General features: G+C 42.3%; 2 protein-coding genes across 2 annotated transcripts; both read right to left on the bottom strand.

The window, feature by feature from the left end:
- Positions 1-9264: 9264 nt before the first annotated feature.
- On the bottom strand, positions 9265-11448 carry LOC101113168 (secretoglobin family 2B member 2-like). Its single transcript, XM_012190151.4, has 3 exons — positions 11359-11448; positions 10682-10863; positions 9265-9497 (listed from the first exon to the last, which is right to left on the bottom strand). Exons 1-3 carry the CDS (start codon positions 11426-11428, stop codon positions 9396-9398), a joined length of 354 nt encoding a protein of 117 aa, XP_012045541.2. The 5' UTR covers positions 11429-11448; the 3' UTR covers positions 9265-9395.
- Positions 11449-48902: 37454 nt separating this feature from the next.
- On the bottom strand, positions 48903-51131 carry LOC101120353 (major allergen I polypeptide chain 2-like). The gene is made up of 3 exons (XM_012190152.4): positions 51042-51131; positions 50357-50538; positions 48903-49138 (listed from the first exon to the last, which is right to left on the bottom strand). Exons 1-3 carry the CDS (start codon positions 51109-51111, stop codon positions 49070-49072), a joined length of 321 nt encoding a protein of 106 aa, XP_012045542.1. The 5' UTR covers positions 51112-51131; the 3' UTR covers positions 48903-49069.
- Positions 51132-72089: the final 20958 nt, after the last annotated feature.

The following is a 72089-nucleotide window of genomic DNA, read 5'->3' as shown; positions in this document are numbered from 1 at the left end:
TTTGCATGCCCCAGCAAAAATCTTGCATGCTGCAACTAAGAACTGGCACAGCCAAATGAATAAATATTGCTTTCAAGACAAGAAAGATATGCTACATATACACTGAAACATAAAAGGAAAGATATATCCATATGAATATGGAGTTCCACAGAACAGCAAGGAGAGATAAGAAAGGCTTCCTAAGTGAACAAGGCAAAGAGACAGAGGAAAGCAATTGAATGGGAAAGATTAGAGATCTCTTCAAGAAAATTAGAGATACCAAGGGAATATTTCCTGCAAACATGGGTACAATAAAAGACAGAAACAGTATAGACCAAATAGAAGCAGAAGATATTAAGAAGAGGTGGCAAGAATACACAAAATAGCTATGCAAAAAAGATCTTAATGATCCAGATAACCACGATGGTATGGTCACTCACCTAAAGCCAGACATTCTGGAGTGTGAAGTCGAGTGGGCCTTAGGAAGCATCACTACAAACAAAGCTAGTAGAGGTGATGGAATTCCAGCTGAGCAATTTAAAAATCCTAAAACATGATGCTGTTAAAGTGCTGCAATCCATATGCCAGCAAATTTAGAAAACAGCAGTGGACACAGGACTGTGAAAGGTCAATTTTCATTCTAGTACCAAAGAAGGGCAATGTCAAAGAACTGCAAACTGCCACACAACTGCACTCATTTCATATGCTAGCAAGGTCATACTCAAAATCCTCCAAGCTAGGCTTCAATAATATATGATCTGAAAACTTCCACATGCACAGGATGGATTTAGAAAAGGCAGAGGACCCAGAGATCAAATTGCTAACATCCGGTGGATCACAGAAAAAGGAAGAGAATTCCAGAAAAACATCATATGCAAAACATCATATGTAAAATTAGACAGCCCATGGAAATTTGCTATACAACACAGGGAGCTCACATCTTGTGCTGTGTGACAACGTACAAGAGTGGGATGGGGTGGGAGGTGGGAGGTGGTAGGGAGGATAAAGGGGAAGGGGACATACGTATACCTATAGCTGATTCATGTTGCTATATTGCAGAAACTAATACACTATTGTTAAGCAATTATCCTCCAAATAAAAAATAAAGTTTTTAAAAAAGCAGAAAGAGAAAAACAAATACCGTATAATAATATATATATGTGGAATCTAGAAAAATAGTATAGATGTACTTATTTGCAAACCAAAATAGAGACAAGGACATAGAGAACACATATGGACACCAATGGGAGAAGGGCGACTGGGATCAATTGGGAGACTTGGATTGACATATATACACTATTGACAGTACGTAGAAAGTGGATAACTAAGAGAACCTACTGTATAGAACAAGGAACTCTACTCAATGCCCTATGGTGACCTAAATGGGAAGGAAATCCAAGAAAGAAGGGTATATATAAATGGATACCTCATTCACTTTGCTGTACAGCAGAAGCTAACACAACATTGTAAAGCAAATATACCTCAATAAAGAGGGAGGGGAAAAGCATGACACCCTCTCCTGGCACTGCTAAGGAGTTCTCTTGGTGCCCAAGAGGCTGTCTAATATCTCATCCGGGAAACTCCATTTGGCTTCAGTGATACACCCAATCTAGGAATTGCCAGAGGATCACTCTTTTACCTTCCATGGAGCTCGCTGAGTGTCCTCTGCTTTGTTTGACCCATGTCTCTTAAGTTCCTCCAGCCAGAGCCATCCTTGAGACAATTAGGGCAGAAAGCAACACAAGCAGCAGCGCTGGCCGCCCAGTGTACTGAGGCCAGCATCCACGCTGACCTACTCCACGCCCACAGCTGGGGGCTCACACACTGCAGCTTCTGCTCCCTGGGAGTCCTCCTGCCAGTCAGCTCTAGGCAGGAGACAGGACTCCTACCAGTAATTTCAGTATCTACTTCAGTTCAGCTCAGTTCAGTTCAGTCACTCAGTCATGTCTGACTCTTTGCGACCGGTCTTTTCACTGCGTCCCATGGTATCTCTTATACACTTTCATATTTTATTATATTCCTTGTTTTATTCTGGATATTGTTCTTTGAGCTAAATTACAATTTACTGATTTTCTCAACAGCTGTTAACTTCTGCTTTTTAATGTATTATTTGAATATTTTAGTCCAAGAAAATCCACTGTGAATGTATAAAAAATCTCTATATTAGGGATAAACATGGCGATATAGATAGATCCCATAGTAACAGTTTTCCCTGCTCTCCATTCCCCCAGTATAGTTTTAGATTTCTATGCTGTACCACGTCTGTCCTTCCTGCAACCCAGCCTCTATTACTCCTTATAGAGCATGTATAATGATGATGAATACTTAAAGCTTTTGCATGTGTGAAAAAAATGTTTATTTTTCCTTTATTTTTTAAAACTAGTTTCACCAGGCCGTTAATTAGAGATTCTCAATATTTTTCTTTTAATATTTTCAATACTTCACTAAATCACATTGTTTCCTAAGAGAAGTGTGCTGTCCTCTTATCTTTGTCTGTTTCTCTGGCTGCTTTGAAGATTTCTATTTTATCACTACATTCAAGAAATCTGATTACAGTGTGCTAAGTGCAGTTTTATTCATTTTTCTTATGCTTAAAGTTAACCAAGCGTTGTATATCTATAGGTTTATACTTTTCATCAAACAAGGGCAGACTTTGAGAATTACTCCCTAAGAGATTTTGAATTAATCATGTATTTCCCCTTGCCCAGGTTTGTCTCACAGTTCATTGATCTGCTTTTTATCATTTTTCTGTTTTTAATTGGATAGTTTCTGCCACTGTCTATTTCAAAGTCATTAATGTTTTCTCCTTTTACAATTACTAATCCATTGTTAATTGCATTCAGTGGAATGTACTTATTATCTATTCAAGTTTACTTTGTTTTTAAAAAGTATATCTATGCTTCTAGCTTACATGTCCATACTCTCCCTTCTTAAACATTTGGAATACAATTTTTAATAACCTTTAATATTTTATCTAATATTCTGGGTTTGTATATATTGATTTCTTCTTCAATGGTTTATATTGATGCTATTCGTCAACTGTTTATATTAATGATTTCTTTATATTGATTCATTTATATTGACTACTTCTGATAAAAGTTCATACTTTTCTGCTGCTTTACATGCCTACAACCAACTTTTTGGATTTAAAATATTCTAAAATTTAAACTTTTACTTGCTAGGTACCTCTATAGTTCTATAGATATTTTTCAGCCATGTTTCTTTTATTTTAAATATCTTGATCCATTTGCAGCTTCTTTTAAGTACTGCTGTTGCTGTTTTCAGTCACGAAGTCATGTCTGACTCTTGTGACTCCATGAACTATAGCTGGCCAGGCTCCTCTGTCCATGGGATTTCCAAATTTCCAAGGCAAGAATACTGAAGTCATTGTTATTTCCCTCTCCAGGGTATCTTCCTAACTTGGGATTGAACCCATGTCTCCTGCATTAGCAGGTGGGTTCTTTCCCACTGAGACACAAGGGAAACCATTTAAGCATGGTTAAGATGACACAAAAGCATCCATATGTAAAGGTAAATTTTATGCCACTGCCAAGATACCTTCCTGAATAAACGACTTGACACTCCATGAATAACCATAGTACTCCTATAAAAAGGCTGTTAGAAATACAAATTATTTTCAGATTTGTATAAATTCTTGGTATTATTTCTTCTGCTCGTTTCAGGTTGTCATTTCCTCACTTTGGGCAGTTTTCTCACATGCACACATTGGGGGGTGTTCTCACATGCACACATTGGGCAGTATTCAGTGAATAGGATGGGGACTTGTTGTAGAACCCAGGAGTCCTATTTCTGTGCAACTCTCTCCTCTTCAGTATTCTCTCCTGAAAATGTCACCACACTGACCATCTTGGACTCCCAACTCATTCTCATGAACTCAGAGAGACTGCTCTTTTCTTTCCTTGAACTCCTCCCTTCTGGAGGGCAATCTGGGTACTCTGTCCAGGCAGTAAAGGTGGGCAATCATAGAGTGCAACCTTTTCCCCCTCTCTCAGAGACCACTCTCCTGTGCTACCTGAAGTTCAATTTATGGACATCATTCTTCCCTATATTTTCTCCACGTTTAGTTGTTTCAGGTGGAAGGGTAAGTCCACTTCCTGCTGAGTCAGTCATATATATATATATATATATATATATATATATACACACACACACATATTTGGTATTACTGTCTTAGGATATTCCATTGACTATCAGCATGGGAAAGGCATTGTTTTAATTAGATATTTCACACTGGAGTAAGCAAAGAACATTCTGGAATTTGGCTTAGAAAAGAAGGGATAATACATAGTAGAAGACAGATGACAGATAATTTCCAAATGGAGAATATTTTCTTAATGACTAAATTTTCTTTACCTATGCAGCTTATGCCTGATGCTGGTTGAAAAATAACAAACAAGAAAGCCTGGTGTCTTGCTGATCTGTACCTCACCGTGCACACTGTTCGGTGAAAGGGTAGGCAAGGCATGAGGGGAAGCTGGAAGAAAACGTGAAGAGCTCTATGATTGCAGACACATTTATTCTCTCTGGGCTGGCACTGGCAGCCGTAGAAGCAGCAGACATGCTATATTCTCTCCTCTCGTGCACCCCGTGTACACAGCCATAATGCAGCCTCACCACCACCTAACGTAGCCACAAAGTGGACATAACACAACACAACCTCCAGAGCTTTTTCAGGTGAAGTTTATATATGCTTAAAGAACAAAAGTAGCCCTGGCCAACTGAGTACCTCATGATGTTCATGCACAGTAGTATAAGCAATCTTAGCTGTTTCATAATCATTGTTTATAAAACGTGGGGCAAGAGCAAGAGGGTGTGGGGTGAGAGAGCCTGACCATGCCATCTTGGCTAATTTTCTCTTTCCCTATACCTGGTAAATACATAGCACATTAGAAAAGAAATCAGGGAAAGAAGATGGGTGATAGAAGACAAAGGAAGGGGTAGACTTGTTATAATTTAAACAGAATTGACAAACTCATCAATGAGGGGCTTCCCTGGTGGCTCATTGGTAAAGAGTCCACCTGCCAATGCAGGAGACACGGTTCAATCTATCCCTGGTCCGAGACGATCCTATTTGCTGTGGAACAACAAAACCTGTGCACCACAACTACTGAGCCTATGCTCTAGATTTAGGCAGCCCTAACTATTGAGCCCATGTGCTGCAAAGACTGAAGCCCACAGGCCTGGAGTCTGTGCTCTGGCACAAGAGAAGCCACGGCAATGAGAAGCCCACTCACCACAACTAGAGAAATGCCCACACAGTAATGAAGACCCAGAAGAGCCAAACGTAAAAATAAGAAGAAGACATCAATGAAATAACATTTGACTGATGTCCTGAAAAGGTGTATGTGGTACATTTTGCCATGCAATAACATTTATTTATTTTTTAATATGACTGTGCTTTTTATTTTTAATATTTTTTGTTTCTTTTTTTGTAACTTATTTTAATTGGAGGCTAATTACTTTACAATATTGTAGTGGTTTTTGCCATACACTGACATGAATCAGCCATGGGTGTACATGTGTCGCCCATCCTGAACACCTCCTCCCACCTCCCTCCCCACCCCATCCCTCAGGGTCATCCCAGAGCCCCAGCCCTGAACACCCTCTCTCACGCATCAAACCTGGACTGGCAATTATTTCACATATGGTAATATACATAACATTTTATTTCTAATGCAGTCAAAATTATCACTCTGGTTTCATTTCATCTTTAGAAAGGTCTTTCTTACCCTGAAATTTAAAAATATATTATTTTTTTAACTATAAAATATTTCCATAATATTTTCTAAGGATTTTATGTCATTTTCTATCCCAGTCTTTGAATGTGTAAATATTTAACTTTTCTGAAATTAATTTTGGAGATGGCTGTGAGACATAGATGCAATACTTTTATTTCCCCACATGTTCCATTAGTTTGTCTGCTACCATTTCATCTATGAAGTAACACAAATTTCCTCACTGATTGGCAAATTACCTTTTTCATAAAATCCGTGATGACTTAGATCTATTTCTGGTCTTCCTTTAATAGCCCATTTATCTGCCCATGATATAGGGGTGCATATTTCAGCATCTCCTGGGTTTATTACCCCTAATTACTTGACATTTTTATAGCTATTCTTATTTTCCCAAATAGAATAAATAGCATATAAATAAACCTTATGACTACAGTCTTCTTCATTAATGTTCACTTATTTATTATTTGGCTGTGCCACGTCTTAACTGGAGTATGTGGGATCTTCACTGCATGTGTGGGATCTAGTTCCCTGATCAGAGATCCAGCCTGGGTCCCTGCATAGGGAGCATGGAGTCCCAGTCACTGGGCCACCAGGAAAGCTCTTGATTGTAGCCACTTAGTTCCAAATCTCTTACTGATCATAATACATTTGAGATTCATTCACGTTGTTGCATGTGTCAACAAGTTTTTCCTATTTTTTAAATATACATAGATATTCATAGCAGCTTTATTTATAACACTCAAAATTGAAAAGCAACTCCAATAGTCCTCACTATGTGGGTGGATAAGCAAATTAAGCTATACCAATATAATGCAACATTATTCATAAATAAGAATAAATTTCTGATATATGCAATAATAAGGCATTTATTTACATTGGTTTTTTGTTTCTTCCTTTAAAGTGTTGCATAGATTCAATTGTAGGAATGTGGCATACTTTGTTTATCTATGCACCAGCTGAAGGACACTTAGGGAGTTTTCTAGTTTTGATAACTGATCTGAAAAAAAGGGGCCATGAGATCCGTGGGCAGGTTTTATGAGAAAACAAATTTTAATTTCTTTTTATTGTAAACCTAGGAAGGAGATTTCTGGATCATAAGATAACAGTTAAGATCAATTTGATAAGAATAAAATGCCTTTCAAAAAATGCTCTTGTTATATTCATTGAGATTACATTAAACTTGTGGCTATTTGTAAGGGGAAATGACATTCCCATTCTACAGAAAATTCCCCTTGAATTGTCCACTGATTTATTTAAATTTTGTGGATATTTATCACCCAAAAAAATTGTAGAGTTTTCTTTAAAAAGTATCCATTAATTTAATGAATGCTTACTGAGGATCAATTCTGTGTTTTGCAATGTTTTAGTAAAGGGCTTGGAGATTTTAATATGAAACTTATAAGGTGAAGATGAAGTGGGATAGTATCACTGAGAAAGTGAGCATACATGAGAAAGAAAAGAGATGCAAAGAGAATGACCCTTGATATAGGATACAGCCTTGAGAACCTGAGAAGGATCTTCCAGTAAAACAGGAGAAAAACAAGAAACTGTGATGTCATGAAAGTCAAACTGAAAGAGAAACTGGAGGGTGGAGGAGAAGTGACCTGTGACAAATGAATAAACATTAGAATTATGACAATTAAATCATTACTCCATGTAAATCCACCGGAAACAGCTCTGCAGATCCATCTAGATTGTTTTAATGTCTGCTCATTTTCCTCAACACTCTTATTTTAAAATCCATTCCTTCTTCAAGATTCAATAAACTGTTCTTATTATATCTTAAACTATCTGTGACTCTATAAATGGGTTTTCTCTTCTCTCACAGTGATCATCTATTTAATCCTTGACTACAACTGGATTATTTATGGAGACTCACACTTCTGTTGTATTACGTGGTGAGAACAATCCTTCTTACAGTTCCTATTGATCTCAAATTTTTTGGTTGACTCCAAGAATTCAGTTTGCTGGGTCAACATTGTTACCTTCATTAGAACAAGGATTGTTTTAGGTATATTTGGGACTATCTGAAAATCTAGATATCAATTCATCTCATACAAGAATACAATTTAGCCCTTCAGTTCAGTTCAGTTTAGTCGCTCAGTCATGTCCAACTCTTTGTGACCCCATGAATTGCAGCATGCCAGGCCTCTTGTCCATCACCAACTCCCGGAGTTCACTCAGACTCATGTCCATCGAGTCAGTGATGCCATCCGCCATTTCATCCTCTGTTGTCCCCTTCTCCTCCTGCCCCCAATCCCTCCCAGCATCAGAGTCTTTTCCAATGAGTCAACTCTTCGCATGAGGTGGCCAAAGTACTGGAGTTTCAGCTTTAGCATCATTCCTTCCAAGGAAATCCCAGGGCTGATCTCCTTCAGAATAGACTGGTTGGATCTCCTTGCAGCCCTTAATCTGTTCAATTTTTACTTTGTACTTTTCAACAACATTTTAGACCTCTTTAGTATGACCTGAACGCTTAATACTAAGTCTTGGAGAGCTTCCAGCCCTTGGTATATGTAAAATCAAGTTGTAGAAAGAACAAAAGTGAATTTAAAGGCCTAAATTCAGGTAGCAAGTCAAAAAAGAGCCAGGACTCAAGGCCCTCACCCCTTACCCCAAGTCCAAACTTCAGCTCCCAAACTGTGACCTGATTTCACCTGCTCGGCCAGAAGGTAGAGACCTTTTACCAGCAGTGCCACTCTTTTTGTGGTTATGCTAAGAGTAGCCTACAGAGGCTTAGACCCTAGGATAAAACCTAGTCCTTTCCTTGTACCCTCACAAATGTCCTACTGGTAATGCAGCTGCCTATTTCATGCTCCTAGAACTAGGCTGGGGCATTCGGAACATTCAGTCATGTGGCACATCCTGCAATTCACACTTGACAGCATGAGGTGTTTCCATGGAAACAACATTCCTGCTGGAGTAGCTTCTTCCATCCACTCCCTTCCTCCTGGTCCAAGACTTCCTGGGGGGTCCTGGTCCCCGTGGCAGAACCCAGGAACAACAGTGGTACTAAGTGTCCCTGAAAACAAAAGGTCTGGCTCCTCAAAAGTCACCCACCTAACAATTAGAAAATGGTGAATGCCACTAGGAGGAAGAGGGGACCTGTTACAAGCTTGCTCAGGGCATCTCCTGAGTCACTCATGAGTAACTGAAAGGACACTTAAAGGATTGGAGGTTCTGCCACCGTGCTAAAGACCAGAGTGAGATATGCTATCTGTGGCCACAAACAACAACTTTATCCCTCCGGGCCTGTGATAGCAAGGGTTACCTATATCTTCTTTCGCTTAATCTTCATACACAATCCCTATTTAGCAGATGACAGAATGACTTGAGAAAGTTACAATAAACCTGCCCATGGTTCCACAGTTTGTCAGGACAGGGCCTAGGTTTACCTCATTCTGTCTGATCCCAGTCCCCATAGTAACCCAGTCCCCATCCACAGTAACCACGTGGGTCACTCTCACCATCCCCCAAGACCTCCTGCTTCACACCCTCCCCACAACAGACAGACACTGGGCACACTGAGCAATGCTGCAGTGATTTTATTAGAGTAAGACTGATTGAGACCACATAGGTGGGACAGGTGTCAGGATTCCAGCTTCAGTTGAGAAGAACAGGGCGGCACATGGAGCGTAGACCAGACATCACTGGCAAAGACTATTTCACCAAAGAGACTGCACTGAGAATTATTCCAAAAAGACTATTCACAACCGTGGACACTTGATAGCCAAAACAATCCTTGTCAAAGATGATGGAACCCTGGGAGGGAGTAGGAGGAGGAGGGACAACACCTGAGCCCACAGCAGGGCTATCCTGTCTACCAAGCATCACCACATGCTATACCCTCAGGGATTCAGCTCCCTCCCCAGCAAGAAACTCTGCCCATAGACCCACCAATGGAGAGAAGGCTGCCATCAGGGACCAGGGGAAGGATGGCTCCCTAATAGCCCAGGCACAGGTGTCAGGATGGAAACTAGCCACCAGCCACCCCAGGAAGAGGAGGAGATAATAAGGGTCATCAAGGCACAGCTCGGGTGGGTCCTGAGGGAGGAGCAAGGTGCTGGAGCCTGGGTTTGGGTCACACCTCCTGCACCTGAGCCTCTTCTGTCAGGTGTGCTGGGTGGACTAATGTGCTTGCAGGTGTCGTAAACAAACCCATGTGCTCTGCGTGCTCCTATTAGTGCATGAAACTCTGTTTGCAAAAAACCTCTCATTTTAAACAGACAATTTGAAGGAAAAAATGTTGAGACAGACTATCCAAAATCTCCAGTATTGTTTGACAAGAAGTATAAAGGAAAATGGTTCTTCAGGAGATATACTGCTAGCCAAGGTGAGCAGTCACAGGTTCCTAGAAGCCTCCTCAGGAGCCTCAAGCACCAAAACACCACAGTGGAAAAACAGGCTTGTAGATATGTCAGTAGAAATGGGGCTCTGAGCCAGACCCAAGGCCCACACAGTGGGAAAAAGAGGAGGTGATGAAATCTTACAAAGCCAGGGAGCCCCATGCTGGAAAGAGATTCTAAAGCCAGGGGCTCCTTTTCAATATTCCTAAAGTAGAGCTGACTTGACTCCTACATGTGTGTGAGCTGAAAGCTTCCTTTCCTGCCAAACATTAAAATTCTACTGCTCCAATGCTAGTTCCACTCACTGAGGAAAAAAACAATCACCTGTCTCAACACACTTGGCCTCGCAACCCTATTCTGTATGTGAGTTGATTCGCATGCTGTGGGCATATTTGGCAACAACAGAGGCTGGATGTGCACATGGACTACCCTTGCATATTACAGGTGCTGCAGGGTGGAGCAAGGTTTTGTTCATGTGCTTCTTTGCTTATAGATCTTGTCTGTCACATATCCCATGACTGCTTGATCTATTCCCATGTGGCATACCACACTATGCATGTGAGTGGGAAGGGCAGAGTCGGGTTCAGGAGAGTAAATTACCACGAGTTCTACAATCTTCAGCTTGGCGTCAAATCCCGCCTCATTGAAGCAATCCTGGGCTTTTCCAAAGGCTGCCTTTTCCTCATCAGTAGTATCAACCAAATCGAGCGTTGAATTCAACAATGTTTTGCTTCCAAGTAACAACGCAGCAACCCCGCCATAAAACACAGGGCAGGCTTCCGCTGAAGGAAAGACAGGAAATATCTTGTCAAAGAATAACCAGAGTAGGAAGTTCCTGTTTCCACCACTTGATAGGAAGTCACATATCCAAAGCTTCCAGAATCATCTCCCACAGAGACCCGGCCTCTCCCAGGACTGCTTAACATCCCAGACAGAAAACCTCCCAGCAGAGGGAGCAGCAAGAGGGGTGATCCCTGGAGACCCCTCTGGCCTTGACCACCATCCCTGGGCATATCAGCCTTCTTCCTCCCTCCCAATGAGCACCAATGCCAACAAAATATTCCCCAGGGTTTGCACAGCTAATGATCCCTCCAGCTACACCACCCTCTACATTCAAAGACTGACAGGCTCAAGGAATTTCTGCTGGGCTCCTGGGCACTGATCTGTCAGCTGCCCTCGGACTCTGTCCCTAGAAGCAGCTTGGACAGCACTGTGGCGGATGCAGTGAGACGACAAGGGGCAAGGATCAGAAGGGTCATCTGGAACCTCCTTCCTACCCTCAGTCGTCTTGAAGGTCAGCTCTCTGGTCACCAGCAAGGCCAGCACAAGCAGTGCTCCCTTCATCATGGCGGCAGCTGGAGTGCTCTGCTCAGGGCAGCGTTTCTGCGGCATTATAAACCACTAGCTCCCCAAGCCCAACCCACATCCCTCCCAGGAGGACCACGGGCCTGCGGCCAAGAATCTGGCAAAGGTGGTTCTCTTGGACCTTGGAGTGTTTACTTGGAAGCCCATCCTGCTCTGAGAACAGTGCTCAGGGAGATTTTGTGGTAGCATCTTTGCCAAAGATCAAGTGGAGCTGACATTTACAAGTGACTCCATTTGGAGCCAAATGCTCTGTTATTCCAGCCCCAACTGTGACCTGTTTTCCTGGTCATCCTTCCCCCTATCCTGGCTCTGATGCAACAATCTCCCAGACAAAGCAGAGGGAATCACAGGAGGGCCAAGCACAGGTGTACACCACTCTCAGGTAGAAAAAAGGTCATCCAGAATCCTTCCTTTATTCCCAAGGTCAAGTCCTGGGGATACGAATGGGGAGTTGGGCCTTCCTGCATCTTCAAATATCTTAACATCTGCAGTCCCTAGACAGGGCCCTGAGCACTGCTGGACAGCAGGCTTGGCCTCCAAATCATTCCCAAGAAGGAATTCACAGGACCTGCACCAGGAGGATTTTCTCCAGCACAGATAATTCTGATAATTTCAGATCATGCTTCCAACTATTCTCAAACGCTTAAAGAAGCAAGTTCCTGGAAACATCCTGGACTCCCAGTGGTCCAGACTTGCCCTTTCTGATTGTCTCACCCTCTTCCATCCGTGAACCTGGTCTCAAGAGGTACTAGCACTGCACAGTCTATCCAGAAACATCAGTGAGCAGCTGTGAGGTTGTGTGGTTTGTCTCATGCATCAGAGACTCTGAGGTCCACAGCCCTAAAGGACACTGAGGATAGGAGTTCTAAGGCCCAGAGGGCTGGGTCCATCAGAGGTGGCATTCCACATGCGAAAACTCTCTCAGTGTCAGACTCAACCTTCCACATTAGGAGAGCAGTTTGTTTGCACAAAAGATGAAAGGGACCTTGAAACTCTAAAAGGAAGTGTGAGACACTCCTAATGGCCAAACTAGAAACGTTCTGACAAACAAAATATGTAACAGAGTATTGGATGATACCCAAAGTATAAAGCAATATGTTTGAGTCCATACTGATACAAACAAATGATTAAGTAAATAAATGAGGACTTCCCTGGAGGTCCAGTAGTTAAGAATCTGCGCTCCAATGCAGCAGTACTTGGTTTAACCCCTGGTCAGGGAACTAAGCTCCCACCTGCCCTGGGGCAACTAAAAACCTTCCTACTGCAACTAGAGAGAACATGCTCTGCAAGGAGAGGGCCCACACACCACACAAAGACCTAGCCCATTTAAACAAAACTAAACTAAAATAATGTGGGTGAAGAGACTATCATTTCTTACTGAAACATCCCTAATAACAGAGCTAGATTATCCCCTCAAGGATGGAGAACATACTGCCCTGCACTCCCTGAGCGTGGGCTTGACTTAGTAACTCATCTCCAAAGAAAAGAGGAGAGGAGGAGAAGGGGAAAATAGTGCAGGTCTAACAAACACAGTGTTAATAGTCAAAGCTGACACAGCCAGTGGTAAGACACACAGCTGTCACGTGTACCCTGATGTAAGGAGACAGGAAGGGTGCTTCACCTCTGTCTTTCTCAAAACCCAAAGTTTAAACTCCACTTTCTGCTGTGCTCAGTTGCTTCAGTCATGTCCCACTCTTTGTGACCCCCATGGACTGTAGCCCGTGAGGCTCCTGTGTCCATGGGTTTCTTCAGGCAAGAAAGAGCTGCTGTTTCCTCCTCCACTCTACATTTGTCTGCTATAAAACAGCAGACAAATTCAGCTTTGAGGTCCTTCTGCCATCCCTAGCCAGTCCTCCTGGGACGGCCAAGACCATGACAGACCCATAAGAGAGTTAAAGCTTAGGCAGTCCAGGGCCCTTTAAGGAGGAGGTGAACACTCTCCCTCATGCTTTCCTTAAGCCTTGTGCAACAAGAACTTACCCAAGAACTGGCCTTTCTTTAGGTCCAGAACCTATGAACACGGAAATGTTCTTCTGACCCTCTATGTTAAAGATTATAATTGTAACAAGGCTTGTCAGGGAACCTGTTACTCAAGACTTCTACGGGTGATTACACAGCAACAGTATATCTCACCCAGAGAAGTTGTATGGAACCATTCTCCCTGGCAGGACCCATGCTCTCTGGCTAATCTTGTGCTGAAGTTATCTCAGGATGTATGCCTTCAGAAAGGGTCTCATGGAACTCTTACAACCTTGAGGTATTCTATGTATCTGTTCTCACCAGCCAGTTGAGAAATATATAATGCCATGCTTAAAATAGTGAAGGTGGGTCCTTTTTCTACCCCTTCTTATGTCCATGTCAGAAGCTTTCTCTGTCCTGTCATTTTAAATAAAAATCTTTGCTGCACAAACCTTCGAGTTACTGAAACTGTGTCTTTGGTCCTGGAGTCAAATCTTCTTCAGAGACCACGAACTCAGCACCAAACACCATATGTGTAAGCTATTACAAGGAGAGAATGAGGGACTCCACAGAGCAGAGGACACTGGAGACACATGACAATTAATGCAGTGTGTGTAGGTTGTGGGTTGGATTCTGAAATCCAAAAGCACCTAATGGACAACCTGGTTAAATAAAAATAATATGTGAGGTTAAGTTAGAAGTAATGCTCCAAACTTGCTTATCAGTTTTGACAAATGTTTTCAACTCTTCCATTAATCTAAAATTATTCCAAAGTAAAATTTTATTGAAAAACAACTTGACACAAGGAGTTCAATGTGGTACTCTATGACAACTTCAGTTCAGTTCAGTTTAGTTCAGTCGCTCAGTTGTGTCCAACTCTTTGCAACCCCATGAATCACAGCACATCAGGCCTCCCTGTCCATCACCAACTCCCAGAGTTCACTCAGATTCATGTCCATCAAGTCAGTGATGCCATCCAGCCATCTCATCCTCGGTCGTCCCCTCCTCCTCCTGCCTCCAATCCCTCCCAGCATCAGAGTCTTTTCCAATGAGTTAACACGTTGCATGAGGTGGCCAAAGTACTGGAGTTTCAGCTTTAGCATCATTCCTTCCAAGGAAATCCCAGGGCTGATCTCCTTCAGAATGGACTGGTTGGATCTCCTTGCAGTCCAAGGGACTCTCAAGAGTCTTCTCTAACACCATAATTCAAAAGCATCAATTCTTCAGCGCTCAGCTTTCTTCACAGTCCAAATCTCACATTCATACATGACTACTGAAAAAACCATAGCCTTGACTAGATGGACCTTTGTTGGCAAACTAATGTCTCTGCTTTTCAACATGCTATCTAGGTTGGTCATAACTTTCCTTCCAAGGAGTAAGCGTCTTTTAATTTCATGGCTGCAATCACCATCTGCAGTAATTTTGGAACCCCAAAAAATTAAGTCTGACACTGTTTCCACTGTTTCCCCATCTATTTCCCATGAAGTGATGGGACTGGACGCCATGATCTTTGTTTTCTGAATGTTGAGCTTTAAGCCAACTTTTCCTCTCTCCAATTCCACTTTCATCAAGAGGTATTTTAGTTCCTCTTCATTTTCTGCCATAAGGGTGGTGTCATCTGCATATCTGAGGTTATTGATATTTCTCCCGGCCATCTTGATTCCAGCTTGTGCTTCTTCCAGCCCAGCGTTTCTCATGATGTACTCTGCAGATAAGTTAAATAAACAGGGTGACAATATACAGCCTTGATGTTCTCCTTTTCTTATTTGGAACCAGTCTGTTGTTCCATGTCCAGTTCTAACTGTTGCTTCCTGAGCTGCATAGAGGTTTCTCAAGAGGCAGGTCAGGTGGTCTGTATTCCCATCTCTTTCAGAATTTCCAACAGTTTATTGTGATCCACACAGTCAAAGGCTTTGGCATTGTCAATAAAGCAAAAATAGATGTTTTTCTGGAACTCTCTTGCTTTTTCCATGATCCAGCGGATGTTGGCAATTTGATCTCTGGTTCCTCTGCCTTTTCTAAAACCAGCTTGAACATCTGGAAATTAGCTGTGCATGTATTGCTGAAGCCTAGCCTGGAGAATTTTGAGCATTACTTTACTAGCGTGTGAGATGAGTGGAGTGGTGCAGTAGTTTGAGCATTCTTTGGCATTGCCTTTCTTTGAGATTGGAATGAAAATGGACATTTTCCAGTCCTGTGGCCACTGCTGAGTTTTCCAAATTTGCTGGCATATTGAGTGCAGCACTTTCACAGCATCATCTTTCAGGATAGGAGTGTAATTGGGTGGGATATGGGAGGAGGTTCAAGAGGCAAGAGACATATGTATGCTTACAGCTGAATCATCTTGTATGGCAAAAGCCAACATAATATTGTAAAGTAACTATCCTCCAATTAAAAATACATTTTGAAAATACAACTGGCATTAGGAATGGGCTACATGTGCTGTATTCCATTGACTCTGACCATGACTTCGCCCTGAAGTCACCAAATGTCCCCACAATCCGGGGACATCTCAGAGGATCCTGTGCTACCCTTGGAAGGGCACCGGGCTGGATCCCTAACAGCTACCTGTAATTCAGCACTCCAAGACCCGACTCATCTTCTCACAGGGCTGCAGAGGGCACTAGGGGCAGTGTCTTCTGAAGGACAAGAGGCATGGGATATACGGACAGGGTTCCCACCACACAGAAGTCCTTCCGCCAAAGACAAAGAGCCAGCATGTGCAGCCTGGGCCTTGGGGTGTTCACCTTCCTGCCCAGGAACCTCTGAGACACATCTGCAGCCACCTGAGCCCCTCGTGGGGTGACCTTGAGAGCAGTGGCCCCTAGGCAGCAGGAGCCATGGTGAGGGGGGGCTCCACGGAGGTCAGCTGACACTGCAGCTCAGTACTCGGTGCCTCTTTGCCAAGAGCAGTTACCGGATATTAATCCTATTTGGCATAGGGTTCTGACTGTGGTCACACCTTGTGTCTCAACTTCAGATCAGGTCTTCAGTAAACTTGAAGGTGACTCAGAGAAAGAACAGCCAGGTGCCTCCAGCCAAAAGCTACTTGATTCTGATCAAACATTTTAAATGTTTACCTTATTTATTTAATCCTAAGCAATATTCATAAGCACATATATAGTAAATAGAAATAAAAATATTCTTGTTTATTGACTCCAGAGAAATGGAATATTCCTGCCATTATTCTAACAAATGTGCAACATCTACCGAATGCGGGGCCCTCTCCTAGTCCTGGGATGTGGCAACACACAGCACAGCTCTCACTCTCCTGCAGCCCTTCATCACCTAAGAGGGAGTGAGAGACAGTGACCCCAGGGAAGAGGCACTCTGGGGGAAGATGAGGCAGGGGGAGAAGACAGAGGGCCTTGGGGGAAGGACAGAGGCAGAATGCTTTGATAGGAGTTCTCAAGAGTCTGGGGAAATCTTCCCTGTGATACTCGAAGACACCTGAGGATGAGGGAACAAATCATGCAGCCACTGGAGGAAGAACCTTCCAGGCTGGAAGGGCTCCATGTGCAGAGTCCCTGCTGCAGGAGAATACTTGGTCAGGTCAAGAAGCATACAGGAGGCACTGAGGGAGGAGAGAAAGGCAGGGATAAATTCATAGAGGCAGCAGCAGTGCAGGCATGATTGTGCAACTGGCCCAGAGATTGCGGCCTAGAAGGGGATTGGCTTTTCCTCAAGTGGAGAAGGAAAGGAAATAGTGGAAACAGTACAGAGACACTCAAGAGTAGAAAGAGGCTGCAGAAAATGGATGGACCTAGAGACTGTCATACTGAGTGATATAACTTAGAGTAACAGAAACATAACATGTCTTATATGAGGAATCTGAAAAGACATGATACAAATGACCTTATTTGCAAAACAGAAACTCACAGTTTTAGAGAACAAACTATTGTTGCTGAGGGTAAGGATAGAGGGAAAGGATATTAGAAGTCTGGAATGGATAGGTGCACCCTACTATATTTAGAATGGATAACCAAAAAGGTCCAGCTGCATAAGCACAGGGAACTCTGCTCAATAATATGTGGGAGCCTGAATAAAATTCTTCAGCCAGTTAGGACTGCAACAGTGAGAGTAACAACTAGCAGAAAAATTTCAATAGCCAAAAAAAGATTTATGCATAATCTGATTTTTCATAAAAGAATAAGAATTTCAAACAGGTATTATTCAAGAATAGCCATTTCTTTTGCATATGAGTCACCAAGAATGAACAGTCTTAAAACTTGCTAGAAATTCTTGGAGGCTTTTGAAATAATAATCCTACCTACCTAAGAACTTTAAAATATACCTTCATTTTGTTTCTCTTTCCCGGCTCGTTTTGGATTGATATTCTCAGCTGTCATGTCAGTAAAGTGTCTTTTACTTCAGCACTGTTGTTTTATTTCTTCATGTACATGAGTGCTCGGTAAAGTCCACACTTGAAGGTATTGTACTGCTTCCCAAGATAAACTGCTATAAATCTGCAGATTCTTTAAGGCTCACATTTACCTCAGGAAATTCACTCTAGTATATTGGTCTTTTTGTTTGTTTGGTTGTTTTGCATTCAATTCCCAATTGGTAAATATTTCCTTACACTGATAAACTAGTACCTAATTCACAGTTTGCTGAATGAGCTATAGATAAAGCAGCTAAATTTTGGAAAGAAAGGCAGAAAGCAGACAGGCCAAGTAAGCTCTGAATTAGTAATGAGCTCACTATTTCTCGCAGAACAATAAGAGAATCTCAAGAGGGAGGGAAGTATTTTGGCTCAAGTTAGAAAGGGTGGGGCCATGTACATACCACATTTCACAGGGACAGTGCCTGTTTTACAAGCAATTTCAGCAGAATGTTACTCTGTTTTCCACCACACTCCGTCTACCTCAGTCTGCCAACATTTTTGTAAAATTTTTGCTGAGGAATTTAGTCACGAAATACAGCTCTATTGCAAGCATTGCCAAGGGAAGAGAAGTTCATATTTTAATATGATTGGTACTTAGCATAACTGAAATAGCTAATAGTGTTTATCAAATATCAAAATATGCAGGAAAGAAACTGAAAACATTCAAAATTCATTAAGACTTTCAGTACAGTAGCAATAGAAGAAAATTTCCTCAAACTACTAAAAGGCACCAAAAATAACAAGGCAGACTTTAACTAACATTGCATTTAAAGAAGAGACTGAGTTTTTCCCCCTATGATTAAGGATAAGGCAAAGAGGTCTATGCTTTCTATTTCTATTAAACATTGGACTGGAAGCTCACAAAACTACAATAAGGCAAGAAAAAATAAACAAAGCACAGTTGGAAGAGACGAATTCAAATTCTCTTCTTTCAGAGAAAACATTAAATATACAGAGTAAAATATAATATACAGAGAAAATCCTATGAATCTACAAAAACATGATTATGCATATAAGTGAGTTGAATATATTTCCAAAATAAAAGTCAATATATAAAAATCAAGATTATTTTACATGCTGGAAACAAACAATTGGAAATTGAAGTACAATATCATGCAAAATGGAGTTTCCCTGGTGGCTCAGATGGTAAAGAATCTGCCTGCAATGTAGGAGACCCAGGTTCAATCCCTGGGTTGGGAGATCCCCTGGGAGAAAGGAATGGTTACCCACTCCACTATTCTTGCCTAGAGAAGTCTATGGAGACAGGATTCTGGTGGAGTACAGCCCATGCAGTTGCAAAGAGCTGGACACAACTGAGTGACTAACACTTTCATTCATCATCCAGAACAGCACCAAAAACATGCTGTGGTACAGAATTAATAAAATACATGCGAGACCTGTATGATGAAAACTAATTTGTGAGAGAAATAAAATTCATAAATAAATGGAGACATACACCACGATTCTATATTGAAAGACTTAATATTGCTAAGATTTCAATTCTATTGATCTTCAGTTTCAATGAAATCCTGACTCATATGCCAGTGGGAAGTTTGTAGAAAGTGACAAACTGATTCTAAAATGTATATAGAGAGTAATGTCAGCAAGATGGTTTAGTAGGAGATCCCAGTCTCTACCCTCATAATGAAAACAACAATTGGACAGACAGATGTGAATGAAACAGCTCTGACAGAGCTCAGGGGTCCACTTAAGAAGCTGCAGCAACAAAGTAGTGCAAAATAAGATGAGGGAAAGCTGTGCAGGAAGCCAACAGCCAGCACAACCACTGCCATGTGCCCACAACTCTCAGCACAGAAGGTCCACAGGTTTTTATGTCCCAGACTCCTGATGCTGAGTCCCTCCACCCTCCCTAACAGGAGCCAGGACAGTTAGTGCCTCCTTGAAACTCAGCACAGCCATCATGGATGCTGCGAAGTTAGTCCCGGTCCTGAAGTCAGGCATGTACATGGCACTAGCTCTGACCTCAGCAACTGAACTTGTGCCTGATATCAGACCCAGATCCTCCACGGGGCCCACCCTCACCACAATGCATGCATCACTGCCCCTGTGCACTCACCTACAGCCCCATAGCTGAGCATATGCACACTCCTGCCACTAGCAATCACCAGTGTCTGCCCTAGTCGCTTATTGCTGTACCCAGAGGACCACAACAGTTATGTTTCCATACATTAACTTTGCTGACTAAGGTCCATCTAGTCAAGGCTATGGTTTTTCCAGTAGTCATGTATGGATGTGAGAGTTGGACTGTGAAGAAGGCTGAGCGCCAAAGAATTGATGCTTTTGAACTGTGGTGTTGGAGAAGACTTTTGAGAGTCCCTTGGACTGCAAGGAACTCCAACCAGTCCATTCTAAAGGAGATCAGCCCTGGGGTTTTTTGGAAGGAATGATGCTGAAGCTGAAACTCCAGCACTTTGGGAGTTGGTGATGGACAGGGAGGCCTGGCATGCTGCGATTCATGGGGTCATAAAGAGTCAGACACAACTGAGTGACTGAACTGAACTGAACAATGAAAATTTCAAAGGGAAATTAATAAAAGATAAAATACTTGAAGAATAGACTGAATCACAGAGGGGAAAGATGTAGATGTATACATGGAAACCTACAAAACATTAATGAAAAACATTAAAGAAGACATGATAGGTAGAACAATACCCAACATTCATGGACTGAAAGATTAACCCCAGTGTTCATCGCAGCACTGTTTATAATAGTCAGGACATGGAAGCAACCTAGATCTCCATCAGCAGATAGATAGATAAGAAAGCTGTGCTACATATACACAATGGAGTATTACTCAGCCACTAAAAAGAATACATTTGAATCCATTCTAATGATGTGGATTGAAGGGTTAATGCAGCCAAATTGGAAAAGTGGAGATGTGCTGCTTGCAAACAAGATGTTCTGCCAAGGAGACGGACACAGCCTTGAGATTAATGGTCCCTTGCAAACAAGGGAACATTCCCTTCTTATGATAAGGGCTCTGGACAGACTCTGCCGTAGGCCGGAATTTCACTCCCTTTTGCTGCACGATAACATTTATGCACATGCGCTATACTGAAGAGGCTTGGTCATACTGTCTGGAACTCTGCCCAGGGGGGCTATATAAGAGTAAACCGCAAGCCTGCTTGCTTGCACAGTTCTTTTTCCTCTGGCCAGAGTGTCTGTCTCGTGTGTGTGTGTGTTGTTTTGTATCATTTCACTCGTAATCTCCAACATGGATGAAACTGGAGCCGATTATACAGAGTGAAGTAAGCCAGAAAGAAAAACACCAATACAATATACTACCGCATATATATGGAATTAGAAAGATGGTAACGACAACCCTGTATGTGAGACAGCAAAAGAGACACAGATGTATAGACTAGTCTTTTGGACTCTGTGGGAGAGGGAGAGGGTGGGATGATTTGGGAGAATGGCATTGAAACATGTATAATATCATATAAGAAACGAATTGCCAGTCTAGGTTCGATGCAGGGTGCAGGATGCTTGGGGCTGGTGTATTGGGATGACCCGGAGGGATGGTGCTGGGGGGAGGTAGGAGGGGTGTTCAGGATTGGGAACACGTGTACACCCATGGCGGATTCATGTTGATGTGTGGCAAAACCAATACAATATTGTAAAGTAATAATAATAATAATAATTTTTTTAAAGAGAGATTCAAGTCCTAATAAAAAAGATTAATATTGTTAAGATATTCATACCATGGAAAATTATATAAACAGTCAATGCAGTCCCTGTCTAAATTCCAAGGCATTTTTTGGTGTTCTAGAAAAACAATCCTAAAAATCATATGCAACCATCGAGGACTCTGGATAGCCAAAACAATCTTGAGGGGAAAAAAACAAAGCTGGAGGCAGCACACCTCTTCATCTCAAAACATATTACAAAGTTGCAGTAATTAAAACAGTATGATACCAACATTTGGACATATAGACCAGTGGATCAGAATAAACAGCCAAGGAAACACATACACACACACACACACAGGGTCAACTGATCTTGGACAAGGGTGCCAGGAATACATAATGGGGGAAGATGGTATCTTCAATACATGGTGCTGAGAACCACTGGATATATAAGTGAAAAAAGAATAAAATTTGATTTTTATCTTACACTACACACAAAACAAACAATTCAAAATAGATTACAAACTGAAACATATGCCTGAAACTTTATTACTAGAAGGAAACATTGGGGGGAAACTGTATGATATGGGTTTTGGCAATAATTTCTTGAATATTACACCCAAAGCAAGGCAACAAAAGCAAAAGTAGACAAAAGTGAAAATGATGTAAAGAAAAAGCTCCTACATAGCAAAGGAAATCATCAACACTGTGAAAAGGCCACATATATAAAGGGAAAATATTTTCAAACCACATATTTGAAAAGAAGTTAATATTCAAAATACAAAAGGAATCCCTACATCTCCATATAAAAACACAAATATCCCAATTAAAACTGAGCATTGAATCTGAACAGATAATCTCCAGAGAAAATACAACAATGGAGAAGAGGGAAAGTGAAAGTTGCTCAGTCATCCAATTTTTGGAACCCCATGAACTGTAACTTGCCAGGCTCCTTTGTCCATGAAATTCTGTAAGCAAGAATACTGGTGTGGGTTGATATTCTCTTCTCCAGGGGATCTTTCCAACCCTGGGATTGAAGCCAGGCCTCCTGCATTGTAGGCAGATTCTTTACAGTCTGAGCCACCAAGGAAACCCAACAGGTATTTGGATTTCCAAAAGGTGCTCAATATCAATAATTATGAGGGAAATACAAAGAAAAACCACACTGAAATATTACCTCCTACTTATTGTGAAGGTCATTTTTATAAAAAGACAAGCAGTGACATGGACTTTGAGAAACTGAGAATGTATTCTGGCACAGTCAGTATGGATCACAGTATTGAGGGTCCACAAAAATTGAAAAATAAAATTTTCATTATGATCTACCAACCTCACTTCTGAGTATTTATCTATTTAAAAGAATTAAGAGGAAAATAATACAATTGGAAAGACCAGAGATCTCTTCATGAATATTGGAGATACCAAGGGAACATTTAATGAAAAATGGGCACAATAAAGGACAAAAATGGCAAGGACCTTACAGAAGCAGAAGATATTAAGAAGAGGTGATAAGAATACACAGAAGAGCTATACATAAAAGGTCTTAATGACCCAGACAACCATAGTGGTGCAGTTACTCACCTAGAGTCAGACATCTTAGAGTTTGAAATCAAGAAGGCCTTAGGATATATAACCTACAAACAAAGCTAGTGGAGGTGATGGAATTCCAGCTGAGTTATTTCAGATCCTAAAAGATGATGGTGTTAAAGTGCTGCATTCAATATGTCAGCAAATTTGGAAAACTCAGCAGTGGCCACAGAACTGGAAGAGGTCAGTTTTCATTCCAATCCCAGAGAAGGGCAATGCCAAAGAATATTCAAACTACCATACAATTGGGCTCATTTCATATGCTAGCAAGGTAATGTTCCAAATCCTTCATGTATGGCTTCAGCAGTACATGAACTGAGGACTTCAAGATGTTCTGGATTTTGAGGCAGATGAACCAGAGATCAAATTGCCACTATCCACTGGGTCATTAAAAAGCAAGGAAATTCCAGAAAAACATCAACTTCTGCTGCATTGACTAAAGCCTTTGACTGTGTGGATCACAATATAGTGTGGAAAATCCTTAAAAAGATGGGAAATCAATATCACCTTACCTGCCTCCTGAGAAACCTATATGCAGATCAAGAAGCAACAGTTAGAATCAGACATGAAACAGACTAGTTCAAAATTGGGAGAGTACATCAAGTCTGTATATTGTCACCCTGCTTATTTAATTTATATTCAGAGTACATCATGTGAAATTCTGGGTTGGAAGAATCACAAGCTGGAATCAATATTGCCAAGAGAAATATCAACAACCTCAGATATGCAGATGATACCACTCTAGTGGCAGAAAGTGAAGAGGAACTAAATAGCCTCTTGATGAGGATGAAAGAGGAAAGTGAAAAGGCTGGCTGAAAACTCAACATTCTAAAAACTAAGATCATGGCATCTGGTCGGACAGGACTAAACAACTGAAAAATGAACAAAAATAATTAAAATCAAGATCCAAAAGGCACAGCACTATGCAGTTCATTGTAGCATTATTCATAGCCAAGACATGGGGATAAGCCAAATATCCATCAGCAGATATAAAAAGAAAATATGATATAGACACATATACACACATATATACAGTCCAGTGTTATTCAGTCTTTAAAAAGAAGGAAATCTTACTATATACAACATGGATGAACCTTAAAGACACCGAAAGTTAAAGTGTTAGTCACTCAGTCACGTCCAACTCTTTGTGACCCCATGAACTGTAGGCTCCCAGTCTCCTCTGTCCATGGGGTTCTCCAGGCAAGAATACTGGAGTGGGTTTCCATTCCCTTCTCTCCAGGGCATTGAACCCAGGTCTCCTGCATTGTAGGCAGTTTCTTTACCATCTAAGCCACCAGGGAAGCCCCAAGGACATTATTGCAAGACAAATCAGCCAGTCACAGAAAGACAAATTCTGCACAATCCCACTTACATGAGATAGTATCTTGAGTAGATATACCAGGAAATTCCCTGGCAGTTCAGAGGTCAGGACTCAATCTCTCATTGCTGAGGGTCTGGGTTCAATCTCTGGTCAAGGAACTAAGATCTCACAAGCTGCATGGCATGGCCAAAAAATAAAATTTTCAAGAAAACACATTTTTATATATATATATACATATATATATATATATACATAATATATATATATATACATAAAGTTTGAAACCCACAGAAACAGAGAGCAGAATCGTGGTTAACAAGGACTGAGAGTAGTTGGGAAATGAAAATTTCTGTTGACAGGTTATCTAATGTGGAAAATATAAAGCTGCTAGAGAACTACTGTACAATTCTTAGCTACTTCTAGTTAATAATACTTAGAGTTATTAAGAATATAGATTCCCTGGGGGAAGTGTTTGGGCAGCTAGGACTGTGACACAAAAAGTGTAAACTGGGACTGTCTCTCTTAGAGGAAAATTAAAAGTTTCATTTTCTTTGCCCCTTTGGGGATGGTGTTTGTAATTCTGCTACTCCGTAAACTAGGGTGTCTAAGTTTTCTAAAGATGTGGTTTCCTAGTTTTGATTTCACTTAGCTAATGACAATACATGAACCCAGGATACTGGAGTGATAGCTGTGGCTGTGTGTTCACCGGTCCATTTCTTTTGCCACTGAAAGAAATGTAATTCTGCCTGATTGATGTGGCTGTCTTGGTTGTTTAGTTAAAAAAACAGAGTTGAGCATGCCAGGGAACAAATAAACTAGTACATGCCGTGTGGTCAGTAAATATTTCAATAAAGAAGTCATTGATTAGAGGTGTTCTGGAAAGCCAACAATTTCCTCAGGTCTGTTTTCCTGATAACAACAGTGAACTCAGAGGAACTTCCATGGCTGGGTGTTTAAGATTCATATTAACCTATATATATTTACTAGGAATCGAAATAAAGAATCAAGGAGAAAAAATACAGATTTCATGTGTTTTCCATTACAATGAAAATAAGAATATAATTCTGAAAAAATATAGAAATTTCTACCAATGTGTAACAAATTTTGGTATATCCATATGATGAAATACTATTTAGCAGAAGAACTGAACTAGTGCTGCCCAAAACAATATAACTCAACAAAAAACTAGGTATAAATGAGTGTATCTTGCATGATTTCATTTATTTGGGTAAAATAATGGAAATGTTTAATATCTTGATTATATGTGTTTATCAGCGTAAAAAAATTCAAAACTCATCAATGTGCATACTAAAATTGAGTGGAAATACTGTACATGCACTCTTTTGAGATAGTTTTGAAGAGACTCAATACTCCCATTACCAAAAAGAAAAACAAAAACAAATACACACAGGAAAACCCCACAAAACAAAAGAAAGTAACTCAAACATTCCAATAATGTAAACGAGGGCAAATCAGAATAGAAAGAATACATATTTTAACTGTGCTTAAAATATTTATTTGTCAAATTTTACTTGACCATGTCAATATACACTATGATCATGTCATAGTGATCATGTCATAGTGACCATGTCAATATACACTATGTTCCCTTCTAGTAACTGCAATTCAGTTCAGTTCAGTTCAGTTGCTCAGTCGCGCCCAACTCTTTGCGATCCCATGGACTGCAGCATGCCAGGCCTCCCTGTCCATCACCAACTCCCAGAGTTTACTCAAACTCATGTCCATTGAGTCGATGATGCCATCCAACCATCTCATCCTCATTTGTCCCCTTCTCCTCCCACCTTCAATCTTTCCCAGCATCAAGGTCTTTTCAAATGAGTCAGTTCTTCGCATCAGGTGACCAAAGTATTGGAGTTTCAGCTTCAGCATCAGTATTTCCGATGAATATTCAGGACTGATTTACTTTAGGATTGACTGGTTGGATCTCCTTGCAGTCCAAGGGACTCTCAAGAGTCTTCTCCAAAACCACAGTTCAAAAACATCAATTCTTCAGCACTCAACTTTCTTCATAGTCCAACTCTCACATCCATACATGACTACTAGAAAAACCATAGCTTTGACTAGATGGACCATTGTGGACAAAGTAACATCTCTGATTTTTAATATGCTGTCTAAGTTGATCATAACTTTTCTTCCAAGGAGTAAGTGTCTTTTAATTTCATGGCTGCAGTCACCATCTGCAGTGATTTTGGAGCCCAAAATAGTGAAGTCTGTCACTGTTTCCCCATCTATTTGTCATGAAGTGATGGGACCAGATGTCATGGTCTTAGTTTTCTGAATGTTGAGTTTTAAGCCAAGTTTTTCACTCTCCTCTTTCACTTTCATCAACAGGCTCTTTAGTTCTTTGCTTTCTGCCATAAGGGTGGTGTCATCTGCATATCTGAGGTTCTTAATATTTCTCTTGGCAATCTTGATTCCAGCTTATGCTTCATCCAGCCCAGCATTTCTCATGATGTACTCTGTAAATAAGTTAAATAAGCAAGGTGACAATATACAGCCTGCAAGTGTCCCAGAATGGGACTGGCTCTAAATCTTTCACCTATATGGTCTACATGCATCTGTTTGGGGGCTAAAGGAAGAATAGGAAATATCTGGGACCAAAAAGTGAAGTAAGATGAGAATTAATATAAAAGTTAAAAGAAATGGTTGAGGAGAAATATAAAGTAAGCATAGACTAGGAGTCAAGAAAGTACATAGAAGCCATTCAACCCAGTTGTCTGACTTTCCATAACAATGCTCCAGCTCAACTGAAACAGTAGGACTAATGAAATGAGGATGTTCCCAGCAAGTGCTGTGAGTATACAATGAACAGGTCCTTGGAAGCATATGGCATCCTGAAGGATACAGGCTGCTTAGGGAGGTGAATGATGTCAGCAAAGATAGAATCATATGCAAACAGGAATGGGTTCCAGGAAGACCTGACATTAAGTTGGTTCACTCCAGTATATTTGTGTAGGTTTGCAAAGTGGTGAAATACTACTACATCTTTTATTAATAATTGCATTTCTAAGAGTTCCAAGAGTCCCACCATGACCATGGTCTCAGTTCCATGGACCATGGAATGGAATCCTAGTTCCATTCCTCCTGTGCCTGCCAAACCAACTGTTGACTCCTCAACTAAACTTTTAAAAAGTGGAACACTGGTGTGCTTCCAGGACTCTGCAACAGCTGACTATAGTCCTAATATATCACTGCTCAAAATGGTAAATCCCTTTAGACACTTTCTACTGTAAAGAAGATGTGGTATGAGGAGGTGGCCCTAAGATGGCAGAGGAATAGAATGGGTAGACTACTTTCTTCCCCACAAATTCATTGAAAGATCATTTGAATGCTGAGCAAATTCCACAAAACAACTTCTGAATACTGGTAGAGGACACCAGGAACCCAGAAAGGCAGCCCATTGTCTTCAAAAGGAGGTAGGACAAAATATAAAAGATAAAAACAGAGACAAAAGAGTTAGGGATGGAGACACATCCTGGGAAGGGAGTCATGAAAGAGAAGTTTCCAAATACCAGGAAACCCTGTCACCAGCGAGTCTGTGGGGAGTTTTGGAATCTCAGAGGGCAACATGACCAGGAGGAAAAATAAATAAATAAAACCCACAGATTACATGCCTAACCACAACTTCCAGAGGAGAAGTAGCCCAGGCATAAGTATCCAACACTAGCAAGCGGGGGCTGAACAGGGGGGTGCAGGCTACATTGCTTAGGGTAAGGACTGGGTCTGAATGCCATGAGGACAATCTGAGGGAGCTAACATGAGATAGCTACACAAACCATGGGATAGCCAGAGAGAGGGGGAAGAGAGAGAGAGAGAGAGAGAGAGAGAGAGAGAGAGAGAACTTTCCCACAAAAAGCTCTAACCTAAGGCACTGCTGGGCCCGCTCACAGAATAAAGTTCAGTTCAGTTCAGTCATTCAGCCGTGTCCGACTCTTTGTGACCCCATGAATCACAGCACGTCAGGCCTCCCTGTCCATCACCAACTCCCGAAGTCCACCCAAACTCAAGTCCATCGAGTCGATGATGCCATCCAGCCATCTCATCCTCTGTCGTCCCCTTCTCCTGCTCCCAATCCCTCCCAGCATCAGGGTCTTTTCAAATGAGTCAACTTTTCGCACGAGGTGGCCAGAGTATTGGAATTTCAGCCTCAGCATCAGTCCTTCCAATGAACAGCCAGGACTGATCTCCTTTAGGATGGACTGGTTGGACCTCCTTGCAGTCCAAGGGACTCTCAAGAGTCTTCTCCAACACCACAGTTCAAAAGCATAAATTCTTCGGCGCTCAGCTTTCTTCACAGTCCAACTCTCACATCCATACATGACCACTGGAGAAACCATAGCCTTGACTAGATGGACCTTTGTTGGCAAAGTAATGTCTCTGCTTTTCAATATACTATTAGGTTGGTCATAACGGAACAAAGGACTGAGCTAATACCGGAGGAGAGCTAGCTGGCTGCGGACCGGCCCCTCCCCTCATTGGAGGCAGAGAGGCAAGCAGGTGACAGCCAGAGCCAGAAAGGGGCAAACTCAGCCCCAGAGACAGCATCCTCTACCAAATGGCAAGCAGGGTCCCAGTTGCTAACCAAGGCTTCCTGGGATCCTGGATGGTTGACATCACAAGGAGGGTCGCAGCCAGAGATCAGCTCCCCAGAAGAGACACATGGCACACCTGAGACAGCGCTCCCGCTGCACACCCAGGAAACCGAGAGGCTGGCTCGGGGGAGGCGATAAGATGCACCACACACCTGGGGAGAGTGCGCTCGCAAAGCACATGGTTGCCTGAGTTGCTAGGACCTGGGAAAGGCACAAAACGCAGGCCCAACTGAGTCTGTGCCTTTGTGGAGTACCGAGAACCTGAACCTCAGCAGCTTAGGCATGGGAAGTGCATGCAACCCAGGGCCCACTTTAGACAGTTCCCCTGAAGCCTGAGCAGTGTAGACTGGGAAAGCACAGATGCCATGAGCAGGGGCAAACCCAATGTGGCCCAGGCACTGCGAGCACTCCCCATACATGCCAGTGATATTTCTTTGCAGTGTTCCTCCCTCCCCATGGCACAAATGAACAAGTGAGCCTAAATAAGTGACTACCTTCACCCCCTTGTGTCAGGGCGGAAATTAGACAATAAAGAGACTTGCAAACAGAAGCCAAAATATACAGATGAGAATAACAGATTAAAACCCTGTAGTTAGCACAAACTACATTGGAAGGGGCTTATAGACCTTGAGAAGTATAAGCTGGAACAAGGAACTATCTGAAACTGAACTGACCGCACACTGCCTGCAACAGCTCCAGAGAAATCCTAGATATATTTTACTATTATCATTTCTTTAATTTTTTAATTTTTAGAAATTTTAAAGTCCTTTATTATTCCTTTAATTTTCATTTTTATAACCTACTATTACCTTGCAAAAAACAAAAGGCCCTATTTTTAAAGCAAATTTCATATATATTTTTTATGTTTTTGTGATTTTGTTTTCTTTTTTTAATATTGCATTTTTGAGAGTCTAAACTCTAGATTTTTACTCTTTGCTTTTTGGTATTTGTTATCAATTTTGCACCTTTAAGAACCCAATCTTCAGTACCCATTTTTACTTAGGGATGTGATTACTGGCTTGATTGTCTGCTCCCCCTTTTGACTCTCCTTTTTCTCTTCCAGGTCACCTCTATCTCCTCCCTCTACCTTCTCTTCTCTACCCAACTCTGTGAATCTCTTTTGGTACTCCAGGCTGTGGAGAACACTTAGGGAACTGATTACTGGCTAGATCTGTCTTTCTCCTTTTGACTTCCCTTATTCTCCTTCTGGTAACCTCTATCTCCTTCCTCCCTTTTCTCTTTTCTGTGTAACTCTGTGAACCTCTCTGGGTGTTCCAGGCTGTGGAGAGCACATAGGGAATTGACTACTGGCTAGATTGCTCTCTCCCCTTTTGATTCCCCCTCTTCTCCCCCTGGTCACCTCTATCTCCCTCCTCCCTCTTCTCTTCTCCATGTAACCCTGCGAACCTTTCTGGGTGTCCCTCACTGTGAAGAATCTTTTCTCCATTAACCTAGATGTTCTATCATCGGTGCTGTATGGATGGAGATCTTGAGTCTACTGTAAGAATAAGACTGAAAACCAAAGGCAGGAGGCTTAAATCCAAAACCTGAGAACACCAGAAAACTTCCCAACTTCATGGAATATTAATCAACAAGTGCTCATCCAAAAGCCTCCATACCTACACTGAAACCAAGAGCCAACAAGTTCCAGACCAAGACAAACCAAGCTAATTCTCCAGCAATGCAGGAACATAGCCTTGAGCATTAATATACAGGCTACTCAAAGTCACACCAAACCCACAGACACCTCAAAACTCACTACTGGACACTTCATTGCACTCCAGAGAGAAGAGATAAAGCTCCACCCACAAGAACACTGACACAAGCTTCCCTAACCAGGAAACCTTGACAAGCCACTCGTCCAACCCTACCCACAGAGAGGAACCTCCACAATAAAGAGGAAGCACAAACTTCCAGCATACAGAAAGGCCACCCCAAAGACAGCAATCTAAACAAGATGAAAAGACAGAGAAATGTTCAACAGGTAAAGGAACATGATAAATGCCCACCAAACCAAACCAAAGAGGAAGAGATAGGGCGTCTACCTGAAAAAGAATTCAGAACAATGATAGTGACAATGATCCAAAGTCTTGAAAACAAAATGGACTTATAGATAAATAGTCTGGAGACAGATTGAGAAGATGCAAGAAAAGTTTAACAAGGACCTAGAAGAAATAAAAAAAAAAGAGTCAATCAAGAGTGAATAATGCAATAACTGAGATCAAAAGCACTCTGGAGGGAACCAACAGTAAAATAACTGATGCAGAACATAGGATAAGTGAGGTGGAAAATAGAACAGTGGAAATAAATGAAGCAGAGAAGAAAAAAGAACAAAAGAATGAAAAGAAATGAGGACAATCTCAGAGACCTCTGGGACAAGTCAAATGCCCCAACATTCAAATCATATGAGTCCCAGAATAAGACAAAAAGAAAGGCCATGAGAAAATGCTTGAGGAGATAATAGTTGAAAACTTTCCTAAAATGGGGAAGGAAATATCCACCCAAGTCCAAGAAACCCAGAGGGTCCCAAATAGGACTAACCCAAGGCGAAACCCCCCAAGACACATATTAATCAAATTAATGAAGATCAAACACAAAGAACAAATATTAAAAGCAGCAAGGGAAAGACAACAAATAACATACAGGAGGATTCCCATAAGGATAAAAGATGATCTTTCAATAGAAACTCTTCAGACCAGAAGGGAATGGCAGGACATACTTGAAGTGATGAAAGAGAAAAGCCTACAACCCAGATTACTGTACCCAGCAAGGATCTCATTCAAATGTGATGGAGAAATCAAAAGCTTTATAGACAAGCAAAAGCTCAGAGAATTCAACACCACCAAACCAGCTCTTCAACAAATGCTAAAGGATCTTCTCTAGACAGGAAACACAGAAAAGGTGCATAAACTCGAACCCCAAACAACAAAGTAAATGGCAACAGGATCATACTTATCAATGAGTGAGTGAAGTCGCTCAGTTGTGTCCAACTCTTTGCGACCCCATGAATTGTAGCCCACCAGGCTCCTCCATCCATGGGATTTTCAAGGCAAGAATACTGGAGTGGGTTGTCATTTCCTTCTCCAGGAGATCTTCCCCACCCAGGGATTGAACCCAGGTCTCCCACATTGTAGGCAGACGCTTAACCGTCTGACCCACCACGGAAGTCCTTACTTGTCAATAATTACCTTAAATGTAAATGGTTGAATGCCCCAACCAAAAGACAAAGACTGGCTGAATGGATACAAAAACAAGGCCCCCTATATACCACCTACAAGAGACCCACCTCAAACCAGGGGACACACACAGACTGAAAGTAAAGGGCTGGAAAAAGATATTTCACCCAAATGGAGACCAAAAGAAAGCAGGAGTAGAAATACTCATATCAGATGAAATAGACTTTGAAATAAAGGCCATGAAAAGAGACAAAGAAGGACACTACATAATGATCAAAGGATCAATCCAAGAAGATATAACAACTATAAATATATATGTACCCAACATAGGAGCACTGCAATATGTAAGGCAAATGCTAACAAGTATGAAAGGGGAAATTAACAGTAACCCAAAAATAGTGGGAGACTTTAATACCCCACTCACACCTATGGATAGATCAACTAAACAGAAAATTAGCAAGGAAACACTAACTTCAAATGATACAATGGACCAGTTAGACCTAATTGATATCTATAGGATATCTCACCCTAAAACAATGAATTTCACCTTTTTTCTCAACTGCACATGGAACTTTCTCTGGGATACATCATATCCTTGGCCATAATCTAGCCTTGGTAAATTCAAAAAAAGTGAAATTATCTCAAGCATCTTTTCTGATCACAATGTGGTAAGATTAAATATTAACTACAGGGGGAAAAAAAACTATTAAAAATAGAAACTCATGGAGGCTAAACAGCACGCTGCTGAATAACCAACAAATCACAGAAGAAATTAAAAAAGAAATCAAAATAGGCATAGAAACAAATGAAAATGAAAACACAACCACCCAAAACCTATGGGATTCAGTAAAAGCAGTACTAAGGGGAAGTATCATAGCAATACAAGCTTACCTCAAGAAACAAGTGAACTGAAGTGAAGAATTGAATTCGCTCAGTTGTGTCCGACACTTTGCAACCCCATGGACTGTAGCCCACCAGGCTCCTCCATCCATGGGATTCTCCAGGCAAGTATACTGGAGTGGGTTGCCATTTCCTTCCCCAGTGGATCTTCTCAACCCAGGGATCAAACCCGGGTCTCCCTCATTGCAGGCAGATGTTTTAACTGCTGAGCTGCCAGGGAAGCCCCAAGAAACAAGAGAATAATCAAATAACCTAACTCTACACCTAAAGCAACTTGAACAGGAAGAAATGAAGAACCCCAGGGTTAGTAGAAGGAAAGAAATCATAAAAATTAGAGCAGAAATAAATGAAAAAGAAACAAGGAGACCATAGCAAAAATCAACAAAGCTAAAAGCTGGTTATTTGAGAAAATAAATAAAATAGACAAATCATTAGCCAGACTTATCAAGAAAAAAAGGGAGAATAATCAAGTCAACAAAACTAGAAATGAAAATAAAGAAATCACAACAGACAACACAGATATACAAAGGATCATAAGAGACTACTATCAGCAACTATATGCCAATAAAATAGACAATTTGGAAGAAATGGACAAATTCTCAGAAAAGTATAACTTTCCAAAACTGAACCAAGAAGAAATAGAAAATCTTAACAGACCCATCACAAGCACAGAAATGAAAACTGTAATCAGAAATCTTCCAGCAAACAAACGCCCAGGACCAGACGGCTTCACAGCTGAATTCTACCAAAGATTTAGAGAAGATGAAACTCCAATACTTTGGCCACCTCATGCGAAGAGTTGACTCATTGGAAAAGACCCTGATGCTGGGAGGGACTGGGGGCAGGAGGTGAAGGGGATGACAGAGGATAAGATGGCTGGATGGCATAACCAACTCAATGGACAAGAGTTTGAGTGAACTCTGGGAGTTGGTGATGGACACGGAGGCCTGGCATGCTGTGATTCATGGAGTCGCAAAGAGTCAGACACGACTGAGTGACTGAAATGAACTGAACTGAACTGATCCTACCCAAACTATTCCAGAAAATTGAAGAGGAAGGTAAAGTTCAAAACTCATTCCATAAAGCCACCATTACCCTAATACCAAAACCACACAAAGATGCCACAAAAAAAGAAAACTACAGGCCAATATCACTGATGAACACAGATACAAAAATTCTTAACAAAATTCTAGCAAACAGAATCCAACAACGTATTAAAAAGATCATACATCATGACCAAGTGGGCTTTATCCCAGGGATGCAAGGATTCTTCAGTATTCGCAATGCAATCAATGTGATACACCACATTAAGAAATTGAAAGATAAAAACCATATGATTATCTCAACAGATGCAGAGAAAGCCTTTGACAAAATTCAACATCCATTTATGATTAAAAAAAAAAAAACCCTCCAGAAAGCAGGAATAGAAGGAACATACCTAAATATAATAAAAGCCATACATGATAGACCCACAGCAAACATTACCCTCAATCGTGAAAACTTGAAAGCATTTCCCCTAAAGTTGGAACAAGACAAGGGTGCCCACTCTCAACACTACTATTCAGCATAGTTTTGGAAGTTTTAGCCACAGCAGTCAGAGCAGAAAAAGAATTAAAAGGAATCCAGATTGGAAAGATGAAGTAAAACTCTCACTGTTTGCAGATGACAGGATCCTCTACATTGAAAACCCTAAAGACTCCACCAGAAAATTACTAGAGCTAATCAACGAATACAGTACAGTTGTAGGATATAAAATTAACAGAAATCCCTTGCATTTGTATACACTAACAATGAGAAAACAGAAAGAGAAATTTAGGAAACAATTCCATTCACCATGCCAAAGAAAAGAATAAAATACTTAGGAATAAATCTACCTAAAGAAACAAAAGACCTATATATAGAAAACTATAAAACATTGATGATAGAAATCAAAGAGGACACAAATAGATGTAGAAATATACCGTGTTCATGGATTGGAAGAATCAATATAGTGAAAATGATTATAAAAATGAGTATACTACCCAAAGCAATCTATAGATTCAATGCAATCCCTATCAAGCTACCAACAGTATTTTTCAGAGAACTAGAAGGAATAATTTCACAATTTGTATGGAAATACAAAAAACTTCCAATAGCCAAAGCAATCTTGAGAAAGATAAATGGAACTGGAGGAATCAACCTGCCTGACTTCAGACTATACTACAAAGCTACAGTCATCAAGACAGTATGGTACTGGCACAAAGACAGAAACACAGATCAATGGAACAAAATAGCCCAGAGATAAATCCACGCACCTATGGACACCTTATCTTTGACAAAAAAGGCCAGAATATACAATGGAGCAAAGACAATCTCTTTAACAAGTGGTGCTAGGAAAACTGGTCAACCACTTGTAAAAGAATAAAACTAGAACACTTTCTAACACCATACACAAAAATAAACTCAAAATGGATTAAAGATCTAAATGTAAGACCAGAAACTATAAAACTCCTAGAGGAGAACATAGGCAAAACACTGTCCAACATAAGTCACAGCAGGATCCTCTATGACCCACCTCCTAGAATAATTAAATAAAAGCAAAAATAAATAAATGGGATCTAATTAAACTTAAAATCTTTTGCACATCAAAGGAAACTATAAGCAAAGTGAAAGGACAGCCTTCAGAATCGGAGAAAATAATAGCAAACAAAATAACTGACAAAGAATTAATCTCAAAAATATACAAGCAGCTCCTGCAGCTCAATTCCACAAAAATAAATGACCCAATTTAAAAAATAGGCCAAAGAGCTAAACAGACATTTCTCCAAAGAAGACATACACACGGCTGACAAACACATGAAAAGATGCTCAACATCACTCATTATCAGAGAAATGCAAATCAAAACCACAATGAGGTGGTTGCGCTCACACTGGTCAGAATGGCTGCGATCCAAACGTCTACAAACAATAAATGCTGGAGAGGGTGTGAAGAAAAGGGAACCCTCTTATACTGTTGGTGGGAAAGCAATCTAGTACAGCCACTGTGGAGAACAGTGTGGAGATTCCTTAAAAAACTGGCAATAGAACTGCCATACGACCCAGCAACCCCACTGCTGGGCATACACACTGAGGAAATCAGAATGGAAAGAGACACATGTACCCCAATGTTCATCACAGCACTGTTTATAATAGCCAAGACATGGAAGCAACCTAGATGTCCATCAGCAGATGAATGGATAAGAAAGCTATAGTACATATACATGATGGAATATTACTCAGACATTAAAAAGAATGCATCTCAATCAGTTCTAAACAGGTGGATGAATCCAGAGCCTATTATACAGAGTGAAGTAAGTCAGAAAGAAAAACACCAATACAGTATATTAACACATATATATAGAATTTAGACAGATAGTAACGATGACCCTGTATGCGAGACAGCAAGAGACACAGATGTATAGAACAGTCTTTTGGACTCTGTGGGAGAAGGCAAAGGTGAGATGATGTGAGAGAACAGCATTGAAACATGCATATTAGCATATGTGAAATAGATCGCCAGTCCAGGTTTGATGCATGAGACAGGCGCTCAGGGCTGGTGCACTGGGATGATCCTGAGGGATTGGATGGGGAGGGAGGTGGGAGAGGGGTTTAGGATGGGGGACACATGTACACCTATGGCTGATTCATGTCCATGTATGGCAAAAACCACTAAAATATTGTAAAATAATTAGCCTCCAATTAAAAGAATTAATTAAAAATATCAAACTAGAAAAAAATGTTAATTTTTTACCACTGAAATAAAGATCAAATCTGACCATGCAGTTGTAAAAAAAAAAAAAAAGAAGAAGAAGAAGATGTGGTATATATAAACAACAGAAAAGGAACAAAACTGTGCCATTTGTGAGAGACTGCCTAGGGACAGTCATAAGGAGTGAAATAAGGCAGAAAGAGAAAACCAAATATCATATAGTAACACATAAATGTGGAACCAAGAAAGATGGTTTGGTATAGATTATCTTCTTTGCAAAGCAGAAACAGAGACAGAGACACAGAAAATAAAGATGTATATAAGAAGGAGAGGGTGGGATGAAGGAGATTTAGATTCATATATATACACTATTGATAATGTATAAAATAGATAACAAATGAGAACCTACCGTATAGCACAGGGAACTCTACTCAGTGCTCTTTGGTGACCTAAATGGGGAGAAAATCCATAATAAAATGGGTACCCGATTCACTTTGCTGTACAGCAGAAACACAACACTGTACAGCAACTATAATCCAATTAAGTAAAAAAACAAAAACAAAACCAAAAACCCTCTCCTGGCAATGCTAAGTTCTCTCAGTGCCCAGGAGGCTGGCTAATATCTCATCCAGGAAACCCTATTTGGCTTTGGCGGTACACCCAATCTAGGTATTGCCAGAGGATTGCCCTTTTACCCTCCAAGGAGCTCTGTGGGGGAGCTTTGGCCCATGTCTCTTAGGTCTCGCCAGCCAGAGCCATCCTTGAGACAATTAGGGCAGAAAGCAACACAAGCAGCAGCGCTGGCCGCCCAGTGTACTGAGGCCAGCATCCCCACTGACCTACTCCACGCCCATAGCTGTAGGCTCACACACTGCAGCTTCTGCTCCCTGGGAGTCCTCCTGCCAGTCAGCTCTAGGCAGGCGACAGGACTCCTACCAGTAATTTCAGTATCTACTTACTGAGAGTCTTTTCACTGTGTCCCATGTTATCTCTTACACACTCTTCCATATTTCATTACACTTTATGTCTCTGTTTTATCAAGTTATTGTTCTTTGAGCTAAATTACAACTTACTCATTTTATCAACAGCTGTAATTTCTGCTTTTGAATGTAGTATTTGAATACTTTAGTCCAAGAAAATCCATTGTGAATGTATTAAATCTCTCTACATAAGGGATATGTGCATGCTCAGTTGTGTCTGACTCTTTGTGACCCTATGGACTTGTAGCCCACCAGGCTCCTCTGTCCATGGGATTCTCCAGGTAGGATAGCGATAGAGAAATAGATAGGTCTCCTCAGACTGACAATCATCCATGCTCTCTCTTCCATGGTAGTTGGAGATTTCCACCTTGCACCACATCAATCCCTCCTGCAGGCCTTCCTCTAGTATTTCCTATAGTGCAGGTATGATGGTGATGAATCCTTTGAGCTTTTGCATATGTGAAAAAGTGCTTCCTTTATTTTTTAAAAAACAGTTTCATCAGGTGGAGAATTAGCGATTCACAGTATTTTTTTCTTTTAGTGCTTTCAATACTTGGTAAATTTCATTGTTTCCTAAGAGAAGTGTGCTGCTGTTCTCTCTGTTCCTCTGTTTCCCTGGCTGCTTTGAAGATTTCCATTTAATCACCACGTTTAAGAAATCTGATTACAATGGGCTAAGTGCATCTTTTTTTTTCATTTTTCTTATGCTTAAAGTTAACTAAGTAGTATAGATCTATAGGTTTATATTTTTCATCAAATATGGGAAGATTCTGGCACTTACTCCCTAAGAGATTCCAATTAATCATGTATTACCCCTCCCCCAGGTTGTCTCACAGCTCACTGATCCTCTTATCATTACTCAATTTTTTCTGGTTTTTATTTTGGATAGTTTCTGTCATTGTCTATTTCAAACTTATTAATATTTTCTTCTATGGTGCCATCTAGTGGAATATATTTTTTAACCTAGTCTTTTTTTTTTTTAATTTTATTATTTATTTATTATTTTACTTTACAATACTGTATTGGTTTTGCCATACATTGACATGAATTCATCACGGGTGTACATGAGTCCCCAGTCCTGAACCACCCCCCCAACCTCTCTCCCCATATCATCTCTCTGGGTCATCCCAGTGCACCAGCCCCAAGCATCCTGTATCCTGTATTGAACTTAGACTGGTGATACGTTTCTTACATGATAGTATACATGTTTCAGTGCCATTTTCCCAAGTCATCCCATCCTCTCCCTCTCCCAGAGTCCAAAATATTGCTCTATACATCTCTGTCTCTTTTGCTGTCTCACACACAGGGTTATCGTTACCATCTTTCTAAATTCCATATATATGTGTTAGTATACTGTATTGGTGTTTTTCTTTCTGGCTTGCTTCAATCTGTATAATCGGCTCCAGTTTCACCCACCTCATTAGAACGGATTCAAATGTATTCTTTTTAGTGGCTGCGTAATACTCCATTGTGTATATGTACCACAGCTTTCTTATCCATTCATCTGCTGATGGACATCTAGGTTGCTTCCATGTCCTGGCTATTATAAACAGTGCTGCGATGAACACTGGGGTACACGTGATATCTATGCTTCAAGTTTACATGACCAAATGGTCCTCTCACCTCTTAACATCTGGAATACAATTTTAATAACTTTTAATATTTTGTCTACCAACTGTATCATGTTTGTGTTTTCTGGGTTTGTTTATACTGAGTTCTTCAATTATTTATATTGATTCTATTCTTCAATTCTCCAATTGTTTGTATTGATGTCTTTGTTCCTATGAGTCATTTATATTATTTCTGATCACAGTTCATATTTTTCTGCTGCTTTGCATGCTGCTAGCTAGTTTTTTGATGCCGTATATTCTAAAATTTAAAATTTACGTACTATGTACCTCTGTAATACTATAGATATTCCTGAGCTTTTTTCTTTTACTTTGAAATAGGCTGATCCATTTGAAGCTTCTTTTAAGCCTTGTTTAGCTGGTACATCAGAGAAGGCAATGGCACCCCACTCCAGTACTCTTGCCTGGAAAATCCCATGGACGGAGGAGCCTGGTGGGCTGCAGCCCACGGGGTCGCTAGGAGTTGGACACGACTGAGCGACTTCACTTTCACTTTTCACTTTCATGCATTGGAGAAGGAAATGGCAACCCACTCCACTGTTCTTGCCTGGAGAATCCCAGTGACAGGGGAGCCTGGTGGGCTGCCGTGTCTGGAGTCACACAGAGTCAGACATGACTGAAGTGACTTAGCAGCAGCAGCAGCAGCAGCTGGTACATAAGCATCCACATGAAAAGCCAAATTTTATACCACTGCTAAGATGCCTTCCTGAATCAAATACTTGACTCCCCATGAATAACCTAGGTATTCCTCTAAGACTGTTAGAAATACAAACTATTTTCAGACCTGTACAAATCCTCAGTATTGTTTCCTCTGCTCCTTTCAGATTATTCCCTCACTTTGGGCAGTTTTCTCACATACATACAATGAGCAATATGCAGTGAAGACTTGGGGACTTCTTGCAAATCCTGGGATTGTTTTTCTGTGCAATTCTCTCCACTTCAGTATCTGCTCTGCAAATGTGGCCACACTGACCACTGTGGACTGAAGTTCAATTTCTAAACGTCATTCTTTCCTATATTTTGTCCAGTTTTAGTTGTTCCAGGTGGAAGTATAAATCCATTTTCTGCCCAGAACCACTAATATTTTTATTTTGTTTTGTCTGAATGCCATAGCATATTCCATTGACTACAAATTCAGAAGGGCATTGTTTTATTATAAATTCTCCATTGGAGTAAGCAAAGAACATAGTGGAATCTGGATTAAAAGAATATGAATGGGGCTAGATGGAGAGGGGATGGAGAAGAGACAGACTAGATAGATAGATAGGTGAGATACTTTCTCAATTGAGAATATTTCTTTAATGACTAAAATTTCTTTCCCATATAGATTAGGTCTGATAGAGTTAGAAAATCAATAGGCAAGAAAGCTTGGTAAACATATAGCACATTAGGAGAGGAATAAGGGAAAGATCGACAATACAGAGGGCAGGTGGAGTGGTACACGTTATAATTTAAACAGAATGACCAAAGACATCAATGAAATAACATTTGTGTGATGTCCTGAAAAGGTGTATGTGGTGCATTTTGCCATGCAGTAACATTTTAATTTTCATGTAGTCAAAATTATCAATCTGGTTTCATTTCATCTTTAGAAAGGTCTTCTCTACTCTGAAATTAGAAAAATAAAAAAGTCTTCCACAACATTTTCTAAGAATTTGATGACATTTTCTATCCCAGTCTTCGAAAGTGTAAACCTTTGACTTTTCTGAAATTAATTCTGGAGAAAGCTATAGAGACACAGATGCAACAGTTTTATTTCCCCAAATATTCAATTAGTTTATTCAGCACCAAAATTTTATGTATGAAACAATGCAAATTTCCTGCTTGGCGAGTTATCTTTTTCATAAAATCCATGATGGCTAGGATCTATTTCTGGTTTTCCTTTACTAGCTCATTTATCTGCCCATGATATGAGTGTGCATGTTTAGGCTTCTCCTCAGCTTACTACTAATTACTTAACATTTTTTTCAAACATATGCTTGCTGATTTTTCCAAATACAACAAAATAAATTAAATATAAATAAACCATATGATTGTAGTCTTTTTATATAAATTTATTTTAATTGGAGGTTAATTACTTTACAATATTGTATTGGTTTTGCCATACATCAACATGAATCCGCCACAGCTATACATGTGTTCCCCATCTTGAACTCACCTCCCTCCTCCCTCCCTGTACCATCCCTCTGGGTCGTCCCAGTGCACCAGCCCCAAGCATCTTTAATGTTCATTTTAATTTTTATTATTTGACTGTGCTGAGTATTAGTTGGGGTATGGGGGATCTTTGATTTTCGCTGCCACATGCAGGATCCAGTTCCCTGATCAGGGATCCAAACCAGGCCCCTGCATTGGGAGCTCAGAGTTCCAGCCACTGGACCACCAAGGAAACGTAATCTTTAAGTTCCAAATCTTTACCTTATCAGAATACATTTGAGATTCCTCCAGGTTATTGCATGTGGCAACAGGTTCTTTTTTAAATATATATATATGTATATGTATATGTATATGTATATGTATATGTATATACACACACACAGATACTCATGTGTGTGCTATGCCTAGTCACTCAGTCATTTCTGACTCTGTGTGACCCTGTGGACTACTGCACACTAGGCTCCTCTGTCCACAGGATTCTCCAGGCAAGAATACTTGAGTGGGTTGCCATGCCCTCCTCCAGGGGATCTTCCCAACCCAGGGATCAAACTTAGGTCTCCCACACTGCAGGCAGAATCTTTTCTGTCTGAGTTATCAGGTCATAGCAGGTTTATTTGTAACACCTCAAACTTGAAAAGCAACTGCAGTAGCCCTAACTCTGTGGGTAGATAAATTAACATATATCAATTCAATAAAGCATTACTTATCAATAAAAAAAGTAAACTATTGATACATGCAACAATATGGTATTTCCAAGGGTTTTTTTCCTGCTTCTTCCTTTTAATCGCTGAGTAGATTCAATTGTAGGAATGTGGCATGCTTTGTTTATTTATTCACTAGTTGAAGGACATTTAAGTAGTTTTCCAGATTTGACAAACTGAATAAAGTTGCAATAAATAGTGGTGAGCAAGTTTTTATGTGAACATAAATTTTCATTCCTTTCAAGTGTAAACCTAGGAAGGAGATTTTTGGATCATATGATAACGGTTAAGATCCATTTTATAAGAATAAAATACCTTTCAAAAAATGCTCGTTATTTTCATCATTCAGTTCACTTCAGTTCAGTCGCTCAGTCGTGACCGACTCTTTGCGATCCCATGAACTGCAGCACATCAGGCCTCCCTGTCCATCACCAACTCCCCGAGTCCAACCAAACCCATGTCCATTGAGTCGGTGATGCCATCCAACCATCTCAGCCTCTGTCATCCCCTTATCCTGCCCTCAATCTTTCCCAGCATCAGGGTCTTTTCAAATGAGTCAGCGCTCTGCATCAGGTGGCCAAATATTGGAGTTTCAGCCTCAACATCAGTCCTTCCAATGAACACCCGGGACTGATCTCCTTTAGGATGGACTGGTTGGATCTCCTTGCAGTCCAGGGGACTCTCAAGAGTCTTCTCCGACACCACAGTTCAAAAGCATCAATTCTTCTGTGCTCAGCTTTCTTTATAGTCCAACTCTCACATCCATACATGACTGCTGGAAAAACCATAGCCTTGACTAGACGGACTTTTGTTGGCAAAGTAATGTCTCGGCTTTTTAACATGCTATCTAGGTTGGTCATAACTTTCCTTCCAAGGAGTAAGTCTTTTAATTTCATGGCTGAGATCACCATCTGCAGTGATTTTGGAGCCCAGAAAAATAAAGTCAGTCACTGTTTCCCTATCTATTTGCCATGAAGTGATGGGACCAGATGCCATGATCTTAGTTTTCTGAATGTTGAGCTTTAAGCCAACTTTTTCACTCTCCTCTCACTTTCATCAAGAGGCTCTTTAGTTTTCTTCTTCACTTTCTGCCATAAGGGTGGTATCATCTGCATATCTGAGGTTATTGATATTTCTCCCGGCAATCTTGATTCCAGCTTGTGCTTCTTCCAGCCCAGCATTTCTCATGATGTACTCTGCATAGAAGTTAAATAAGCAGGGTGACAATATACAGCCTTGACATACTCCTTTTCCTATTTGGAATCAGCCTGTTGTTCCATGTCCAGTTCTAACAGTTGCTTCCTGACCTGCATACAGGTTTCCCAAGAGGCCAGTCAGGTGGTCTGGTATTCCCATCTCTTGAAGAATTTTCCACTCTTTATTGTGATCCACACAGTCAAAGGCTTTGGCATAGTCAGAGTGCCTGATGAACTATGGACAGAGGTTCATGACATTGAACAGGAGACAGGAATCAAGATCATCCCCAAGAAAAAGAAATGCAAAAAAGCAAAATGACTATCTAAGGAGGCCTTACAAATAGCTTTGAAAAGAAGGGAAGTGAAAAGCAAAGGAGAAAAGGAAAGATATACCCATTTGAATGCAGAGTTTCAAAGAAGAGCAAGGAGAGATAAGAAAGCCTTCCTCAGCAATCAATGCAAACAAATAGAAGAAAACAATAGAATGGGAAAGACTAGAGATCTCTTCAAGAAAACTTTCATTGAGATTACATTAAACTAACTGTAAGGGGAAATGATATTTTTATTCCATTGAAAATTTCCCTTGAAGAGTCTACTGATTTATTTAAATTTTGTGGGTATTTGTCCCCCAAGAAAACTTTAGAGCTTTTTTAAAAAAGTATTCATTAATTTAACAAATGTTTAGTGGGGGTCAATTCTGTGCTTTGTAATGTTTTAGTAATGGGCTTGAAGATTTAAATTTGAAACTTATAAAGTGAAGATGAAGCTACATGTTATCACGGAGAAAGTGAGTATATATAAGAAAGAGAAGAGATGCAAAGAGAAAGATCATTGCTATAAGATACAACCTGGAGGACCTGAGGATTTTCCAGTAAAGCAGGAGGAAAATAAGAAACTGGGCTGTCATTGGCAACATCATTTTTTTTAAAATCCATTCCTTCCTCACTAATCAAAAACCTGTTATTCTCTTACAGTGACCATGTATTCATTCCTCTACTAAAACTAGACTATTGATGGAGACTAATAATTCTGTTGTAGTACCTAGAGAGAACAATCCTCCATATAGTTCCTATTTATCTCAATTTTTTTGGTTGAGCTCAAGAATTTAGTTTTCAGGGTAAACATTAAGATAATCTTCATTATAACAAAGGTTAATTGAGATGGATCTGGGAATATCTGACATTTCTACAGGTCGGTTCATCTCATACAAGAATACGATTTAGCCATTAATCTGTTCGATTTTTACTGTGCACTTTTCAACAAAATTTTAGACCTCTTTAGTATGACCTGAACACTTAATACTAACTCTAGCAGAGCATACATAACTTGGCACACATACAATCAAGGTATGGAAAGAGTGAATCAGTGAATTTAAAGGCCCAAATTTAGGTAGCAGGTTAAAGAAGAGCCAGGACTCAGAGCCCTTACCACTTAGCCCCAAGTCCCAAGTTTAGCTCCTAGTATGTAACCTTTAGTCAGAATTTGGCAATAAGGACTTCAAGATCTTCAAGGACTTCAAGCCCACAGTAGTCAGCTCCTGGTCTTGTTTTTGCTAACTGTGTAGAGCTTCTCCGTCTTTGGCTGCATAGAATATAATCAATCTGATTTCAGTGTTGACCATCTGGTGATGTCCATGTGTAGAGTCTTCTCTTGTGTTGTTGGAGGAGGGTGTTTGCTACGACCAGCGAATTTTCTTGACAAAACTCTATTAGTCTTTGCCCTGCTTCATTCCATATTCCAAGGGCAAATTTGCCTGTTACTCCAGGTATTTCTTGACTTCCTACTTTTGCATTCCAGTCCCCTATAATGAAAATGACATCTTTTTTGGGGTGTTAGTTCTAGAAGGTCTTGTAGGTCTTCATAGAACCGTTCAACTTCAGCTTCTTCAGCATTACTGGTCGGGTAATAGACTTAGATTACCATGATATTGAATGGTTTGCCTTGGAAACAAAAAGAGATCATCCTGTCGTTTTTGAGATTGCATCCAAGTACCACATTTCAGACTCTTTTGTTGACCATAATGGCTACTACATTTCTTCTAAGGGACTCTTGCCCACAGTAGTAGATATAATGGTCATATGAATTAAATTCACCCATTCCAGTCCATTTTAGTTCGCTGACTCCTAGAATGCCAATGCTCACTCTTGCCATCTCCGGTTTGACCACTTCCAATTTGCCTTGATTCATGGACCTAACATTCCAGGTTCCTATTCAATATTGCTCTTTACAGCATTGAACCTTGCTTCTATCACCAGTACAATCCACAATTGGGTGTTGTTTTTGCTTTGGCTCCATCCCTTCATTCTTTCTGGAATTATTTCTCCACTGATCTCCAGTGGCATACTGGGCACCTACCGACCTGGGGAGTTCATCTTTCAGTGTCCTATCTTTTTTCCCTTTCATACTGCTCATGGGTTTCTCAAGGCAAGAATACTGAAGTGGTTTGCCATTCCCTTCTCCAGTGGACCACATTCTGTCAGACCTCTCCACCATGACCCAATCTCCTTATTGGCAAATTCAGACTTAAATTGAAGAAAGTGGGGAAAACCATTAGACCATTCAGGTATGACCTAAATCAAATCCCTTATAACTATACAATGGAAGTGACAAATAGATTTAAGGGACTAGATCTGATAGAGTGTCTGATGAACTATGGACAGAAGTTCATGACATTGTACAGGAGACAGGAATCAAGACCATCCCCAAGAAAAAGAAATGCAAAAAAGCAAAATGGCTGTCTGAGGAGGCCTTATAAATAGCTATGTAAAGAAGGGAAGTGAAAAGCAAAGGAGAAAAGGAAAGATATACCCATTTGAATGCAGAGTTCCAAAGAATAGCAAGGAGAAATAAGAAAGCCTTCCTCAGCGACCAATGCAAAGAAATAGAGAAAAACAACAGAATGGGAAAGACTAGAGATCTCTTCAAGAAAATTAGAGATACCAAGGGAACATTTCATGCAAAGGTGAACTCAATAAAGGACAGAAATGGTATGGACCTAACAGAAGCAGAAGATATTAAGAAGAGGTAGCAAGAATACACAGAAGAAATGTACAAAAAAGATCTTCATGACCAAGATAATCACAATAGTGTGATCACTCACCTAGAGCCAGACATCCTAGAATGTGAATTCAAGTGGGCCTTAGAAAGCATCAGTACGAACAAAGCTCGTGGAGGTGATGGAATTCCAGTGGAACTATTTCAAATTCTGAAAGATGATGCTGTGAAAGTGCTGCACTCAATATGCCAGCAAATTTGGAAAACTCAGCAGTGGCCACAGGACTGGAAAAGGTCAATTTTGATTCCAATCCCAAAGAAAGGCAATGCCAAAGAATGCTCAAACTACCACACAATTTCACTCATCTCACATGCTAGTAAAGCACTTCTCAAAATTTTCCAAGCCAGGTTTCAGCAATACGTGCACAGCTAACTTCCAGATGTTCAAGCTAGTTTTAGAAAAGACAGAGGAACCAGAGATCAAATTGCCAACATCTACTGGATCATTGAAAAAACAAGAGGGTTCCAGAAAAACATCTATTTCTATGTCAAGGCCTTTGACTGTGTGGATCACAATAAACTGTGGAAAATTCTTCAAGAGATGGGAATACCAGACCACCTGACCTGCCTCTTGAGAAACCTGTATGCAGGTCTGGAAGCAACTGTTAGAACTGGGCATGGAACAAGAGACTGGTTCCAAATAGGAAAAGGAGTACATCAAGGCTGTATATTGTCACCCTGCTTAGTTAACTTCTATGCAGAGTACATCATGAGAAATGCTGGGCTGGAAGAAGCACAAGCTGGAATCAAGATTGCTGGAGAAATATCAATAACCTCAGATATGCAGATAATACCACCCTTATGGCAGAAAGTGAAGAAGAAAACTAAAGAGCCTCTTGATGAAAGTGAGAGGAGAGTGAAAAAGTTGGCTTAAAGCTCAACATTCAGAAAACGAAGATCATGGCATCATCACTTCATGGCAAATAGATAGGGAAACAGTGGAAACAGTGACTGACTTTATTTTTCTGGGCTCCAAAATCACTGCAGATGGTGATTGCAGCCATGAAATTAAAAGACGCTTATTCCTTGGAAGAAAAGTTATGACCAACCTAGACAGCATATTAAAAAGCAGAGACATTACTTTGCCAACAAAGGTCCATCTAGTCAAGGCTATGGTTTTTCCAGCGGTCATGTATGGATGTGAGAGTTGGACTATAAAGAAAGCTGAGCACAGAAGAATTGATGCTTTTGAACTGTGGTGTTGAAGAAGACTCTTAAGAGTCCCTTGGACTGCAAGGAGATCCAACCAGTCCATTCTAAAGGAGATCAGTCCTGGGTGTTCACTGGAGGGACTGATGTTAAAGCTGAAACTCCAATACTCTGCCCACCTGATGTGGAGCACTGACTCATTTGCAAAGACCCTGATGCTGGGAAAGATTGAAGACAGGAGGAGAAGGGGACAACAGAGGCTGAGATGGTTGGATGGCATCACTGACACAATGACTATGGGTTTGGGTAGACTCCAGGAGTTGGTGATGGACAGGGAGGCCTGATGTGCTGTGGTTCATGGGGTCGCAAAGAGTTGGTCACAACCAAGCGACTGAACTAAACTGAACTGATGTGACCTTATGCCTGCCTGGCCGGAAGTTTGAGACATTTTACCAGTTTTGCCACTCTTTTTGTGGGCCATGCTGACAGTAGTCTGACAATACCCTTGACCCTGGGAAACAGGGATAAAACCTAGTCCTATCCTTCCAAGTCTTCTATGGTAATGCGAAATATGCATTTCATAATTTCAGAAGGAGGCTGGAGGGTTCAGGACACGTGCCCATGTGGCAATACTACAATTTATACTTCACAGCATGAGGTGTTTCCATAGAAACAACATTCCCACTGGGGTAGCTTCTTCTATCTACTCCCTTCCTCCTGGTCTAAGACTTAATGTGGGTACTGGTCCCTGTGGAAGAACCCAAAGACAGCAGAGGTACTTAGTGTCCCTAAGAAAAGGTCTGGCTCCTCAAGTCACCCACCTAAGAAGCAGAAAATGGTGAATGCCACTGCGACAAAGAGGGGACCTCTGATGAGCCTGCTCAGGTCATCTCCTGAGTCTCCTGTCAGTAACCAGAGGGACATTTAAAGGACTGGAGGCTCTGCCACTGTGCTAAAGGACAGAGTGGGAGATAAGCTATCTGTGGCCACAAAAAAACAATTTTATCCTTTTAAGATATGTCAGGGTTACATATCTGCTATTTTGCTTAATCTTCACACATAATCCCTGTTTAGCAGATGACAAACTGACTTGAGAAATTTACAACAAACTTGCCCATGCTCCTTCAGCTTGCCAGTGACAGGGCCTAGGTTTACTCTTTTGCTATTTGACCCCAGTCCCCATGCTTTCAATGACAACATGGGCCACTTCTCCCCACCATCATCCAAGATCTCCTGCCTCACATCCTCCCCTCAGCACACAGACACTGGTCACACGGAGCAAAGCTGCAGTTATTTTATTAGAGTCAACCTGATAAAGACCACATCAGGGGGGACAGGTGTCTAGATTCCAACTTTAGCTGAGAAGGAAAAAGGGCAGGAAGATCAAGTGCAGATGAGGCATCCCTGGAAAAGACTATGTCAACAAAGAGAGCACACTGAGTATGGCTCATAAAATGGAATTCACCACCGAGGAGACTGAATGTTTGATGCAATCCGTACTCAAGTTGATGGAAACCTGGAAGGGAGTAGGAGGAGAGGGACAGGATCTGAGCCCACAGCCAGGCTATCCTGTCTCCCCAGGATCACATCACCCCTCACCCTCAGGGATTCAGCCCCATCCCCAGCAAGAACCTCTGCCCACAGACCCACCACTGGAGGGGGGCTGCCATCAGGCACCAGGGGGGAGACGGCTCCCTAATAGCCCAGGCACAGGTGTCAGGATGGAGACAGAGTCGCCAGCCACACCAGGGAGGGGAGAAGATGACAAGGGTTAGCAGGGCACAGCCAGGGTTGGTCTTGATGGAGGAGCAAAGCGCTGGGGTCTGGGTTTGGGTCACATATTCTGCACCTGAGCCTCTTCTGTCAGGTGTGCTGGGTGGACAAAATGTACATACAGGTGTTGTAAACAACCCCATGTGCCCTGTGACCTCCTATTAGTGCATGAAACTTTGGTCCTTGAAAACCTCTCATTTTGAACAATTAACAATTTGAGAAAAATATGCTGAGACAGACTATTCACAATCTCCAATACTGTATGACAAGAACAAGAAAGAAGAGATAGGCCATTAGGAGATACATTGCTAGCTCAGGTGAGCAGCCACAGGTACCCAGAAGCCTCCTCAGGAGCCTCAGGCACCAAAACACCACAGTGGAAAATCAGGCTTGTAGACACTGAGACCATGTCAGTGGAAATGGGGGTCTGAGCCAGAGCAATGGCCAATAGAGTGGGCACAAGATGAAGTGAATTGGTGATAAGTCATAAACCTTACAAACCCAGAGAATCTCATCCTGGAAAAAGACTTTTAAGGCAGGGGCTCCTTTTCAATATTCCTTAAATAGAGCTGACATGACTCCTACACATGTGTATACTAAATGGCTGGTTTTCTGCCAAAGATTAAAATTCCAGTCCTCCAATGCTAGCATCTCTCACACTAGAAAAAAAAAAATCACACAAGTCAACACCCTTGGCATATTACATTGATATCAGTCCCCTACTTGGTGTGAGTTAATTGGCATGATATGAACAGGTTTGGTAACGGGATGCTGGATGTGCAGGTGGATTGTGCTTGCATATTATAGGTGATGCACACTGGAGCAAAGGTTTTATTGTGCTTCTTTGTTCATAGGTCTTCTCTGTCACATATCCCATGACAGCATGATCTATTACCGTGTGGCACATTACACTATGCTGCATGTGAATTCTCAGGGTGGGGGTTAAGGAGGGGTAAATTACCATGAGGAGCAGATCCAAAAACTTGCCATCAAGTCCCGCCTCATTGTAGCAATCCTGGATTTTTCCTAGAGCTGCTTTTTCCTCATCAGTAGCAGCAACCAAATCAAGTGTTGCATTCAACAACGTTTTGCTTCCAAGGCTCACTGTGCCAAACACTCCATAAAAAATAGGGCAGGCTTCCGCTGAAGGCACAACAGAAAACACCTCGTCAACAGGATCACCATGTCAGAAGGTTGCTGTTTTCCCACCACTTGGTAGGAACTCACACATCCAAAACTTCCAAACTCACCTCCCCCAGAGACCTGCCCTCTCCCTGGACTGCTTACATCCCAGACAGAAAACCTTCTCTATGAGGCACTCCCAGCATAGGGAGCAGCAAGAGGGGACCCCTCTACCCTTGACCACTGCCCTCAAGAACATCAGCCTGCTTCTCTTTTTCCATTAAGCACCACTAACGTGAAGGAACTATCCCCAAGGGTGTGCACAGCTAATGACCCTTCCTGCTCCACACCATCCCCTCTACAAAGAATGAAAGCCTAAGGCAGTCTGTGCAGGACTCCTGGGCACTGATCAAACAGCTGCCCTCTGAGTCTGACCCTAGAAGCGGCTTGGACAGGACTGGGGAAGATGCAGTGAGACGGCATCGGGCAAGGATTAGAAGGGCCCCTCGCTCCCTCCTTCTTACCCTCACTCATCTGGAACATTAGCTCTCTGGTCACCATCAAGGCCAATACAAGCAGTGCTCCCTTCATCATGGCGGTGGCTGGAGTGTGCTGCTCAGGGCAGGGTATCTATTGCTTTATACACTACTAGCTCCCCAAGCCCAGCCCACATCCTTCCCAAGAGGACCACAGGCTTGCGGCCAGGCACCTGGCACAGTTGGCTCCCTGGGGCCTCGAGGTGTTTACTGTGGGAAGCGTTTCCTGCTCTGAGAGCAGAGCTCCTGGAGAAAATGTGGAAGTATCTTTGCCAAAGATCAAGTGGAGTTGACATTTCCAAGTGATTCCATTTGGAGCGAAATGCTCTGTTGTCCCAGCCCCAACCATCCCGTTTTCCTGGCAACCTTCCCCGAGCCTATCCTGGCTCTGAGGTCAGCACTCTCCCAAACTGAGCAGGCAGAATCACAGGGGGGGCCAAGGACAGATCTACACTACTCTCAGGAAGAAAAACGGTCATTGAAAATCCTTCCTTTCCCCCCCAAGTTTAAGTTCTGGAGATAAGAATGTGGAGCTGGGCCTTACTGAAGCCCCCAAATATCTAAACGGCTGAGGACTGGTGGACAGCAGCCTTGGGCTCCAAATCATTCCAACCTGGGAACTCGCAGCACTTGAGGCCACGTGGGTTTTATCAGGCACTGGTAATTCTATAGTTCTGGATCATACCACCAGCTTTCCTCAGGCCCTTAAGGGAACAAGCTCCTGAGCAGGCCCCAGCCTTGCCCCTTCTGCTGGCTCTCCTTCCTCCTCCACAGTGAGCCTGGTCTTGGGAGGTGCTTGCACTGCACAGTCTATCGAGGAACATCAGGGAGCATCTGTGGGGATGGGGGCCTGCTCCTGGGGCAGAGACTCTGAGGTCTACAGCCCTACAGGACAATGGGGACTGGAGTTCTAAGGCCCAGAGAGCTAAGTCCACCAGAGGTGGCTCTCCATGTGTGAAAACTCTCTCAAAAGTCAAACTCAACCTTTCAGGCTAGGAAAGCAGTTTGTTGGCTCAAACAAGATGAGATGGTCCTTAAAAACTCTTGAAGGAAGTCTGAGAAAGCTCCCAACAGCCAAACTGGAAACAGTTTGAGAAACAAAATAAATAACAGAGTATGAGATGATAACCCAAAGCATAAATTAATACCTCTGAGTCCGTACTGACATAAATAAATGATCAAATAAACAGAGACTCTCCTGGTGGTCCAGTGGTTAAGAACCCACCATTCAATGCAATGGACACTGGTTCAAGCCCTGGTCAGGGAAACTAAGAATCCACATGCCCTGGGACAACTAAAACCCTCACACACCAACTAGAGAGAACGTGCTCTGAAAACAGAAGGTCCTTGTGCTGAAACATAGAGCCGACACAGCAAGACAAGGACCCAGCACCCCTAAACTAACCTGAAGTGATGTGGGAGAGGAGATAAACATTCCTTAAAGAAACATTCCGAGTAACAGACAGAAATCATCTGCTCCAGGAGGGTTAACTGACAGCCCTTCCCCTCCCAAGTGTGGGCTAGATAGAGTAGCTTATTTTCAAAGAGAAGAGGTAGGGAAGGGGAAAACAGTGCAGAAACCTGGCAAACACAACATAATCAACTAATCAAGGCTGATATCCCCAGTGGTAAGACACACAGCTGTCCTGTGTACCCCGAGTGAGGAAACAGGAAGGGCGATTCACCTGTGTGGTGTCTTCCTCAAAATCCAGTCTGAACCACATTCAACATTATGAGTACAGCAGTCAAACTAAGCTTTTGGCAGTCCTTAAGCATCCCTGATCAATCCTCCTCAAGACTGTGAAGGCCATGACAGACTAGAAGAGAATGAGTAATCCACAGAGCAGAAGACACTGGGGACACATGACGATGAATGCAGCATGTGTAGCTTATGGACTGGATGCTGGGACCCAAAGAGACATTAATGGACAACCTGGTAAAATCCAAATAGCGGGTGAGGTTTAGTTAGTAGTAATGCTCCAATGTTGTTTCTCACTGTGAGAAATATTTGCAACGTTTCTATAAATCTACAATAATGCCAAGTTAAATTTTTATTTTAAAAACAACACGCATTAGAAAAGGGCTACATGCGGTGCATTCCTCCATTGACCTTGCCTAGCTCTTCACCCTGATGTCACCAAAAGTCCTCATGATACAGAAATGTCTCAGAGGAACCTGTAGCACCCTCAGAAGGGCACTGGGCTGGATCCATTGCAGCTGTCTCTGTTACTCAGCACCCAGGCCCTGACTCCTCTCCTCACAGAGCTGCAGAGGGTATTGGGGGCAGTGTCTTCTGAAGGACAAGAGGCACGGGATGCATGGGCAGGGGTCCCACCACATGGAAGTCCTGCCCCCACAGACAGAGAGCCAGCATGTGCAGCCTGGGTCTTGTGGTGTTCACCTTCCTGCCCAGGAACCTCTGAGACACACCTGGAGCCCCCTGAGCCCCTCGTTCAGTGACCTTCAGAGAGGTGGCCCCCAGGCAAAGGAGCCATGGCAAGGACGGACTCCAGTAGGCCAACTATCACTGCAGCTCAGTACTTGGTGCCTCTTTGCCAAGAGCAGTTACCAGATGTGAATCCTATATGCCATAGGGTTCTGACTGTGGTCACATACCTTGCAACCCAACTTCAGATCAGGTTTTCAGCAAACCGGATTCCACCACAGGTGGCTCAGAGAAAGGTCAGCCAGGTGCCTCAAGCGAGAAAATACCTGATTCTGACTTACCAAGTATCTTAAACATTTACCTTATTTATTTAATCCCAGGCAATATTCATAAGCACATCTATAGTAAATAGAATTAAAAATATTCTTGTTTACTGACTCCAGAGAAATGGAATATTCCTGCCATTATTCTAACAAACACTGTGCCACATCTACCGAATGCTGGGCCCTCTCCTAGTCCTGGGATACAGCAGCACACAGCACAGCTCTCGCTCTCCTGCAGCCCTTCATCACCCAAGAGGGAGTGAAAGACAGTGACCCCATGGGAAGAGGCACTCTGGGGGAAGATGAGGCAAGGGGAGAAGACAGAGGGCTGTGGGATGGAGGCAGGACACTTTGATAGGCGGGCTTAATAGTGCGGGGAAATTTGTGCCCTGTGATACTTGAAGACACCTGAAGAAGAGGGAATGAATCTTGCAGCCACTAGAGGAAGAGCCTTCCAGGCCAGGAGAGCTCCATGTGCGGAGTCCCTGCTGCAGGAGCACACTTAGGTCAAGAAGCAGACAGGAGGCACTGAGGGAGGAGAGAAAGGAAGGGATAAGTTCACAGAGGCAGCAACAGTGCAGGGCTGGTTGTGCAACTGGCCCAGAGACTGGGCCCAGAAGGGGCCTGGCTTTTCCTCAAGTGGGAGCTCTGGAGAGGAGATAGTGGGAACAGCATATTCAAGGGTGGAAAGAGGCTTCAGAAAATGGACTGACCTAGAGACTGCCATAAGTAAGTGAAGTAAGTCAGACAGAGAAGCAGAAACATCCTATGACATCTTTTTTTTATGTGGAATCTAAAAAGACACAATATAAACGAACTAATTTAGAAAACAGGAACTGACTCACAGATTTAGAGAATGACCTATGGTTGACCAGAGCAAGGATGGGGAGAAGAGATAGAAAGTTCAGGATGAACAGGTCCACACTGCTGTATTTACAATAGGCAACCAACAAGGAACAACTGTATAGCACAGGGAAATCTGCTAAATGTTTTGCAAGCGCCTAGATGAGAGGAGGGTTTGTGAAAGAATGGATACATGTGTATATATATAGCTGAGGCCCTTTGTTGTCCACCAGAAACTATCATAAAACTGTTAATGGGCTAGACTCTATAGAAAAGGAAAAGTGAAAGAAAAAAAAAAAAAAAGAAGCTGAAGAAAATATTTCTGCGTAGAATGAGGTCCTATCAATGTTACTGGGTGGCAGGTATAGGTCAAGAGAAAACTAGAAACTTCTGGGCCAGCACATATAAGAGATTTCAGGGCTCCAGAAACGGATTCCGGTAAGCGGCCTCATATAAGCTACTGACAAGATCAAGGACACAGTGATAAGAGCAGGGCAGGGCAAGAGCCGCCAGAGAGCCTCACCAGGGGCTCAAGGCTTGAGCTCTGGTCTGCCTGGCACTTTCTCCCTGTGAGACCATTCCTAAGCATGGAGCTTCCTCAAAACCCATAAAGTCCACACCAGCCTGTCTTCAAGGTCATGCGTTGTTCTAGGAGGCTGTCACTGGCCATTACTCAGGAGGCCTGGTTGGGGAGCATTTTTGCCCTTTTTGGTCAACCAAGGTATTTTCGGTTGTTAATATTCCTGAATCAGCTGCCCAGAGCCCTCCAGCGGGGAGGAGGCTGAGCCAGTGCCCTCTGTGGACTCAAGGACTAGCATCCTGCCAACACACACAGCTCCTCCTATGCAGCCCCAGGCACCTTCAGGCTGTGGCCTGGCAGAATCTCCTGAAAAAAGGAAGTACGCAACACAGTCCCCTGGGATGAGGACAAGCACAGGTATAAAAGGGCTCCAGGTGAGTAGGGAGCACCTGCCACCGGCACCATGACGCGGGCTGGAGCTCTCCTGCTGCTCTGTGCTGCCTTGCTCCTCATCGCAGGTGGAAGTGAGTGGCTGGGACCTGGGCTCCCCAAGGGTTCCGACACCTTCCCAGGGCAGCACTGAGCATGTCGGAAGCAGGAAGGGAATAGGGCGTTCTGATGAGTGCCTTACAGGGAGTGTCCCCATATCTTTCTGTTTCAGAGTGTAATGACATCTGCCCAGCCTTGAGGGACACTGTTCACCTGTTCATATCAGGAAGCCATGAGGCCTATATTGAACAAGTTGAAAAGTATAACCAAAACTCTGATGTACTGGAAACTGCCAATATACACTAAAGAGCTGTACTGATGAGAAGCTGACACCACAGGATAAGCAGGATGCTCTGAGTGCTCTGGTGGGTCAGACTCTGTGTAGATGTGCCTGTGGGGCCTGTGTGGGGGTGGGGGTGTCAGGGACCTGCTCAGGGCATTGGGAAGTGGGAAGGATTATTTCCTTTTCACCCTGGCCCTTCCCCGGGAACCTGGGAGCAAAAAGATCCCCATGAATGAGGAGGTAGAGGATGCGGCCGACACCCACAGGGTGGGAAAGGATCCTGCAGGAAAACTCAGTCCAGCCCTGGAGTTCTTGAGCTGGCCCTGACTGCTCAGCTTTGCCTGGTCACAGGCCTGGGACCCTTCAGGCCCTCCTGACTCTGTGGTGCCACCTGCCTTTAGAGTTAGGCCCTCAGCACTGGCCTCCCTGACTCCAGCCTCTCCAGCATAGGAACCTGACTGCTGCAATCCATTCACATTGAGTCCTTCCCTTCTCCAAATATTGGTTCTTTCCCTTAGTCCCTTAACCCTACTAAACCCCACATTTCTCCTTGTTCCCTGGATGTCAAATGGCCATTCCTGCCACACATCCCTCAAGAGGTAGCTGCTTCCCAAAACTGCCCTCCTGCCCTCCTCAGGCCTGAGATGCTCAGAGTCAAGGGTCAGGATCAGTCCTTTCTCTGCTGCCCTAGAGGTGGTGGGAACAAGCTGCCATTTCAGCTCTAAGCATCCAAGGGCCAGGGGGAGGAAGCAGACAGGGATCATCCTTGGAGACTCCTAGGAGTCACTCCAGAGCTCTGCCAGGTGGTCCTCAGCAGTGTCTCCCATTCTATCCCAGAAGACTTCCCTCAGCCCTCCAGGGAAACCCCACAATCTCTGTTCATTGGAGGAAAACTCCTTGGGACATATCCACCTTTACCTGCTCACATCCAGAAGCCTCCCTCCAAACAAGCCTGCAGGCCCCTCCCCTGTGTTCAGTGCAGCTTCACATCTCGTCCACCCCTGAGGCCTCACGACATTTCTGCACCTCCTCTTAAAGAATAAAATACACTCAAGTTCTCTCCGCTGATGGAGCTGTTCCTTCCAAGAACCCAAGGAAGCCACTCGCCTGATAGCTGCTGCTGCTGCTGCTGCTGCTGCTGCTAAGTCACTTCAGTTGTGTCTGACTCTGTGTGACCCCAAAGACGGCAGCCCACCAGGCTCCCCCGTCCCTGGGATTCTCCAGGCAAGAACACTGGAGTGGGTTGCCATTTCCTTCTCCAATGCATGAAAGTGAAAAGTGAAAGTGAAGTCGCTCAGTCGTGTCCGACTCTTCACAACCCCATGGACCGCAGCCTACCAGGCTCCTCTGTCCATGGGATTTTCCAGGCAAGAGTACTGGAGTGGGGTGCCATCGCCTTCTCCACGCCTGATAGCTAAGCAGTGTTAACAACCTGCCACATCCAGGTGTCTGACTATAGAGGATTCCAGCAATAAAAAGCCTTGCAATTCACAGTAAAGTGCTTACTCACTGGAGATTTGGCTTTGGTTATTTGTGCGGGGGTCAGGGGATGCAGCCACAGTGGAGACCACCAGTGTGCCTTCCCACTGCAGCTGGATTTCAGTGCTGTCAGAGGCTTCTCCACAAATTCAGTACCTGGGGGTAGGGTTGGTGATCATTATATCAGTCAGAGTGTCTGATCACTTAGGATATGAGCATCATCCAACAAATTTCAGCTTCCGAGCAACCTTGAGGGGTAGGAGTAATCATCCTTGTCTTACAAGGGAGAATCTGAGGCTTGGAGGAGGTAAAGCGTCTGCTGAAGAGACACAGCTTCTCCCACTTGTCCATGCTGGGGAGACGAGCTCAGCTAACTCACCCTGTGACTGTGCACATATTACATTCCTTCTTTGGGCCTCTGGTTCCTATTTACAAAATCTAACTACCTCCAGTCTCCAAGGCTGAGGTGAGACCAAAGTAAAATAATGAGTGAGAAGGGGCCCCTATCCTAAGCGCCTGACATGAGAGGAAGAACAACAGGTCAAGGTCCACGAGCTAAACTCGGTCACTCCTTAGGCCTCAGTTTATCCCAAATCCAAACCCCCAGTTGTGGACTCAATTGCTTCCACATAAACACACTAAGTTGGGTCTCAAACTCAGAGTGGACATCCAGGGTCCTGGGGCTTCTTACTCCTCCTGTTTCTCTGCTGCCTGCACATGAAACTGGTTCCATGTTCACACTGTCTCATTCTTCTTCACCTGACCTTTCTAAGAGCTTCTTCCCACCCAACAGCTCCCCTCCAAAAAAGAGTCTGCTAGGCTTATCCCATAGGACTGGGTCTAGGTCAGGGAATCTCTAAGGTCCTCACGGTGAAGAGGCTTAGGACAGGTCCCCAAGGTGATCCAGAGCTGCTGCTTCTCCCTGTGGAGGGGACGCTGGGCAACACGGGGGAGGTCTCCTTGTCCAGAGTGACACCAGTCCCTTGTCTCTGCCCACCACTCCACCCCCACCAGGGTCTGGCTAGGGGCTCTTCTAAGATAGAGACCTGCCTCTGTGGGAGCTAAGGTGAGTGGCTGTGAGCAGGTCCTGGGGCAAGGACCCTTCTCATTATTTGACACAGGATATGTATTCCATGCCACCTCCACACAACTGATGTAAAAACTCCAGTCCTTCTAAAAGGACATTTCCCCTCAGATGAGTTAGATGCTTCTTACAATATCTTGAATATAGACTCACCTTGCTCTGCAGTGAGCATACAGATGTGACAGGGACCCATCCAAAGATGCAGCAGAAATGGGTGAGGGGCAGTTGGTCCTCCTGGGAGAGACAGAGTCTGTCTCCTGGCTCTTGCTCAGCTGCACAGAGTTCCCTGGGGCTGCTGGGGAGACACTTCCACATTGCCCACTGCCCCCTCCCCTCTCCCTGCCTTCCTCCAATCTACAGCACCCTTATCTAATCTGAAGTTAGAAGAAAAGGCAGCATCTGATTTCTCCCAAATCCTTTTCTGTCTGATATCGAAACCTCAGAGAGGTGGGAAGGTAAATGTCAAAAACTTGCGGCATTTGATCTCTGATTCTCACATGAATCTCCCTCTGAGATCATAGAAGCCCCACCTCGCTGCCACCTAGGCCAACCTGAGTTCACCTGCAGCTGTGGGATAATCCCCCACTGCAGACACACCCCTCCTCAAACATCTGCAGCTCCCCTACCTGCTTGGTGGGTTTCTCCAGCACCTGGGAGCTTGCTGAACCACTGATCGGCTCAGTGGAAACTGTGGGGATTCATGCCCACAGGGCAACCCTCAGACACTACAGACCCCAGCTTCCTTGACTGCTGGTGGGTCTCCTCAGAGGTGAGCTCCACACTCTCTCTCAAGGCACCCAGTGGCCTACGGCCCCACCTGCCCACTTCCTTGGCCTTCCTCACTTTGGAGTTCACTGTCCTTAGTTCCTCTCTTAAGCACCTGATATCACCTCCCTAATTACCTACTTGCCCCCAAGTTCCTGTGTATGGGTCTCCTTTGTTGGGAACACATAATCTCCTAGTGTCCTATGTCCATCTGCCTGATCAGGAAGCACAAGAATTCAAGAGGAGGATGCTCAGTGAAGGCAGCAGGAGGAAGGCAGAGGGATACCATAGTTGATGCTTCCGAGGCATCACCACCCTACACAGAGAACAGGAACCTGGGTCGGCGAGGGAGATGCTCTTTGTCCGTGTATTTCTCTATGGACCTTGCACTGAGATATTCCCAAACTGTCCTGACAAGGTATTTTGAGGATGCTCCCCTATCCTAGCCCATAGGAATCCATGTGGGAATCCAGGCAGAAGCACATATCACCCCACTGATCAAGTCCTGGGAGCCAGATACTCAGAGAGAGATGGGAGCAAGCTCTGGGTGCCAGGACAGAGGCAACAGGACTGAGACAAGTCCCCAATGAGGAAAATTCCAAAACTGAGCAATATGAGACAACATGAGTGCAATAAAAAGCTGCATGGATAGATGCTTCGTTGTTACCATTTAACCTGGAAATTTCTATTCAATTCCTTTTTCAAAATATTGTATAACACTGACTACTCTTCTAAAGTTATGACATATCTACCCTCATCCTTAGGCTGGCCATGCTCATGGACTAAGAATACAGGATACCCATCCAGGACTTGAAATCCAGGCACCTGAAGGGGTTCACATAGAAGGGTCAGATGGTGTATGTGCCCCAAGAGGTACCTGAGGAAGGCACACAGCTCAGCAGATCCTGAGAGGTGCTGAGCACAGCAAAGAGTTGACAGAAACACAACTTCCACTCTGAAGGCTACCATAGAAAACACATGGATGTATTTGTCATGTCCATTCCCAGATTACTGAGGTAACTGCAAACTCACTACTTTGGATGGACAAACAGGCCTCACTTGTAAAGCCTGCAGAGCTGCACACAGGCCGATGCATGTGGGCAGCCGGGGCACAGAAACTAGCACGGCCAACACAGCACAGCCAGGTGAAGAGGCCCTGCTTATAACAGCAGGACAAGCCCAGATTCACATCATCACTGCTTCCACCACAAAGCCAGCTCTGAGCAGACACACAGGACTGATCCAGACTCAGGAGCATCTTCCACACTAAATCCATGGAGGGAGAGCCCATCCTACACTGTTTCAGGTGAGGTGTGGAAGGAATAATAAGAAAATCACAGTAATACCCACATGGCTTTGGTCTAGTTGTCCAGGAGAAAAAAATTAAAGCAATGCCCAAGATGATTGAGGAAAGTCGGAACTAAGAGCAACACTGATGGGACTTCTGTGCTGGTCCAGGTTAAGAATCCACCTTCAAATGGGATGCAGGTTGATCCCTGGTCTGCGAACTTGATGATATACACCATGGGGCAAATAAAACCTATTTGCCACAACTAGAGAGAAGCCTGTGGGCCACAACGAAACCCCACAAGCTGCCACAGTGAAGATCCCGCATGCCACAACACAAAGAGCTAAAAATAAATACATAGATAATTAGATAGAATATTTTTTTAAAGGGGGTAGTGGGGAGACCCTGAAAGAGGCCAAAGAGAGTAAGTCATTGCAGGATGCAGACTGGTCATCAAAGTCTAGGTAGACTTTGCACAACAGTGTGATATGGTGCACAGATGTGTGGTGTGAAATGTGCTCACTGTATAAGCATGGGCCTAGAAAATATTCTACCTCTAAACTGATTGCTTTGGAGTAGAAAATAAAATGTAAGAATTGAATCGCTAGTCTATGTCTGACGCAGGGTGCAGCATGCTTGGAGCTGGTGCATGGGGATAACCCAGAGAGATGCTGTGGGGAGGGAGGTGGGAGGGGGGTTCATGTTTGGGAACGCATGTAAGAATTAAAGATTTTAAAATTAAAAAAATAAAAACTAAAAAAAAAATAAATAAAATAAAATAGATCTTAAGGGAAAAAATAAATAAATAAATAAATAAATTTCTCTTTCTCCTCTCCTCAGAATGCCATGAGGAAAGAAAGATAGTAGTGGAATTTAGGAGTATGACTCCACAATAACAGAGAAAACAATATAAACGTATGCCCAGATGATGGAATATAACACATCCTCAGAGCAGAAATGGAGAAGGCAATGGCACCCCACTCCAGTACTCTTACCTGGAAAATCCCATGGGTGGAGGAGCCTGGTAGCCTGCAGTCCATGGGGTCGCTAAAAGTCAGACATGACTGAGCGACTTCACTTTCACTGTTCACTTTCATGCACTGGAGAAGGAAATGGCAACCCACTCCAGTGTTCTTGCCTGGAGAACCCCAGGGATAGGGGAGCCTGGGGGCTGCCGTCTATGGGGTCTCACAGAGTTGTACACAACTGAAGTGACTTAGCAGCAGCAGCAGTCAGAGCAGAGAAAGCACAGAAAGACGTGGTGACTCCAGGCAGAGAAAGACATGGATAATAAATCAGACAGAACCCATTTTTCCTACACAATTCCAAAAAGCGTTGGGCTTCAGAGGCACTGGGAAGTGCAGTTTTTGTTGTTATTCAGTCACTCAGGCTTCCCTGTCCTTCACCATCTCCCAGAGCTTGCTCAAACTCATGTCCATTGAGTCAGTGACACCATCCAACCATCTTGTCCTCTGTCATCCCCTTCTCCTCCTGCCTTCAATCTTTCCCAGTATCAGGGTCTTTTCTAAACAATATAAACTTATCCCCAGATGATAGAGTATAACACATTCTTAGAGCAAAGAAAGCACAGAAAGACATGGAGACTCCAGGCAGAGAAAGACATATGTAATAAACCAAACAGAGCCCATTTTTCCAAAGAGGTTTGGGCTTCAGGGGCACTGGGCAGTGCAGTGGGTAACAGTAAATAAATTTGCACAGCTGAAAAGAAGCATTGGTGTGAAACTTCTATGTGGAATCACTGAATTCTCTAATCTCACTTCCCCACCTCTTTCATTCACAGAACACCTGCATTCAAGTCTACATCCCCCAAGAGGAAGTAAGAGAACCAGTGCGATGTAATAGGTAAGAATAGGGACCCTGGAACTACACTTCATGGTTCAAAACTGATTTCATTTGAAATATAAGTAATTTGAATGGCATCGCTGCAAGCTAGAACATAACAGAGAAGTGCCTTCAAATTTTTAAAGCAAGTTTAGAACTCCATCCCTAGGAACTTCAAATATGTAAGAATCCAAAAAATTCACCTTTTTGTATGAGTAAGCAGACCCAGGCCAAGTTCAGTCACATGTAGAGATTAAAAGCAGAAAAAATGTGTCATCATCTTTCTTGGTGAAGAAAAAAAAAGTTTTATAATACTAAACAACTATTTGTGATTATTTTTATTTTTTTCCACTTTATCTCCTTTATTGTATTTTAATTATACCTCTTTACAAAATTCATATGATTCTCTATACATTATGGTATGCATTTTTTACTTGTCATTGTTAAGTCAATATTATACCATTTTATGTACAATGTAAGAATCTTAGAAAAACATGTTTTTCTCATGCCTTTGGTACATTGTCTTAGATTTCACTTTTATGTGTAAGCCTCATAAAACATTTACATTATTATGTCTTAGCAATTAATACATTTTTATAGAAATTAAATTTTAAATATATGTTTACCCACACATCTACCATTTCTAGTACTCTTTATTACTTCTTGCATATTTGATTTTCCCTTTAGGATTCTATACCTTCAGCCTAGGTAACTTCCTTTAGCATTTCTTGTATTTTTAAAAAGCTGAACAAAATGAGAATAAAGGAGGTCTTTGTAAGCATGATAGTCATTTAAAAACAAAACCACACAAAAACAACATATTTGATGGTAAAATGTTACAAGCACTACATTTAAAATAAGAAACAGGGTAATGATGCTTGAATCACTACTTCTACTAAACACTGTACTATATTTACTAAGTAATACAGTAAGAAAAGAGATTCTGTTATCAATGAAGTAGAAAATAGCTTAAGAATTAAGAATATCAAACTTACCTGGTAGACCAGGGGTTGGGAGTCTCCCTGCCAATGCACGGAGATACAGGTGTAATCCCTGGGTTGCAAAAATTCCACATACTGTGGACAACTAAGCTCGTGTGCCACAACAACTGATTCCAAACTCCAGAGCACACAAGCCACAACTAATGAGCCCATGTGCTGCTACTACTGAAGCCCACACACCCCACAATTGACATAAAAATTAATGGTGAAAGACTGAATGCTTTCCTCCTAAAATTGAGCAGGCAAAGATGTCCACTTTCATGATTTTTCTGGAACATTTTACTGGCAGTTCTGACCAGTGAAACAAAAGAGCAAGAAAGAAATACACACTGAAAAGGAGGAGGTGAAAGTGTATGTAAAATATCAAAACACACAGAAAAGAAATTGAAAAAAACAACATTCATTAAGCCTTTCAGTACAACAGTAGTAAAAGAAAACTTCTTCAATCTAATAAAAAGCATCAAAAATAACAAGCAAGACTTCAGCTAACACTGCATTTAATGATCAAAGACTGAATTTTTCCTCTTAAGATTAAGGATAAGGCAAAAAGACCTATCCTCTCTATTTCTATATAACATTGGGGTGTAAGCTCTTGGAGGTGCAATAAGGCAAGAAAAAATAAAAATGAAGTACAGTTGGAAGGGAAGAAATCAAACTCTCTTCATTCATAGAAAACATTAAATATGCACAGTAAATTATAATATACAGAGAAAATCCAAAAGAATCTACAATAACACCATTATGCATATAAGTGAGCTGAGCATATATGCAAAATACAAGTCAATATATAAAAATCAAGTATTGGATTCTATAAAAATATATTCCAATACTTAATTCCAATATATAAAAATCAACAACTGGAAATTAAAATAAAATATCTTCCATAATGGTTTCCCAGGTGGCCCAGCAGTAAAGAATTTGCCTGCCAGTGCAGAGATACTGGAGACACAAGTCCCATCCCTGGGTCGGGGAGATCCCCTGGAGGAAAACAGCAACCCACTCCAGGAATTCTTGCCTGGAGAATTCCATGGGCAGAGGAGACTGGTGAGTTACAGTCCACAGGGTCCCAAAGAGCTAGACACCACTTAGTGACTAAAGCAACATCATCCATAATACATATAAAAACATAAAATATTGTGGTTCAGTTCAGTCACTCAGTCGTGTCCAACTTTTTGTGACCCCATGGACCACAGCACACCAGGGCTCCCTGTCCATCACCAGCTCCTGGAGTTTAGTTAAACTCATGTCCATTGAGTTGGTGATGCCATCCAGCCATCTCATCCTCTTTTGTCCCCTTCTCCTACTGCCTTCAATCTTTCCCAGCATCACAGTCTTTTCAAATGAGTCAGTTCCTTGCATCAGGTGGCCAAAGTATTAGAGTTTCAGTTTCAGCATTAGTCCTTCCAATGAACATTCAGGACTGATTTCCTTTAGGATGGACTGGTTGGATCTCCTTGCAGTCCAAGAGACTCTCAAGTCTTCTTCAACACCACAGTTCAAAAGCATCAATTCTTTGGCACTCAGCTTTCTTTATAGTCCAACTCTCACATCCACACATGACTACTGGAAAAACCATAGCTTTGACTAGACAGACCTTTGTTGGCAAAGTAATGTCTATGCTTTTTAATATGCTGTCTAGGCTGGTCATAATTTTTCTTCCAAAGAATTAATAAAATATGTATAAGATGTATAAAATGGAAACTATAAAATATTTTCTCAGAGAAATAAGAGTCTTAAATAAATGGAGACATATACCATGATTCTATATTGAAGGACTTAATATTGTTAAAATTTCAATTCTATTGCTCTTCAGTTTCAACACAAATGCCAACAAGAAGTTGTACAAAGTAACAAACTGACTCTAAAATGTATATAGAGAATAATGTCAGCAAGATGGATTCGTAGGAGATTCCACTCTCTATCCACACAATGAAAGCAATTGGACAGACAGATGTGAATAAAACAGCTCTGATAGAGTTCAGGAGTCCACTTGAGAAGCTGCATCAACACAGCAGTGCAAAGTAAAATGAGGGACAACTGCGGAGGAAACCAACAGCCAGCACAACCACTGAATCTGCCCACAGCTCTCACCACAGAGGGTCCCAAAGGTTTAAAGGTCTCAGACTCCTGGTGCTGAGTCCTTCCACCCTCCCAAACAGGAGCCATGACAGCTAGTGCCTCCCTGGAACTCAGCACAGCCATCATACATGCAGCAAAGCTAGTCCTGGTCCTGAAGCCAGGCATGCACATGCCACCAGCTCTGACCTCAGCAACTGAACTTGTGCCTGCAGTCATCCACAGATCCCAACACAAGCCCTGCCCTTGCCACGACGCATACACCACTGCCCTGTGCATTCACCTATGGCCCCACAGCTAAGCCTGTGTACACTCCTGGCACTAGCAATGATCACTGCTGCTGCTGCTGCTGCTAAGTCGCTTCAGTCGTGTCTGACTCTGTGTGACCCCAGAGACGGCAGCCCACCAGGCTCCCCCATCCCTGGGATTCTCCAGGCAAGAACACTGGAGTGGGTTGCCATTTCCTTCTCCAATGCATGAAAGTGAAAGTGAAATCACTCAGTCGTGTCCAACTCCTAGTGACCCATGGACTGCAGCCTTCCAGGCTCCTCACTACCTTCCCTATTTTCCTATTGCTGAACCCGGAGACACTGCTAAGAACCATTACAGTTATGTTTCTATACTCTAACAGTGAAAACTCCAAAGGGAAATTAAGGAAAGATAAGATACAGGAATAGAATGAATCACAGAAGGGAAAGACATACAGTAAAAAGTGCAAAACATTGATTAAAAACTTAAGACACAAATAAGTAGAACTATAACTCACTTTCATGAATCGGAAGACTAATACTGTTAAAATATTCATACTATGGAAACTGATATAAACAGTCAACGTAGTTCCTATCTAAATCCTATTAGGATTTCAGTTCAGTTCAGTCATTCAGTCATGTCTGACTCTTTGCAACCCCATGAATCGCAGCACACCAGGCCTCCCTGACCATCACCAACTCCTAGAGTACACTCACATTCACGTCCATCGAGTCAGTGATGCCATCCAGCCATCTTATCCTCTGTCGTCCCCTTCTCCTCCTGCCCCCAATCCCTCCCAGCATCAAAGTCTTTTCCAATGAATCAACTCTTCACATGAGGTGGCCAAAGTACTGGAGTTTCAGCTTTAGCATCATTCCTTCCAAAGAAATACCAGGGCTAATCTCCTTCAGAATGGACTGGTTGGATCTCCTTACAGTCCAAGGGACTCTCAAGAGTCTTCTCCAACACCACAGTTCAAAAGCATCAATTCTTCGGCGTTCAGCCTTCTTCACAGTCCAACTCTCACATCCATACATGACCACAGGAAAAACCATAGCCTTGACTAGATGGATCTTAGTCGGCAAAGTAATGTCTCTGCTTTTGAATACGCTATCTAGGTTGGTCATAACTTTCCTTCCAAGGAGTAAGCATCTTTTAATTTCATGGCTGCACTCACCATCTGCAGTGATTTGGGAGCCCCAAAAAATAAAGTCTGACACTGTTTCCTCATCTATTTCCCATGAAGTGATGGGACAAGATGCCATGATCTTCATTTTCTGAATGTTGAGCTTTAAGCCAACTTTTTCACTCTCCTCTTTCACTTTCATCAAGAGGCTTTTATTAGGATTTAGGTGCATATTTTTACAGAACTAGAAAAATGATCCTAAAAATCACATGCAACTACAAAGGACTCTGACCAGCCAAAACAATCAAGAAAATAAAAACAAAGCTGGAGGTACCACATCTCCTCATTTCAAAACATATTACAAAGCTGCAGTAATTAAAACATTATGATACTGACAAGCAGACATATAGACCAGTGGCAAAGAAGAGAGCCCAGAAAACACATACATGTGTGCTCATGCACACGTGCGCACACACACACACACACACACACACACACACACACAGAGTCAACTGATCTTGAACAAGGGTGCCAGGAATGCACAATGGGGAAAAATGATCTCTTCCATAAATGGTGTTGTGAACCACTGCACATATAGATGAAAAACAATGAAATTTGATATTTATCTTAAACCACACATACACAAAACAATTCAAAATAGATTAAAGATTGAAACTCAATGCCTGAAACTGTAAAATTATTAGAAGGAAACATAGAAGGGCAACTGTATGACATCGGTTTTGGCAATGATTTCTTGCATATTACACCTAATGCATAGGCAACAAAAGCAAAAGTAGACAAGCGGGACAACATAAAACAAAAAGCTTCTGTATAGCAAAGGAAACCATAAGCAGAGTGAAAGTGTCACATATAAAATGGGAAGATATCTTCAAACCACATATCTGATAAGAAATACACAAACTATAAAAGGAATTCCTATGCTTCCATACCAAAAAAAAAGTATCACAATTAAAAATAAGCATTGGACCTGAACAGACAATTCTCCAAAGAAGATATAAAAATGGCAAACAAGTACATAAAATGTATTCAATATCAATAATTATCAGATAAATACAAAGCAAAACCACACTGAGATATCACCTCATACCCCAAAATTGAAAAATACAATTGCCAAATGATCCAGTGCTCCACTTCTGGGTATTTATCTAAAAGAATTAAACTCAAGATCTCAAATAAATATTGCACTCCCAGGTTCATTGTAGCATTATTCACAAAGGCCAAGACATGGGAATAAGCCAAATATCCATCAACAGATATGTAGGTTAAGAAAATGCAATAAATACACATATATACACAGTGGAATATTATTCAGTCTTTTATTTTTTTTTTTAAATTTTATAATCTTTAATTCTTACATGCGTTCCCAAACATGACCCCCCCTCCCACCTCAAAGAAGGAAATTTACTATATACAACAACATGGATGAACCTTATGGACATTTTTGCTACTGAAATAAGCCAGTCACAGAAAGACGAAAACTGCACAATCCCCCTTACATGAAGTAGTATCTAAAGTAGTTAAACCGAGGAATTCCCTGGCGGTCCTTTATCAAGGGATGGTTAGGACTCCATCTCTCCTTTCCAAGGGCCCAGGTTCAATTCCTAACTAATTCCTTAGTTACCTGTTGGGGAACTAAGACCTCACAAGCTGCATGGTATGGGCAAGTAACAAATTTTTTTTAAGCATTTTTTTACTAAAAAAAAAATTTAACTATTTAAACCCACAGAAAGCCAAATGGCAGTTAACAAGGGCTGAAAGTAGTTGGAAAATGGAAATTTCTATGCGAAACTGCTAGAGAACTACTGTACTGTGTGCTTCTAGTTAACAATAATTAAAAAGTCATCAGAAGTGTAGCTTTCCTGGGGAAAATGTTAGGGCAACTGGAACACTGACACAACAGGTATAAATTGTGATTTTCCCACTCAGAGGAAAATAAAGGAGTTTTGTTTTTCTTTGCCCCTTTGGGATACTGCTTATAATTTTGCTACCTGGCATACTACTGTGTCTGTGTTTTCTAAAGTGTGGTTTCCTAGGTGAGAGTTCACTTAGCTAATGACAGTACATGAGCCCAGGATGCCAGCATGATGCCTGCAGCTGTGTCCCTCATTGGTCCATTTCTTTTGCCATTGAAAGAAATTTAATCTGCCTGATTGACTAGGCTGTCTTCGTTGTTTAGTTATAAGCATAGAGCTGAGCAAGTCAGAGGACAAAAGACTAAGCACATACTGTGATCAATAGACATTTTAATAAAGGAGCCATTGTTGGAGATGTTCTTGAAAGCCACCAACTTCCTCCAATCTATTTTCCTTGTAACAGCAGTGACCTCAGAGGCGCTTCTATGACTGTGTGTTTATGATTCATATAAGCATATACATATTTAATAAAAATCTAAATAAAGAACCAAAAAGTAGGGTTCAGTCCTAAGATGTCAGAGGAATAGGATGGGAGGCCACTTTCTCCCCCACAAATTCATCAAAAGATTATTTGAACTGAGCAAATACCACAAAACAACTTCTGAATGCTGGCAGAGGACACCAGGACACCAGGCACCCAGAAAGGCAGCCCATTGTTGTGGAAAGGAGGTAGGACAAAATATAAAAGATAAAAAGAGAGACAAAAGAGTTAGGGATGGATACCCATCCTGGGGAGGGAGTCTTAAAAGAGAAGTTTCCAAATACCAGGAAACCCTCTCACTGGTGGGTCTGTGGGGAGTTTTGGAATCTCAGAGGCAACATAACTGGGAGGAAAAAATAAATAAATAAAACCCACAGATTACGCACCTAATGGCAACTCCCAATGGAGAAGTAACCCAGACGCTCACGTCCATCACGACAAACAAGCAGGGGCTGAACAGGGAGGCACAGAATGCATCACTACGGTAAGGAGGCCTGAATGCCCTGAGGGCAATCTGAGGGAGCTAACGTGAGATAGCAACCCAAACCGTGGGATAGCCAGAAAGGAAAAACACAAAATAGAGAAGAGAGAGAGAGAACTTTCCCCAAAAAAGCTCTAACCTAAGGCACTGCCAGCCCACTCACAAAACAAAGGACTGAGGAAATACGAGAGGAGAGTTAGCCGGCTATGGACTGGCCCATCTCCAGCCAGGGAGGCAGGGAGGCAGGCGGGCGGCAGCCAGGGCTGGAAAGGGACAAACTTGGCCCTAGAGATAGCATCCCCTACCAAACTGCAAAGAGGCTTCCAGTTGCTAACCAAGTCTTCCTGGGTCCTATATGGTTGACATCCGCGGGGAGGGTCATAGCCAGAGATCAGCTATCCAGAGAAGACACACAGCACACCCGCTGCGCACCCAGGAAACCAAGTGGCTGGGACCAGGGAGGTGATGAGATGCACTGTACCTGGGGAAAGCGCGCTTACCAAACACCTGGTCACCTGAGTTGCTCAGACCTGGGAAGGGCACAAAACACAGGCCCAACTGAGTCTGTGCCTTTGTGGAGTACCTGGGAACCTGAACAGCATAGTTCTGGGAAGTGCACGCAACCCAGGGACCACTTTAGATAGTTTCCCAGCAGAGCAACCTGGAGCCTGAGCAATGTAGACCAAGAAAGCACACAAGCCGTGAGGAGGGGCAAACCCAGTGTGACTGAGACACTGTGAGCACTCCCCACACATGCCAGTGATATTTGTTTGCAGTGTTCCTCCCTCCCCGCAGCACAAGTGAACAAGTGAGCTGAAATAAATGACCTGGTAGAGGTTAGATACTGAAGAGACTTGCAAACAGAGGAAGCCAAAATAAACAAAGAAAAGGGAACAGCTTTGGAACTGACAGGTGCAACAGATTAAAATCCTGTAGTTAGCACTGGCTACATTGGAAGGGACCTATAGACCTTGAGAGGAAGTATAGGTGGAACAAGGAATCATCTGAAACTGAACTGACCACATACTGCCCTCAACAGCTCCAGAGAAATTCTTAGATATATTTTACCATTATCATTTTTTAATTTTTTAAAATGTTTTTTATTTTTAAGTTCTTTATTACTTCTTTAGTTTTCATTTTTAAAACCTACTATTACCTTGGGGGGGGGAAGACCCTATTTTTAAAGCAAATTTCATATTTTTTATATAACTTTTGCAAGTTTATTTTTTTTTTTAATATTGTATTTTTGAGAGTTTAACCACTACTCTAGATTTTTAATCTTTGCTTTTTGGTATTTGTTATCAATTCTGTACCTTTAAGAATCCAATCTTCAGTACACATTTTTACTTAGGAGTGTGATTACTGGTTTGATTGCCTCTCCCCTTTGACTCACCTTTTTCTCCCGCAAATCACCTCTATCTCCTCCCTCCCCCTTCTCTTCTCTACTTACCACTGTGAATCTCTTTGGAAGTTCCAGGCCATGGAGAAAACTTAAGGAACTGATCACAGGCTAGACTGGTCTCTCTCCATTTGACTCCCCCTCCTCTCCTCCAGGTCACCTCTATCTCCTTCCTTCTTCTTCTCTTCTCTATGGAACTCAGTGAATCTCTCTGAGTGTTTCAGACTGTGGAGAGCAAATAGAGAAATGATTACTGGCTAGACTGCTCTTGCCTCTTTTGATTCCTCCTCTTCTCTTCCTGGTCACCTCTATCTCCCTCCTCTCTCTTCTCTTCTTCATGTAACTCTGTGAACCTCTCTGGGTGTCTCTCACTGCGGAGAATCTTTTCACCATTAACCAAGATGTTTTATCATCGGTGTTGTATGGATGGAGAAGTCTTGAGGCTATTATAAGAATAAATGAAAGCCAGAGGCAGGAGGCCTAAATCCAAAACTTGAGAACACCAGAAAACTCCTGACTACAAGGACCATTAATTGACAAAATTTCATCCAAAAGCCTCCATACCTACACCGAAACCAAGTTCCACCCAAGAGCCAACAAGTTCCAGACCAAGACATACCAAGCTAATTCTCCAACAAAGCAGGAACATAACCCTGAACACAAAAATGCAGATGGCCAAAGTCACACCAAACCCATAGACACCTCAAAACTCACTACTGGACACTTCATTGCACTCCAGAGAGAAGAGATCCAGCTCCACCCACCAGAACACCAATGCAGGCTTCCCTAACCAGGGCCCTTGACAAGCCACTTGTCCAAGCCCACCCGCATGGAGGAACCTCCACAATAAAGAAGAAGCACAAACTTCCAGCATTCAGAAAGGGCACCCCAAACACAGCAACCTAAACAAGATGAAAACACAGAGAAATATTCAGCAGGTAAAGGAACATTATAAAAGTCCACGAAACCAAACAAAAGAGGAGGAGA

This window comes from Ovis aries, chromosome 14, assembly GCF_016772045.2.
Source record: "Ovis aries strain OAR_USU_Benz2616 breed Rambouillet chromosome 14, ARS-UI_Ramb_v3.0, whole genome shotgun sequence".
NCBI lineage: Eukaryota > Metazoa > Chordata > Mammalia > Artiodactyla > Bovidae > Ovis > Ovis aries.
Note: the sequence above shows the minus strand (reverse complement) of the source record. Positions and strands in the feature narration are given on the sequence as shown.

Bases quoted from the DNA above. Each gene is read 5' to 3' on its own strand.
- LOC101113168 (XM_012190151.4), bottom strand. From the start codon at position 11,428: ATGATGAAGGGAGCACTGCTTGTGCTGGCCTTGCTGGTGACCAGAGAG. The intron at 10,864-11,358 runs GTAGGAAGGAGG...TCTTTCCTTCAG, and splicing joins GACCTTCAAGACGACTGAGG to CGGAAGCCTGCCCTGTGTTT. The intron at 9,498-10,681 runs GTAATTTACTCT...ACTCCCTCCCAG, and splicing joins TGAAGATTGTAGAACTCGTG to GGTTCCATCATCTTTGACAA.
- LOC101120353 (XM_012190152.4), bottom strand. From the start codon at position 51,111: ATGATGAAGGGAGCACTGCTTGTATTGGCCTTGATGGTGACCAGAGAG. The intron at 50,539-51,041 runs GTAAGAAGGAGG...TTGTGCCTTCAG, and splicing joins AATGTTCCAGATGAGTGAGG to CGGAAGCCTGCCCTATTTTT. The intron at 49,139-50,356 runs GTAATTTACCCC...ACTCCCTTCCAG, and splicing joins TTTTGGATCTGCTCCTCATG to GTTTCCATCAACTTGAGTAC.